Raw genomic sequence first — 62,589 nt, forward strand, 5'->3', positions numbered from 1 at the left:
TCTACTTTTATTTGTATATACTCACAAAATAAAAAAAAAACTGTGATTTTGCAAAATAAAGAAAACAAAAAGGGTGTGCTGTCTGCCGCATTGATCTCTGTGATCTTCATTCAGAAACGCGTCATTAAAATATACTATAACTCAGCCAATACACAACACAGAGACATGAGCAATATGTCTAGAGAAAGCTTGATATGTATGCTTTTAAACGAAGTAAGTTTTACCGAAAACAAATATTCTGTGATTAAAATAATCAATATGAAAGCAACACGATGTCCAGTCTCTCCGGTCTGCTTCATTATTTTATAATTAGATCACGCCCACGAGCTGTTAAGAACAGCATATAGATCAACAATGAGCAACAATAAGCAGTTCTCTTAGTGAAGAACATGTTTCACATCCGCTGTTGTGTCAAAGTCTTGTGTTCACAGAATGACTGTAAGTTAAAACTCCCTGAGCTGTTAGCATTGTGCTCTTGGACATCAACCACATGTTGATCTTGAGGGATTGTTCTTATTATAAGCGTACTGGCAATTACATTTAAACAATAAACAAAAAAGACACATTCGTAATACGATCTAAGGAATTCAAGAGAATATTTACAAGAAATATGAGGCAGCACTATGTCTGGCAAAATGTCAATACATATCAACACAGCAGGAAGGCCACAGGAAGGGTGGTAGTATTTAAAGAAAGAGCTGTGAGTATATAATGAAAAGGAAGACTGACAGAAAGAGAAAATGGCTGATAAGTGTCATCTGTGTCTGCTGGGACTGATCCTTCTCTCTTCACTTCTCACAGGTAAACACATTTATACATGCTCTTTAAACTCAAGTCAAAGAGTTCAGTTTATATCTGCGTAAGTTTCATTCAATATTATATTGTGTTTCAGGTAGCAGTGGAGTGGATGATACTCATGTGTTCATCAGTTCTGGTGAAAATGTCTGTCTGCCCTGTAATAATGATCCTCATGACTGTATATTAACTGTTTGGAAATATAATAATAATAATAGATTCAGACATTCAGCAGCAGTTGAACTGATTGGTTTAGGGATAAAGAAGAAAGACACAGAGAGACTGAGTCTGGGGTCTGACTGCTCTCTGAACATCAAGAACATCACAAAAGAAGATTATGGATTATACAGCTGTCGACAATATGTGAATGGACATCACTACCAAGCAGCTGATGCACGTGTTTATCTGCATGTTCTTCACGGTAACTGTATGATTATGTAGTCATATTAAAAATTGCAAATTATCTATTTAATTTCACATGATTATTAAAAAAAGTGTTTGATTTGTGGGTTATTTTGTGTTTCAGTCTCTTCATCATCCTCACAGACTGAGATCAGTCCAGGCAGCTATTTGTCTCTCTCCTGTCAGTTGGATTCATATGCTGGAGTCCCTTGTAATGTTTGGATCCATTCTGAGGGAATTGAGGTGTTCTGGGTGAATCAGGCTGGTGTTAAACTGACAATATCAGACTCCAGATATCAGATATCAGCTCCAGGACACTGTATCATCACTCTGACTACAACACTCCTGAATGAAGATGACAACAGAGAGTGGAGATGCAATGTTACTCAGAGAAGTCAAGTCAAGACCTCAGCCACATTTACTGTCAGGTTTTCAGGTGAGAAAATCTCATGAAATGGTTTTGGAAGAGTCTCCGATTAAAATAGTATTGTCATTTTCTACAGTATGATTAATTTGAACTAACTTTCATCTTTACAGCTCAAGATAAAACTACGACAGCAGTGATTCCAGTCCACACCACAAACTCTCAGGATCATGAAACTAAAGGTACATCTTTGTCACATCATTGTTTTGCAGTGACTCTCAGATACTGTTTTCTTCTGTGAACTAGTGTGCTTTGATGTTCAATCAGTAAATTTGTTTTGCAAAGCTTTTATTAAGTTGGCTTGGGAAAGCCAACTTACTGAAATCCTATTTAAACTTGTTCTTCTTCTTCTTCTTCTTCTTCTTCTTCTTCTTCTTCTTCTTCTTCTTCTTCTTCTTCTTCTTCTTCTTCTTCTTCTTCTTCTTCTTCTTATTTTTCTGGCCGCAACATTTTTACTCATAGACTATCTCATAGACTGTCCCATCTATCTATCTATCTATCTATCTATCTATCTATCTATCTATCTATCTATCTATCTATCTATCTATCTATCTATCTATCTATCTATCTATCTATCTATCTTCAAACCTTATTTGTCTATCTTGCTAGTAATGCTAAAATCATGCTAGCGACTTGCCAGTCATGCCAAAATCATGCTAGCGTCTTGCTAGTCATGCTAAAATAATGCTAGCGACTTGCTGGTCATGCTGAAATAATAGCTGTGTCTCATTTAGAAGGATGCGCCCTCCGGAGGTCGCATTCGAAGGCTGCATACGTCATCGAGGCTGTCTCATTTCAGAAAAGCAAGTAGGACACTTCAAATGCGACCTTCGAATGCGACCTTCTTTCACAGAAATTCGAAGGATGCATGAGATGTATCCTTTGCTACTACAGATAACCCACAATTCTTTGCGTCGCCGTAAACAACTGTCGTTAATTTGAAAAATGCCGGCACTGGCAGATGTACACACAAGCTAAGATGTGGTGTTTATCATTTAAATCGGTAAAAACGGATAAGGTTGTTCTTAATATCCTCCTATTTTTGTTCTCTAACAGATATGCTGCAGCTCTTGAAACATTGAATAAAATAAAACAAGTAAAAGCATTTTTTTTTTTCAAATTACTTTACAAATGTAAAAATAATTTTCCTTCATTTAAGTAGTGTGAGAGTGCAACGATGCTCTAAATTTGTTTGCATAGTAACGTGAAAAATCCTGTTTCATTTTCCAACTGTCCTTTTTTTCTTTCCTCCCGTCCTACGAAGGCCGTCTCGTTTTTGTTCTAAGTTAAGGACACTTCGTATACACATCCTACAGAGGATGCAACCTCCGGAGGATTCGACCTCCGGAGGGCGCAGCCTTCCAAATGAGACACAGCTAATGATAAAATCATGCTAGCGACTTGCTAGTCGTGCTGAAATCATGCTAGGGACTTGCTAGTAATGCTAAAATCATGCTAGCGACTTGCTAGTCATGCTAGCAACTTGCTAGTAATGCTAAAATCATGCTAGCGACTTGCTAGTCATGCTAGAATCATGCTAGCGACTTGCTAGTAATGCTAAAATAATGCTAGCGACTTGCTAGTCATGTTAGAATCATGCTAGCGTCTTGCTAGTCATGCTAAAATAATGCTAGCAACTTGCTGGTCATGCTAAAATAATGCTAAAATCATGCTAGCGATTTGCTAGTCATGCTAAAATAATGCTAGCAACTTGTTAGTCGTGCTAAAATCATGCTAACGACTTGATAGTCGTGCTAAAATCATGCTAGCGACTTGGTAGTCATGCTAAAAATCATGTTAGCGACTTACTAGTAATGCTAAAATCATTCTAGCGACTTGCTAGTCATGCTACGATCATGCTAGTGACTTGCTAGTCTTGCTAAAATCATGCTAACGACTTGTTAGTCTTGCTAAAATCATGCTAACAACTTGCTAGTCATGCTAGAATCATGCTAGTGACTTGCTAGTCATACTAGAATCATGCTAGTGACTTGCTAGTCTTGCTAAAATCATGCTAGTGACTTGCTAGTAATGCAAAAATCATGCTACTGACTTGCTAGTCATGCTAAAATCATGCTACTGACTTGCTAGTCATGCTAGAATCATGCTACTGACTTGCTAGTCATGCTAAAGTCATGCTAGCAACTAGCTAATCATGCTAACAACATGCTAGAAACGTGCTAGTAACCACAGGGTACCCTAGTAACCACATAGCAACACCTTAGCAACCACCCCGGGTACCCTAGCAACTGCATAGCAACACCCTACCAACAACACCAGGTACCCTAGCAACCGCATAGCAACACCTTAGCAACCACCCTGGGTACCTTCGCAACCGCATAGCAACACCTTAGCATCTAATCACATTCAAATTATTTATATCTTCTATTTATATCTATAATCTATCTATTTTCAAACTATTTATCACTAATGTAGCCTATCTATTTTCAAACTTTATTAATCAAACTAGAACTATTTCAAACTCAAAACCTTTAAACTTTCTTTAAACTAAAAGCTTTTAAAACTACTTAAAACTTACTGGCTAGGCTTTCTCAAGCCAACTTAAAGTTTGCTAACAAACTTTTTATCTAGTTTTGTTTAAAATGGAACAAAGTCACACTTCTGGTGCTCGTAGTTAAAGATGACCATCCTACAAAAACTGCTTATAAATCTTATAAATCGTCATGCTAAATAATCACCAACTATTGGATATTTTTGTCAACATGTTTTCTCTTAGTTAGGACAGGTTTTCTATTTATTTTTTTAATGCATTAATCGTAGGCCTCATTGATCTGAGGATAAAGTTAATCTCTGTGTGTGTGTGTGTGTGTGTGTGTGTGTGTGTGTGTGTGTGTGTGTGTGTGTGTGTGTGTGTGCGTGCGTGCGTGCGTGTGTCTGTGTTTGTGTGTTTCTGGCCAATTCCAGATCAGATCAGTGAGGCCTATGATCAACCAGTTACAAAAATAGTCACAAAACCTGAAGAAAATCACCTCTAGATCCCAAAATCACTCAAACACAATATGAGGGTTAACAATTTAATATGTTTTCTGATGCTGACTAAAAAAAAATATACAGGACAAACTCTTTTTTAAACCAGCTAAAATCACTCCACTCTCCCATATGACCTTTTTTATACTTTGGTTTTACAGATTTGTAACTTTTATGCAGTTTTGGAAATATCTGGGTGCATTTATTATGTACATTGATTTTGCTATGGTGTCTATAGTTATGTGATTATGTGAGTAGTCAGTAGTATGTTTGTAGTGGTTAGTTTTAATATTATGGTCAGTATTGATGAGACCCATTTTCATAATCTTGCTTTGGGGCCCACAAACCCATTGGACAGCACTGATTGAAAATGGCAAAACATACACAGAACAGTATACAGTAATCAAAAGTAGTAAACACTAGGCACATTTTTATCTCTATATAGTGTTAATATGGCAGCATTACACTAGCTTTGTCATACTAGCCTGTGTAGAATCTTTTAAAGTGGGTGTTGTATTTAGCTCTATGGCTGTGCCCTTAAACAGGCTGAACTTATGTCTTTGTTAGTTGAAAACAAAGTGTAAAGGTGTGCTGCACAAAAAGAGGAACTGGAATATGAATTTGTTGGAATTCACAGCATCATCAGTCTAATCTGGGTTCAGAGATGATCTCTGCTCTCCTGCGGTCAAACTGACTGAGTTCTGAGTAATATGTTTTCAAACCTCAACAGTGAGATCACAGCTCTAAAAAGATTTAAAAAATAGATGTCAACCATCTCAGCATTATAAAAACACCTATTACTGCCTTTAAGTGAAGCATAACGTTAATGTTTCTCTGGCCATCCTTGAATGAATAATGTGTTTAACCCTGGTTTTCTAAATAGGACATGAGCTGCTGCATTGCCATTCTCAAACTTTAACTTCTGGATCATTATTCAGAGGTACGACACTTCCTTACATGCAGTTCATTGATGCTGAGACAGTCAATTTGCTATGCTTTGTCAAAAAATAAATAAATAAATAAATAAATAAAATAAAATACTACTATTAAAATAATATATAATATTTAATCCTGTGTCTTTCCACACATCTTTCCTCTAGAGATTTTGATTGTTCTTAAGACTGCAGTGTTTGTTGCTCCTACTGTGATTCTTCTTCAGATCATCTGTGCAAGAAGAGCTGGTGAGTTTTTGAGCGTATCACAATCTGATGATTCACAGTCTGCACTCATGAAAGCTCAATAAATTATTTTGTGTTGAATTATTTTGCAGGGAGGAAGGACACGCAGCACAGAGATGAAATTTGAATACAATATTAGAATAAAAATACTCTCTACTAATAACAGGCCTGATTTCTGCAAGATGTATCTTCATCTCGTGATATTATGGATATTTGCATGCAGCTTTCAAGAATATTTGCTCTATACCCTGTACTAAATGTAATATTTAGATACCCTTTTTCCCTTCCCGATACTGAGTACTGATCGGATACCAGGGTATGTAACTGTATATACAGCTGTAGATACTACTAGCTCTGTATGAACTGATGGAATTATTTTATGGTGTGCTTCAGACGTATCCTTTAATAAAAAGTGAACAAAAATAGAGTATTTGTATTGTCTGATATACATTTGACAGTTAATAAATGGTCAGCGCGGAGCAGCTTAAGCATAGCGCGGTTTAGTTTCACTTTCGTTTTGTTTGTGTTTGATGTTTCTCGTATGCAACTGAAATGACAGCACTTATGGGTTGAACACCGCTGTGGTCGAGCCATTGTGACTGCTCACAAAATTTAGTAGCACTGGCAGAAAGAAAATTTATTTATTAACACAGACATGCAGAATTCATATTTAAATAGTATTGTTCGGCTTATAGGGCCCTATGGGACATGTTTTACTGGCTGGTTGGTCCAGTCTGAAATACAGCCAAACATACGTGTGCCTTTGTTAATGCCAACTGCATAAATCCTGGCTCAGGTGTGTATTTTTATTGAAACATAAATATTTCACCCTCATTTCCTTCAAAAAAATCTATTTTACCCTCTGTACAAAAAATACTCACACTCAGGACCTTAAGGACAAAAATGTCCACATAGAAACCCATTAAAACTGCAATTTTTTAACCCAGGGCCATTTGACCATAAAATGACGCAATATTTGATAATAGGCATTCATTCTATCGGAAAGGCTTCAAATTGTAAATTTTTACCATTTTTTACTAGATTGTGCCATTTTTTTTTTTCAAATTTGGCATATAAAAGAAATACTTTTTTGTGTTTTCTGCTTATGCATATTATGGCCTATTATAGAGTCAATTGGAAAAATAATGCAGCTATAATTGTGTGGGTATGTTGGTGAGGATGTCAGAGTGTGGTTTGCATGTGTTTACTGAAAATTTTATGGGTGCAATATGCTTGAAAGAATTTATATTGTACTGGTAATCCAAAATCCCGCTCCATGTATATGAGTCTCACCCTTGGCAGGGTGTAGGGCCATGAGAAGGCTATGAATAAGGTCAAAGAAGGTTAAAGAGCTTTGAGGATTTTTATTTTTCACCCAAACACACATTTTAATACTTGATTGCACTTTTTCATTTGTTATTGTTTTTGTACAGAGATAAAAGGTGAGCTTGAATTTGATGTAGAAGTTCAGACGGCTCTAAACACATTGTTTTTGTTTTCACCACAAAAAAACGCTGATTTTGTAGTCTGGCAGATTGTATACAAAGTTTGAGTGTTTGCACAGCCCGGACAGGTGTTCGCAAAACAAAACCTAGACATATTTGGTGCTTGGGGGCTTGGTCATTTCATTGCTTGCAAGATGAAGAGACGTTACTCAGCAGAGGAAGCTCTGGAGCTAGTGTTGCCCACTGACAGTGAGTATTATGTAAAGAAACCAGCATTTAAAGGGTTAAAATTCTGAAAATTAATGAATGTTTGGTATCTATGGATAGAACAGATGCTGGTTAAAAAATCGATATCAGTGAAAGTGGAAAAAAATATTAATAAATCATATTTTATGACAGTTTTTGGACATGGACATTTTGTCCATTTTGCACCTATGTGTAACTTTTTTTTTAAATGCACAAGGGTTAATGACCGTGAATGATTATTACAGAAATTAATATAAATGCATGGCATACATCTAATCATTACATTAAACCTTTTACAAAATACTTTTTAAATATAATAGTCCACAAGAACTGATGATGTGACATGTTGTGTAATTGTCATTATTGACAGATGTATTTTGATGGGTTTGTTTGTTTACTGGCACTTTTAATGCAGAGTCAAATTCTCAACGAGATCTTGTTCCTCGAGATGTACCATTTGCAAAAATATAAATTCAGAATTTGTAAATCTCTTTTTTTTCTCAATTCTGTGCTGAATACTTATTTCAGTCTGTTTTTCAATCTTCTCCATCACAGGACAGAACATCTCCTTTACTTTAAGGTGGATTTTAATCTCAGCTGACTTATGTTTTTCTTTTCTTCTCTTTCTTTTTTTTCCAGCAGTCCTTCATTTCTCAAATCTCTTGCTCCCAACAGTGCTGGCCTAAACAAACAAACAAACAAACAAAAAAAAACTGATTACATCAGGGTTGAGGTCAGGCATTCTGTCTGCTTGTGGGATTCTGGTGCCCCCTGGAGAAACTTTTAAGTGTGACTCTCAAGAATTTCTTAGTCAGAAACATTATCAGATGACCAAATGAGTGGTTAAACAGTTATTGCAGTTTTTGTTTGTTCTGAACCTGTTAGTTCCCCAAACCACAAAAATCTAAAACTTCTGACTTAGAATTTACAGATAGAACGACATTCAGAGAAGTCAATGAGTTATCACAAATAATATATTTATTCTGAAGCACCAGTCTCTGCTTCTGCTTTAAAAAAAAAAAAAAAAAAAAAAAAAAAGAAAAAAAAAAAAAATCACAGAGAGAAATAAATATAATGGACAATATGATTCATCTTCAGTAATATGTGTATATTTACATTTATGTTTGTATTTGACAGTTATTGTTGTATTTTTCTGTCATCCTAACTTTATATCTGTATAACAGATTTTCACGCAACATGTAGGTTTTAGACATATTTCACTTATGCAAATCCTTAGTAAAATAATACGTCTGCTTGTCATGTCCACACACACACACACACACGGAGAGGAGGAAGAAGATATTACTTTATGAGATTTATTGGGAGGTGAGTACACTTCGAACAGGGTTCTAAAGAAGAGCGTGGGAGAATTGGGCAAGAGGATGAGAAGAACCACAGAGGAGTGTCCATGCAACTTCGATTCCAGCCGGTGAGTGAATGACAAAGGTGAGTATTTAAAGGGAGCGGGTAATTGCTGGTGCAGGTGTGGGTGATTAGGGCTTTGTTGATGGTTCACAGGTGTGGTGAATTGGGATTTGGTTGGATGGTGATAGATCATGGTGACTGGGACTGAGGGAACATGCTGAGGGTGTGACATGGGCCTTCTTGGGCTCATTGAAGACGAGCCGTGCTGCTGCATTTTGAATCATTTGTAGAGGCCTGATTGTACATGCTGGAAGACCAGCTAAAAGAGCATTGCAGTAGTCCAGCCTGGAAATGACCAGGGCCTGTACGAGGAGTTGTGCAGCATGCTCTGATAGGAAGTGCCTGATCTTTCTGATGTTTTGCAATGCAAACCTGCAGGATCGAGCAGTTTTATCTATGTGGTCTTTAAAAGTCAATTGGTCTTCAAAGATTACACAAAGATTTCTGAAGTCGATGGGGTAATTGTTGATGAACCTAACTGGATGGAGAAGTCATGTTGTAAAGTTGGAGTGGCAAGACAAGGAGCTCAGTTTTAGCTAGATTGAGCTGAAGATGGTGTTCCTTCATCCATGCAGAGATATCTGCCAGGCAGCCAGAGATCCTTGCAGCTACTGATGGATCATCTAGTTTGAAAGAAAGATAGAGCTGTGTGTCATCAGCATAGCAATGGTAGGATAAGCCATGTGCCGGTATGATGGGGCCCAGAGATGTGGTATATATGGAGAAGAGGAGGGGTCCAAGAACTGATCCCTGAGGAACCCCAGTGACCAGTTGAGTTTTCGAAACCTCCCCTTCCCAGGCCACTCTGAAAGACCTGCCAGAGAGATAGGATTTGAACCAGCGAAGTGAAGTCCCTGTGATTCCCAACGATGAGAGGGTAGACAGGAGGATCTGGTGATTTACCGTGTAAAATGCTGCAGATAGGTCCAGCAAGATGAGTACTGATGTTTTGGAATCAGCTTTTGCAATCCTCAGGGCTTCAGTGACAGACAGTAGCGCCGTCTCAGTTGAATGGCCTCTCCTGAACCCTGACTGGTTAGCATCCAATAGGTTGTTCTGTGAGAGAAAACAATGTTTTTGCTATGAACGGAAGGAGAGAGACAGGTCTATAGTTGACTATGAGTGAAGTGTGAAGTGTAGGTTTTTTGAGCAGTGGGGTTACCCGGGCCTGCTTAAATGTAGTGGGGAAAGTGCCTGTGAGAAGAGATTTGTTGATGATGTGTGTGAGCGCTGGTAGGATTGTAGGGGAGATTGCTTGGATAAGGTGTGAGGGGATGGGGTCTAAAGGACATGTCGTCGGATGGCTGGAGAGGAGAAGTTTGGTTACTTCTGCCTCAGAATGGGGATGGAAGGAGAAGAGGGGAGTTTCAGCCGTGGGTGTGGTCAGTTTTAGTTCCTGTATGTGTGGAGCTGAGAACTTATTACTGATAGATGTTTGATCAGCTGTTATAGAAGTGGTGGGAGGTGGTGGATGGGGACAGAGCAGTGAATTAAAAGTTTTGAAAAGGTTGCATGTGTCCGGAGCATTGTTGATCTTGTTGTGGAAGTATGAAGATTTGGCAGTATGGACTTGGGTAGAGAAAGATAAAAGCAGAGACTGATACATACTCAAGTCAGATGGATCCTTAGATTTGTGCCATTTTCTCTCAGCTGCCCTAAGTTTGGACCGATGCTCATGAAGAACATCGGATAGCCAAGGGTTCGAAGGAGCAGCCCGTGCTGGCCTGGAGGAGAGAGGGCATATATCATCTAGGCAAGAAGTTAGAGTGGAACATAACGTGTCGGTTGCTGCATTAGTATCCAGGTATGTGAAGTGGGTAGGAGAGGGAAGAGAGGAGGATACTGAGGAAGAAAGATGGGAGGGTGAGAGAGAGCGTAGGTTTCGTCTAAAAGTAACAGGTAGGGGGGATGGGGGTGCACAAGTGGCAAGATTAAGTGTAATGAAGAAGTGGTCAGAGATGTGTAGGGGTTTGACCACAATGTTGTCTGAAGTACAATTTTGTGTGTAAAGGAGATCAAGTTGGTTGTTCCAAAGTCCAACCGTGAAAGAGAAAGGTTCAGTGGAAGAGGTGTCTATAGGACACAGGTTAGAGAGATTGCGTCGGCGTGTGCATGTGATGTTAGTGCGGTGTGTAGAGAGCACCGGAATGAGTTGGAAACACATGATAAAGAAGGACAGAAAGAAGAGTGAGAAAAAGGAGAGGAGTACTGAAGTGCTTTGTTGGTGTCGTTGCTCGGATAAGTCGCGCAGGAGAAGTCGCAAGTCTTTTCTCTTGTCAGTCTTCACGCGAGGAGGCTGAACGCTTCCAATGAGGCTTCAGCGTCAGCTGATACAACAGTTAATACCACCACACCACCAATCAATACTTAGGTGATAGCAGCTGGGGACGCCCACTGGGCTGAGTCAATCCCAAATGGATGGTACGCAAATGGGTCAGACCGAAACGAAAAACTAACACCCTTTGCACCGTCCGCTCAGCATTTCAATTAGAATGAGAGCAATCAAAACTACAGGTTACAACGAAATCAGCAGGAAAACAAATAAACTGAAATTAATAAATAATGTCTAGCAACAACTAAATCAAATAGAAACGAATAAGTCAAATAGTTTAGAAAACAAGGACGTGATTCTCTAGCAGCAACAAATGTAACAACCGCCTATTTAAACTACAGCATTTAAGTACTCACTTACGCGCTGTCGTCCTGTCCGCAAAGGTTTTTTTGTTTACCTTCAGGTAGACGGTGAGGTGTGGTGGTGGCGGTGCAGACTGAGCATCCACGGACGTAACATATGACTTCCCTAGTCATGTCGGGCCACCAATACATTTGTTGGAGGAGCGAGAGGGTTCGCCTGCTGCCAGGGTGTCCTGAGCCGAGGGATGTATGTGCACTGTCCAGCAGTGGAAGTCGTTGGTTACTGGGGACATAGGTGAGACCCGGGGGAAGTTCAGGTGGAGCGGGTTCCTCGAGGGTGGCAGCCTGGATTTCCTCATCTATCTCCCAAAGGATGGGCGCTAAGACAGAGGGTGGTAAAACTGGGCCAGGAACGTTGACGGTAGGTGAATACATACGGGATAAGGCATCTGCTTTTGTATTCTTATGACCGGGTTGGTAGGTGATTTGGAAATTGAAGCGAGCGAAGAATAGTGACCAGCGAGCCTGTCTGACATTGAGTCTTTTGGCATGTTGGAGGTATTGGAGGTTTTTGTGATCGGTGATGACCGTGAAGGGAAACTGGGCTCCTTGTAACCAATGTCGCCACTCTTCGAGGGCGAGTTTAATGGCAAGTAACTCACGATCACCTTTACCATAGTTCCGCTCTGTTGGGGTGAGTTTTTTGGAATAGTACACACATGGATGGAGAGACCAGGGTTCACCAGCCCATTGGGACAATACGGCCCCAATACCCATGTCTGCAGCATCCACTTCAACTACGAAAGGCAGTGATGGATTAGGATGTTTGAGGAAGGTTGCAGTGACAAACATATGCTTAAGGTGGTCGAAAGCTTGTTGAGCCTGGGATGTCCAGTGCAACACTCGACGTCCTCCCTTTAGGAGAGATGTTAATGGTGCCGAGAGAAGAGTGTAGTTTTTAATAAAGCGACGGTAGAAGTTGGCGAAGCCAAGGACGCTTTGCAGTTCCTTCACCGTGATTGGCTCCGCCCAGTTAGCGACAGCATCAACTTTACCTGGCTCCATGCGAACTCCCTCCGCAGAGATCACGTACCAGAGGAAGGAGACGGTGGACCGGTGGAACTCACATTTTTCTGCCTTAAAGGGATAGTTCACCCAAAAATGAAAATTTGATGTTTATCTGCTTACCCCCAATGCATCCAAGATGTAGGTTACTTTGTTTCCTCAGAAAAACACAAACGAAGATTTTTAACGAAAACCGGTGCAGTCTGCCAGCCTTATCATTGACCTGGATGGGCACCAGACCTTTAAAAGTAAACAAAAACATGCACAGACAAATCCAAATTACACCCCGCGGCTCGTGATGATACATTGATGTCCTAAGACACGATACGATCGGTTTTTGTGAGAAACTGAACAGTATTTATATTATTTTTTACCTTTGATACACAGCCACATCCATCTGTCATGTGCATCAGTCACGTCACATTAGCACGCGCTCTAGCGTAGAATACGCAAACGTCGTAAGGGGAAATCAGTGAAAAGTCCCGGATGAGTTTGCGCAAACTAACGTAATCTTTTAGCTTAAAATCGGTTTAAACAATCAGGATACGCGCAAGTAATTACCATTTTGAATAGCCGCTATACACACAATCTCTGTGCACTGTGTAAACAATGAGTGTCGTATACATGCGACAGATCGCTTCCGGCGTTTGCGTATTCTACGCTAGAGCGCGTGCTCATTTGACGTGACTGATGCCAAACTCGTGCACATGACAGATGGACGTGGCTGTGTATCAAAGGTAAAAAATGATATAAATACTGTTCAGTTTCTCACAAAAACCGATCGTTTCGTGTCTTAGGACATCAATGTATTATCACGAGCCGCGGGGTGTAATTTGGATTTGTCTGTGCATGTTTTTGTTTACTTTTAAAGGTCTGGTGCCCATCCAGGTCAATGATAAGGCTGGCAGACTGCACCGGTTTTCGTTAAAAATCTTCGTTTGTGTTTTTCTGAGGAAACAAAGTAACCTACATCTTGGATGCATTGGGGGTAAGCAGATAAACATCAAATTTTCATTTTTGGGTGAACTATCCCTTTAAAGGAACAGTTGGTGCTCCCGAAGGCGTTGGAGGACTTGGCGAACATGGGTCTGATGTTCTGTCATATTACGGGAGTAGATCAGTATGTCGTCAATGTAGATGACGGTAAAACGTTGGAGGTAGTCACGGAAGATTTCATTCATGAAATTTTGAAATATGGATGGACTGTTGGCCATGCCATAGGGCATTACCTGATATTCATAGTGGCCAGTCGGGGTGATAAAGGTCTTCCACTCGTCCCCCTCTTGGATACGGATCAGATTGTATGCACTGTGGAGGTCGAGTTTGGTAAATACACGAGCTTCCCGAAGCTCCTCTAGGGCAGCCGGTACAAGTGGAAGTGGGTAGGCAAACTTGATAGTCACGTCGTTCAATACACGATAATCTATGCAGGGCCGGAGTCCGCCATCCTTCTTGGAGACAAAGTAGAAACTGGATGCTGCAGGTGACGTGGAAGGTCTGATGAACCCCTGATGGAGGGCCTCCTTGACGTACTCCTCCCTTGCTTCCTGCTCAGGAGGTGAGAGAAGGTAAATCTTCCCGTGTGGTAGCTTGGCATCTGGCAGCAGGTCGATACTACAATCCCAGGGCTGGTGTGGATGTAATTGAGTGGCTCGTTCCTTGCTAAATACATCAGAAAATGAATGATAGATGGCAGGAATGGTGACTGAAGTGTGGGTAGCTGGGCTCTCAATAGTAGTGGCGTGAACAGGGATTGGGCATTGTGGGGATTCAGAATCAGAGGATGGGAAATGGTAGCCGTGGTTCTTACATTCTGCACATCATCCCAGGATTTCTCCTGTGCTCCAGTTGATGTGAGGTTGATGCTTCACGAGCAAGGGTCTGCCCAAGAAAACATAGACGTTCACTCGGGGTAGAACTAATAGGACCAGGTTTTCATGGCAGAAACATTATCAGATGACCAGAACGAGAAGTTATTGCAGTTTTTGCAAGCCAGCACTGTACTGATTCTCAAACATTTAGGTTTACAGTTTAAGAACCTGTTAATTCCTCAAAACACGAAACTCCACAGACTACCTTCAAACCTTTTTGTAGATTATGTCTGCTTTCTTAGTAAAATTGACAATTTGATAAAATATTAAATGCTCAATATTTAACCAAACAATTACATCATTGAGATATTTGCATAATTGTTTGTCTTATGTATTTTGTAAGCTAACCTCGAGATTTGTCTTTGCTTTTTTCCTAAACGTTCAAAGGTGAGCACGATTAAGCGCCAATGGATTGGAGTATTGGTATAAGAGTTTCAGATAATTGCCACACATTGTGCTTAGAATACATAGTTAATCTACCACATACCGTATTTACCAAGTGCAGATGTAGAATAAACTGTCCTGCTCTGATTCTTTGGCTAATTCTGAAAAAAAAAAATAGCGTGCATGTATTTTGAGTTTCTTATGTTACATAACAGACATAAATATCTAAACCATCTGACTACGTATTTACAGATAGAATGAAGTTAAGAGAAATCAATGAGTTATCACAAATAATATTTATATTCTGCAGCATCAGACTCTTTTAGAAATCGATTGTTGTGTTTGATCAAAATTATTCCAATGCCCATTATTTTTTAGGTGTCAGAAGAGAGACTGATGACTCAGTGCTGAGTTTTCTATTTTTGTTTCTATGTGTTTGGTACGCTGCAGTGATGCGCTGACTTTACTAATCAATGATTTTCTCTTTCATTTACAGAAACATCTTCTGATGCACGACCTTGGACACATCATCAGTGTTGTTTCCTGGACTCACGGGGTGTAGCTCTAGCAAGATTAATTGTCTTGTGGCCTCAGAGACCAAGATGATGTCGGGTCTCAGTGTGGACCGGGTGATGTGTTGTGGAATCTTCAGTTGCCTCTCTAGGTCCACTAACATCCTCCAGTCTCGGGCCGTGGAGAGCAACCCAGCAGAGCAGCTCTTTGATGTTTTCTCTGGTCTTTGTCCTTCCTTGATGAAGTGAATGGCCCTGACTGTGGTTTGGCGATATCGGCTGTCCTTGATCCCCTTGCTGATTGCCTCAGCAATTGATTTAAGGACTTGATCATGTCTCCACCGATACCGGCCCTCGCCTAGTGCCTTGGAGCAGCTGCTCAAGATGTGTTCTAGTGTCCCTGGCTTGGAACACAGCGGGCATGCAGGTGTCTCTACTTTGCCCCATGTGTACAGGTTAGATGGGCTGGGAAGAATGTCGTAGACCCCTTGGATCAAGAACCTGATTCTCTGGGGGTTCCACGTCCAGATGTCCTTCCAGGTGACATTCCGCTCCATCGCCTGCTCCCACTTCATCCAGGCACCTTGCTGCCGCATGGCCACTGCTCTGCTGGTTCTCTCCTCCTCAACTGAAGCACGCACCTCCTCCTGCACCAACCTCTTCCTCTCCCTCCCGCTGGCCAAGTCGTACCGGGTTGCTTTTAGGCTCCCAAGTCCGGCTCTGCCTTGTGCTACTATCCCAAGGATGGCCTTGTGCTTCAGCCGAGTTTCAGCTTGTTGGACTGCCTCTACTGCCCTCCACTTCCTCCCTGTCCTGACAACAATCCCTGCCCCGGACACTTTCACATCTCTGGATCCAGAATACTGCAGATGTTCCCGTGCCCGTGCTACAATGAACTCCTCCCTGACTGAGCCAAATGGAAGTCTGAGCTTGTTGGTGTTCCCATACAGAGCGATGTTGCTTAAGCTGCGTGGCAATCCCAGCCATCTGCGTAGATGGCTGCTCACCTTTTGCTCAAAACCTTCAACCACAGTCATGGGGACCTCATAGATGAGCAGGGGCCAGAGGAGTCTTGGGAGGATCCCATGTTGGTAGACCCAAGCCTTGAATCTTCCCGGGAGCCCTGATCTATCCACTGCTCTCAACCAGCCCTCCATGTCAGTGCTGGTTTCCCTGATGGAGTCTCTGTCATTGAGGCTACAGTTAAAGGCCTTCCCGAGGCTCTTTACTGGTTTCTCAGTGACTGATGGGATTTGATGTTGTCCCAGTCTGAAGCGGAACTCATCTGTGACTTTCCCCTTCTTTAGCACCAAGGATCTGGATTTCGCAGGTTTGAAGCTCATGCGTGCCCATGCCATGAGCCTCTCCAACCCTTGGAGGATCCATCTTGCTCCTGGTACCGCGGTTGTTGTCACAGTGAGATCATCCATGAAAGCTCTGATGGGAGGTTGCCTCACTCCGGACTTGCTGAGGGGACCTCTGCACTCTGTCTCAGCTGCCTTGACCATCATGTTCATTGCCAGAGCAAAGAGGGTCACTGAGATGGTGCACCCAGTGATTATCCCTACCTCAAGCTGGTGCCAATCTGATGTTAACTGGCCAGAGGAGACTCTCAAGCTGAACTTGCTGTAATAGTCCAGGATTAGGCCTTTCACCTTCTGGGGTACGTGATGTTTCTCCAGTGCGACCTCCACCAGTTTGTGGGGTATTGACCCATTAAATGGGTCATCGGATGCAAAACTAACTTTTAGATGTTGTTTGCACATTAATGTGGGTTGTGAACAATCATTCTTCAATGTAACAAATCCATCCAGAGGTATTTTTTTTATCTTTAAAAGTAATTTCCCCTTTTTAAAATCAGCTCATTCTCAGCTTCTTGTCACAGTTGATTGACATGAGCGTCTTATCTTAGCCCCGCCCTCACCGAGCTGATACTTTGGCTGCATCCGAAATCGGATTTAGTAGGCAAAAAGCAGTAGGCGAAGAAAAATATACGTAAAATATGTATACCTAAGTATCGTTCGAATATGCCTACTTACCTACTATATAGTAGGCGAAATGGGTACGTGAGAAGAGTAAACACAAAAGAGTAAGCGAGAGATCCCCGGATGCCTACTGCGTCCCACCCAGATTTCGAAGTGCCGATCGAGGGATACTTTTCTACTTTTCTATCCCAGAAGCCCAGGGGAGATCAATAGCCTACGTCATCATCGAACGTGATGGAGAACAGCAACAAGGGTGTTTTCAAAAGTGAGTAACCTTACGCTGTTCCTTGTGTCACAATCGCATAGAACAAACTGTTAAATTGCTTAAGGTGTAACAGTATAGTATATTTGTGATTGTTCTGTAAAAACATGTTGTATATGTATAGCAAACAGGGGAGACCCAGTAAACACACGTATATCTCCAAAGTGAATGTACATAAACCACATACATCTTAAAGATGATTGTTAAATGTCTATTTAATATGTGATAGGAAAAAGTTCGAAAAGAATTGCAGATGAGCACGTAATAGACATCTGAGTGTTGTGTGCTGTTACAGTAGAATTCACTGTTGTCAACACTGTTTACTTTATATGAATGGAATGTAAATAAACGCATGTACATATAGTAACTAAACATAACTGATCTTTTTTATTAATATAAATAAATAGAGGAGCATTTGTGTTGGATAAAATGCGAGTGTAAATGCAGTGTTGAGCACATGAATCACAGAGGTGACTTGAAACTTTTCTGGATGTTACAGGGACAGGACGTTATGGACGGCAGAGACAGGTGAAGGTGGACACGGTGGTCAGCTGCTTCATCAGAATAAAGCTGCAGAATTGGCACAGCTGTTGATGGCAGTTGTTATTTACAGGCTGTGAACACATGATTGTCTGAACAATTACTTTGAATAAAGCTTTGTTTTATGTGTCTTTGACTTGTATTTATTTAACATCAAGGTTACTTTTATTTATTCTTTTACAAATTTATTCATGTTTCTTGTTGTCAGTTAATAAAATATAGCATTAATTCATTACTTGACTGAGAATTGAGATGTATTCACATTGACTGCATAGTCATGAATATGTCATGCATATGGCGTATTAAAAAAATGCATGTAGTTCGTAATATTCATTTAATCATAATGCATTAAAATTACATGTGTTGTTTTTTGTTATTTATAATCCTCGGGGATGAAACAAGAGAAATCCCACAATAAAAAGAGGAAAACAAATGAGATTTCAAGCCAGTTTTGCGTGTGGATAAACAATTTTGCACATAAATAAATTAAAAACATATTCAAGTGGTTACGATTTAAGGTTTTCGTAATAAAAAATAACATCTTCAAGGATTAAACTGGGTTATAGCCTAAAAACGTACTACAATCATAAAGGTATCTGTTTCTTCTGGAAGACCACAAAATGAGAAATTTGATCAACATCATAATATATACAAATAGATAATATATACAAATAGATGAATTAAACCTGTCGCTCATATCTTTTAAATTGTTGCTCTTGTTTTAACGTCGTAGATCACATGATAACGTCATCATGGCGGATCGCATTCATACTCAACGAGATTTGGCTGTAAAGTAGGTACTCTTTTAGCGCTTGTTATGTACCTACTTATTGAAATTAAGTACCTACTCATTAAGTATGCGATTTCGGATGCAGCCAGTCTCAATATGACCGCCATTCTGTGAATCAGGTGCAGAGAAAGGTGATTGAGCGATTCAGGTGTTCAGTTGTTGGATGTAATACTGAACACAGCGGTCATCATTTACTGAAGATGCAGAGGAAAACGTTACTTTAATTTTTTAAATGAAAGCGCGATCCTGGTCTGCATATGCCTCTCTGTGTTGTGCGATCATTCCTAATGCAGCTTCACCCACAGCAGAAGTGAATATAAAGAGTTTTTTTTTGTGACAAGGCAAAAGGCAGTGTTTTTTTTTTTTTTTTTTTTTTTTTTTTACACTACAACAGAATTTTTAACCAAATTTAAAGATATGTACATTTCCTGAAGAAAATGTGAGTGGTGCTTGCAGTTGCAAAACTCGGCCCTCGGTTGGTAAGGTGTTGATATGGAGTTGCTATGGCACCCAGGATGATTGTTAGGGCCGTTGCTAGGGTACCTAGGGTGGTTGCTAGGGTGTTGCTATGTGGTTTCTAGGGTATCTAGGTTGTTTGCTAGGATGTTGCTATACGGTTTGCTAGGTACCCGGGGTGGTTGCTAGGGTGTTGCTATGTGGTTGCTAGGGTACCTGGGGTGGTTGCTAGGGTGTTGCTATGCGGTTGCTAGGCTACCCGGAGTGGTTGCTAGGGCTATTGCTAGGGTACCCAGGGTGTTTGCTAGGGTGTTGCTATGCGGTTGCTAGGGTACCCCGGGTGGTTGATAGGGCCGTTGCTAGGGTAACTAGGGTGGTTGCTAGGGCGTTTCTATGTGGTTGCTAGGGTACTCGGAGTGGTTGCTATGGCCGTTGCTAGGGTACCCAAGGTGGTTGCTAGGGTGTTGATATGCTGTTGCTAGGATAATCGAAGCGGGTACAAAAGTGGATATTTTTAACTAAAGTATATTATAGACTTTTCATTAAGACCCTAAAGAATCATATGAACTTGTGGAAAACGGGCATCCGAATACCCCTTTAAAACAGACATTTAACAAGAAGAGGTTGAGTTGTGCGTTATCTCATTTTGAGAAATGGCTATATTTCGAACTTTATCGTCAATCACTACTTTCCAGCAAAAACTTCCAGTCAAAAACACAAGCTTTGATCAGTCAGTGTGTTCCCTCCTGAATCGAACCGTACCATTCGGTGGAAACAAGCCTTTTTTTTTTTTCTTTGTAGTATTTCATGCTTCCTTAGGTGTGTCTCATCTTGTATTTATAGTGCTTGTGTTTCTCTTGCTGCTTTGTCAGTGGTTGATTGTAATGGTTGGCTGTTTGTTCGTGTTTCTGTCATGTCTTATGATCCTCAAACACTGGTGGCTGTAGAGCTTGGACTGCTTGGAGAAGTTTGCTATCCAGTGTGACTTGAACGTTGGGGCGAAGGCCAGCATCCCAAGACTGGCAGTCCCAGAGTCCTAGAGTGCCGTAAGTTATGGGACTGCAGCTTTAACTTCGACAGCTGATGACGTAGCACAAGTACTCGAGGGTGTAAGATTACAGTAGACAGCCATTGTATTTATCCCTAATCAAACAGACTTGATTTAGTCATCGGCTCATCAAAAGATACTCCAATGGTTGAGACAGTCAGCATGTGCAGTGTTGAAGAGGTTCCAGGAACAGGTTAAGCATCACATAAGCGTGCAGAAATTATTCACTGAACCAAGGAAATTAACAGCGAATTTGTAAATGGTGTGCAGCAAATATTAATGTGAAACAAAGAAGCTGAGTTGAAGTTGTAAACCGAGTTAAAGAAACAAGAGGAAATGATGTATGCATGTGTGGGAATACACACCCATACGTCTGAACTAAGTTCAGAGATGATCTCATATCTGTGTGGGTTAAAGCAGTGTGGTCAAACTAAATGAGTTTCCACGGCCAGCAGTAAAAGAAACACAGACACAAAAGACAACCATTAGTGTTGATAGGGGAAATAATGTGTGTGTTTGTGAGCTGATCTTATTCAAACTAGTATTGTACAAACGTCTTAACTCTGTAAAAGTTGCAAAAACTTAGAGACACTCCAATCCAATCTGGTTCTAACTTGATCTGTAGTGTCACTGAATCACATGATTGACTCTTTTAAGTAACAAACCAGTTTATGAATGATTTACATTTTTAGAATGTAATGGTATGCAGTAAACTGCCAAAAGAAGGGATTAAAACTAACAGTAATGTAAAGAACAGCCTATAGATCAACAATGAGCAACAGTATGCAGGTTTCACAGTGAAAAACATGGTTCACATCTGCTGTCGTGTCAAAGTCTTGTGTTCACAAAATGACTGAAGTTAAAACTCCCTGAGCTGTTAGCATTGTGCTCTTGAACATCAACCACAAGTTGATCTTGAGGGATTGTTCCTCTTACAGTATAAGTGTGCTGGAAATTACACATCAATGAAAAATACACACTAGTAATAAGATCTATTTGAATTCAAGAGAATATTTACAAGAAATACGAAGCAGCATTATGACTGGAATAATGTGACTATATCAGCACAGCAGAATTTAAAAACTTGGTCGATCAGATCAGAGGAAGCTGATTCAACACTTGTCCATCATGCAGTGATATAGTGTCAGTCAAATGCAGCTCATGTCAGAAATAAACACTCAGCCAATCAGATCAGAGGAAGTTAAACACAGGAAGAGCTGCTAGTATTTAAAGACAGAGTTGTGAGCATGTAATGAAGAGGAAGACTGACAGAAAGAGAAAATGGCTGATAAGTGTCATCTGTGTCTGCTGGGACTGATCTTTCTCTCTTCACTTCTCACAGGTAAACACACTTCTACATGCTCTTTAAACTGCTGTCAATTAAGGGAATTGGGATTTTTGATGTAAAACATTTGTGAAACACAAAAAGCCCATTCACAACATATATGCTATAAAACTTTCCTTATTTTGACACTTTCTGTTTACTGACACAAGCTCATGGTTTATAATTTTTTTGTTCAGATTTACCACAAAGCTCAACTTGACATCTGCATGGACATCTGTTTCAGCACATGCACCTTAATTCAGTCAGTAACTCAGGGAAAACAGAAAGTGTTTTGATTGGTCTAACCGTATGTGTCCACTAGCACAGAGAGAACATTACATATTTTATTATGGTAGCTGAGTCAGAGTTTAGTTTATATCTGCATACAATAGTTTCATTCAAAGATAAAATAATAACAATATAACATCTCTTCCATCTTTGTTTTACCCTCTAACTCTAGCATTATCCTATTTCTATTCTTTAAAAAAAAAGATAATTCTTTTTCTCTTTTTTATTTTTATTAACCAGCTCTATTGCTCTATTCTATCTGTGTATTTATTTACTATAGAATTTAACCCTCTGGGCCTCTTCGGTCATTTTTGACCGAAAAATTTTGTGTTTTGAATTTTTAAAAATCGTAGCTTCATCAGAATGAGATGACACTTGGTGACTTTTGTTGCATTAGCTATGTGAGTAAAAAAAAAAAAAAATCAGTGACATGATTCGGATATGTTAAAGGGTCAAAAAAAAAAAAATAGTCACACTTGGCTCCTTCGCAGTCAAAAATGACCGACATAGGAAATGAATGGGAAATACGAAAAAATGTGATAATTCAGATAATCTTTTGGTAATACAACCTACAAATGAGAAACTGTGCGGAAAAGAAGTGTTCAGCAAGCAAGGACTGACACTCTAAAATAACAAAAGTACAGAACTGACACACACACGCGCACACAGACACACACACAGACACACAGAAATAAGCAGAAAAATGCAAAACCTGATATTTATCCAATCAAAAAAATATCTAAACCTTGCCAAAATTTATCTTTTAGAATGTCTGAATATATTTCTAAATGCAAAGCCTAATAAAATGAAGAAACAGTAAAAAGAAAAAAAACAATAGGAATCCCAAAGCCCCTGTATATATGTATATAGGGAGACACAGGAGTTTACATGGCATTACACAAGTTTTTATTTTTTATGCCACTAGATGGTGCAATTTTCACTTTAAAAAAATGGATTTTAAATGCTTTTACTCTATTTTAATGTGAAATGTTGTATTTATTGAAAAATAATAAATACATAATTAATTAAAAAATATAATATAAAATATAAATCTACTGGGAAAAAATTGCTCATTAAAACTGTATATATATTGCATAGATTCATAAAAAAATGCTCAAAATTCTAAATAATAATTACAAAATATTATTGAACACAAATATATTTAATTGATTTTCCTGAAGAAAAAAAAAAAGTTAATTTTTAAGGCTTCGGTCACTTTTGACCGCGAGGGAGCCAAGTGTGACCCCTTAATGAGGAGGCCCAGAGAAAACTCTTGCCATACTGCATTGAGCTAATCTGAGACTTGTCATACATAGTACTTACATAGCATTGCTCTTTTGTTGATTTTAATTGAGTCCATTGTCGTTATTTGTAAGTAAAGCATCTGCTAAATAACTAAATGTAAATTTAAATGTAATATATTGTGTTTCAGGTACCAGTGGAGTGGATGATGTTCATGTGTTCATCAGTTCTGGTGAAAATGTCCGTCTGCTCTGTAATAATGCTCTTCCTGACTGCAAATCAACTACATGGGTCTATGACAGATATTCAGCAACAGTTGAACTGATTGGTTTAGGGATAAAGAAGGAAGACACAGAGAGTCATGAGAGACTGAGTCTGGGGTCCGACTGCTCTCTGAACATCAAGAACATCACAAAAGAAGATTATGGATTATACATCTGCCGACAATATGTGAATGAACAACAACAGGGACCTGATGCACGTGTTTATCTGCATGTTCTTCACGGTAATTTTATGGTTATGTGGTCAATTTAAAAATATCAAATTCTTTATTTAAACTCTCATGCTGATTGAAAGTGTGATTTGTGTGTTATTTTGTGTTTCAGTCTCTTCATCATCCTCACAGACTGAGATCAGTCCAGGCAGCTCTGTGACTCTCTCCTGTCAGTTGTATTCATCAGATACTGGAGTCTCTTGTGATGATTGGATCCGTTCTGAGGGAATTGAGGTGTTCTGGGTGAATCAGGCTGGTGTTAAACTGACGATATCAGACTCCAGATATCAGATATCAGCTCCAGGACACTGTATCATCACTCTGACTACAACACTCCTGAATGACGATGACAACAGAGAGTGGAGATGCAATGTTACTCACAGAAATCAACTCAAGACCTCAGCCACATTTACTGTCAAGAGTTCAGGTGAGAAAACAATCTCATGAAGTAGTACTAGAAGAGTCTCTGATTAAATTCTGATTATCACATTTTACAGTATTCATCTTTACAGCTCAAGATAAAACAACAAGAGCAGTGATTTCAGTCCACATCACAAACTCTCAGGATCACAAAACTACAAACACACATGTGACTAAAGGTACATCATCACTGTCTTTCTCACAGTTGTCAGTTGTATGTTTGTAGTGGTTAGTTTTAATATATGGTCAGTTTTGGTCAGTCCCATTTTTGTGATCTTGCCTATGTTACTGAAAATGTTACTGAGTGAAAACAAGTCTCTCTAGTAGAAAACAGTGGTAGCTTTGCCTTGTTTTAAGGGAAGACACTGCAGGCAAAAATGCAGTTTTTCATGCACCTGTCAAGTTTGAAATTTAGGTATTTATTTATTTATTTATTTATTTTGAGTTGTGGAAAGAAAACATCCAAAAACACTGTTAATTGTTTCTTTTATAGCACTTTATCTATTTGTAGCAATAGATTTCCAATTACAATACACAGTGCCTTGCAAAATTATTCACACCCCTTGATTTTTTTCACATTTTGTTATGTTGATGCATTATGTTAAACTACTTTATATTGCTTTTTCCCCCACATCAATCTACACTCCCAAATAAAATTTGCACATTTGGTTTTGGCTTTGTCATTATTAGGTGTATGGAGTGTAATTTTTACTAATGTATTAAAAATAAAACACTGAAATAAGTACACTGCATAAGTATTCATACCCTTTACTCAGTACATAGTTGAAGCAGCTTTACAGCCTCGAGTATTTTGGGTCTGATGTGACCAGCTTTGGACATCTGCATTTGGCAATTATCTGCCTTTCTTTGCCTCACCTTTTCACCTCTCCATCTCTGTCAGCTTGGACATTTTCTAAAGTCCTAGTTGTTCCAGTCGTCTTCCATTATGGAGAATGCTTCTGTCAACCTTCAATGCAGCAGATTTGTTTCTGAACTCTTCTCTAGATCATCGCCTTAACACACGTCTGTCACTGAGCTCTACAGGCAGTTATCTTGGTTTTTGCTCTGATATGCATTTTCAGCTGTTAGACCTATTCTGAGAGGTGTGTGTGTTTCTAAATCAGACTCATTCACATGAATTTGCCACAGTTTAACTCCACTCCAAGTGTAGGAACATCTAGAAGCAATATGAATGCTCCTGAGCTAAATTACGAATGTCCAAGAAAAGGGTATGAATACTTATGCAACAGGATCTTTTTAGTTTTTTATTTTTAATAAATTTGCACAAATGTTAAAAACCTATTTTTGCTTTGCCATTATGGAGTAGGGAGTGTAGATTGATGTGGGAAAAAAGTAATTTAAAGTAGTTTAACATAATGCAGCAACATAACAAAATGTGAAAAAAAAATGAAGGTGTATGAATAATTTCGTAAGGCACTATATATTTTTAAAGGCTGTTTTTTCAAAATGAGTTTTTCTTCTACACTGAGCCATATATATCCACTTCAGTAGCACTTACACACACCAAACTTTACATTGTTATTCCTGTCTATATCTGGAAGGTTTTTACAGAGGGATTTGTTCAAATATGATTCACTTGATTTTATACAACATTTTATAAAAAAATAAAAAATAAAAAATAAATACAAATAAATATGTTGTTTTCTGTCTGTTCTAAGTTTTTTTTTGTTTTGTTTTTTTTTTTTTTGTTTTTTTTTTTGGCGTGACGAAATGAGATACACAAAATTCCCTCTGTAAAAACTTTTGACTCTATATGTCAAAAAAAATAAAATAAGAATTTAGCACATTTTTAATTCAGTAATGCTTCATTTTTATATTCAAACATAACATTTTAGAAAACGTGTAATACAAAACATGTTCACAATTATCAATGTAATCAATCAACTGGGTAAGTAAGGGGATAACTATTAGTTAATGTTGTACCCTATTCACCTGCAGTGTTTCGCCTTAAATTAACACTAAACATTTAGATAAAAAAATTACTAAATCTAATTTGTAAAAAAGAAATCTATTTACGCTTTGGTTAATACATATTCATGTTGAGAGAAATCAAAAGTACAGAGGTGTTGTGTGTGCAGTTTAAACATGAGGTTAATGTAGTTCTAGAATAAATCTGAACCCATTAATTCATCTCTCACAAAAAAAAATAAGAAAAAAAAAACATACATTTTTCATCAAAATGAATGAACCGACTTTCTCCTGCGTTCTACTGTACAGACGTGCATTTTCTTTCCCTTCAGCCTCGTTTCAGTTTTTTTTTTTTTTTTTTTGGTGTGAAAGGGCTTTTACATTTGCTAAAAGTATAACTTTCATATATAAAAAACAAACAAACAAACAAGTAAGCCCTGCCCAGAATTAAAATGCAATGTAACACATTACTTTCCATAAAAAGTAACTAAGTAAAATATTTAATTACTTTTTAGGGAATAATGCAGTATTGTAATGCATTACTTCTAACAGTAACTTTCCCCAACACTGTCTATATAATGTTAATCTGGCAACTAGTAAATACGCTAGTTATGTCATGTTAGCCTTTGTGGAAACTTTTGCAAGTGGGTGCTGTAATTTGCCCCATGGCTGTGCCCATAATCGGGTTGAACTTATGTCTTTGTTAACTGAAAAAAATAAATACAAACTTTCATGGCGTGCAGCAGTAAAAAAGAGGAACTGGAATGTGAATGTGTGTGATTGACAGCTCTGCTCTACTGCAGTCAAACTGTTCTCACAATCAGCAATAACATGTTTCCAAACCTCAACAGTGAGATCACAGCTCTCAAACACTACATGATGATGATGATGATGATGATGATGATGATGATGATGTATTTTATTTGAGTGTCAAACACTTTAATTGGTGCCCAGCCCTCAAGGGCTTATAAGACACTTTATCAGATTATATACAATAGCCACATGGCAGAATACAGAGCACAACACAACATATGAACACATGCAAAAAGGAGAAAATTTGTCAAATGGGATACAAAATACTTTGGCGCAGACACCAGGCCTTTTCCACAAATTTAGCATGAGTAAAAAACATTATTTTAAAACAACCAACACAGCATTTCAGCTTCATATTTCCAAAATAAATCAGGATTTTTCAACTGAATCGATTCAAAAAGAGAATTCCTTAGATCGCTCTATAAAGGACAATGAAAAATGAACTGAAATTCATCTACAACTGCTGTAATGAATACAGTATTGTACTTGTGAAGGTGTAGAATAGCTATCAGTCATCTCAGTATTGTAAGAACAACTACAATTTAAATGAAGCATAACATTAATGTTTCTCTGGCCATCCTCAACTGAAGCACAGGCTCCACTCTGTAGGCTCTCTCTGTCAGCTCTTATAGAGGGTTTGCGTCTGCGTCACATTTTGTTCAGTTAACCTGATGCTCGGCCATTGTGGTGATATTCTGAGCTGGCTCAGGTGTGTATTTTTATTGAAACATAAATATTTCACCCTCATTTCCTTCAAAAAAATCTATTTTACCCTCTGTACAAAAAATACTCACACTCAGGACCTTAAGGACAAAAATGTCCACATAGAAACCCATTAAAACTGCAATTTTTTAACCCAGGGCCATTTGACCATAAAATGACGCAATATTTGATAATAGGCATTCATTCTATCGGAAAGGCTTCAAATTGTAAATTTTTACCATTTTTTACTAGATTGTGCCATTTTTTTTTTTTCAAATTTGGCATATAAAAGAAATACTTTTTTGTGTTTTCTGCTTATGCATATTATAGCCTATTATAGAGTCAATTGGAAAAATAATGCAGCTATAATTGTGTGGGTATGTTGGTGAGGATGTCAGAGTGTGGTTTGCATGTGTTTACTGAAAATTTTATGGGTGCAATATGCTTGAAAGAATTTATATTGTACTGGTAATCAAAAATCCCGCTCCATGTATATGAGTCTCACCCTTGGCAGGGTTGTAGGGCCATGAGAAGGCTATGAATAAGGTCAAAGAAGGTTAAAGAGCTTTGAGGATTTTTATTTTTCACCCAAACACACATTTTAATCCTTGATTGCACTTTTTCATTTGTTATTGTTTTTGTACAGAGATAAAAGGTGAGCTTGAATTTGATGTAGAAGTTCAGACGGCTCTAAACACATTGTTTTTGTTTTCACCACAAAAAAACGCTGATTTTGTAGTCTGGCAGATTGTATACAAAGTTTGAGTGTTTGCACAGCCCGGACAGGTGTTCGCAAAACAAAACCTAGACATATTTGGTGCTTGGGGGCTTGGTCATTTCATTGCTTGCAAGATGAAGAGACGTTACTCAGCAGAGGAAGCTCTGGAGCTAGTGTTGCCCACTGACAGTGAGTATTATGTAAAGAAACCAGCATTTAAAGGGTTAAAATTCTGAAAATTAATGAATGTTTGGTATCTATGGATAGAACAGATGCTGGTTAAAAAATCCATATCAGTGAAAGTGGAAAAAAATATTAATAAATCATATTTTATGACAGTTTTTGGACATGGACATTTTGTCCATTTTACACCTATGTGTAACTTTTTTTTTTAATGCACAAGGGTTAATGACCGTGAATGATTATTACAGAAATTAATATAAATGCATGGCATACATCTAATCATTACATTAAACCTTTTACAAAATACTTTTTAAATATAATAGTCCACAAGAACTGATGATGTGACATGTTGTGTAATTGTCATTATTGACAGATGTATTTTGATGGGTTTGTTTGTTTACTGGCACTTTTAATGCAGAGTCAAATTCTCAACGAGATCTTGTTCCTCGAGATGTACCATTTGCAAAAATATAAATTCAGAATTTGTAAATCTCTTTTTTTTCTCAATTCTGTGCTGAATACTTATTTCAGTCTGTTTTTCAATCTTCTCCATCACAGGACAGAACATCTCCTTTACTTTAAGGTGGATTTTAATCTCAGCTGACTTATGTTTTTCTTTTCTTCTCTTTCTTTTTTTTTCCAGCAGTCCTTCATTTCTCAAATCTCTTGCTCCCAACAGTGCTGGCCTAAACAAACAAACAAACAAAAACAAAAAACTGATTACATCAGGGTTGAGGTCAGGCATTCTGTCTGTTTGTGGGATTCTGGTGCCCCCTGGAGAAACTTTTAAGTGTGACTCTCAAGAATTTCTTAGTCAGAAACATTAACAGATGACCAAATGAGTGGTTAAACAGTTATTGCAGTTTTTGTTTGTTCTGAACCTGTTAGTTCCCCAAACCACAAAAATCTAAAACTTCTGACTTGGAATTTACAGATAGAACGACATTCAGAGAAGTCAATGAGTTATCACAAATAATATATTTATTCTGAAGCACCAGTCTCTGCTTCTGCTTTAAAAAAAAAAAAAAAAAAAAAAAAAAACAACGAGAGAAATAAATATAATGGACAATATGATTCATCTTCAGTAATATGTGTATATTTACATTTATGTTTGTATTTGACAATTATTGTTGTATTTTTCTGTCATCCTAACTTTATATCTGTATAACAGATTTTCACGCAACATGTAGGTTTTAGACATATTTCACTTATGCAAATCCTTAGTAAAATAATACGTCTGCTTGTCATGTCCACACACACACGGAGAGGAGGAAGAAGATATTACTTTATGAGATTTATTGGGAGGTGAGTACACTTTGAACAGGGTTCCAAAGAAGAGCGTGGGAGAATTGGGCAAGAGGATGAGAAGAACCACAGAGGAGTGTCCATGCAACTTCGATTCCAGCCGGTCAGTGAATGACAAAGGTGAGTATTTAAAGGGAGCGGGTAATTGCTGGTGCAGGTGTGGGTGATTAGGGCTTTGTTGATGGTTCACAGGTGTGGTGAATTGGGATTTGGTTGGATGGTGATAGATCATGGTGACTGGGACTGAGGGAACATGCTGAGGGTGTGACATGGGCCTTCTTGGGCTCATTGAAGACGAGCCGTGCTGCTGCATTTTGAATCATTTGTAGAGGCCTGATTGTACATGCTGGAAGACCAGCTAAAAGAGCATTGCAGTAGTCCAGCCTGGAAATGACCAGGGCCTGTACGAGGAGTTGTGCAGCATGCTCTGATAGGAAGTGCCTGATCTTTCTGATGTTTTGCAATGCAAACCTGCAGGATCGAGCAGTTTTAGCTATGTGGTCTTTAAAAGTCAATTGGTCTTCAAAGATTACACAAAGATTTCTGGCTGAAGTCGATGGGGTAATTGTTGATTAACCTAACTGGATGGAGAAGTCATGTTGTAAAGTTGGAGTGGCAAGACAAGGAGCTCAGTTTTAGCTAGATTGAGCTGAAGATGGTGTTCCTTCATCCATGCAGAGATATCTGCCAGGCAGCCAGAGATCCTTGCAGCTACTGATGGATCATCTAGTTTGAAAGAAAGATAGAGCTGTGTGTCATCAGCATAGCAATGGTAGGATAAGCCATGTGCCGGTATGATGGGGCCCAGAGATGCGGTATATATGGAGAAGAGGAGGGGTCCAAGAACTGATCCCTGAGGAACCCCAGTGACCAGTTGAGTTTTCGAAACCTCCCCTCCCCAGGCCACTCTGAAAGACCTGCCAGAGAGATAGGATTTGAACCAGCGAAGTGAAGTCCCTGTGATTCCCAACGATGAGAGGGTAGACAGGAGGATCTGGTGATTTACCGTGTAAAATGCTGCAGATAGGTCCAGCAAGATGAGTACTGATGTTTTGGAATCAGCTTTTGCAATCCTCAGGGCTTCAGTGACAGAAAGTAGCGCCGTCTCAGTTGAATGGCCTCTCCTGAACCCTGACTGGTTAGAATCCAATAGGTTGTTCTGTGAGAGAAATAAAGATAGCTGGTAGAAAACAATGTTTTTGCTATGAAAGGAAGGAGAGAGACAGGTCTATAGTTGACTATGAGTGAAGTGTGAAGTGTAGGTTTTTTGAGCAGTGGGGTTACCCGGGCCTGCTTAAATGTAGTGGGGAAAGTGCCTGTGAGAAGAGATTTGTTGATGATGTGTGTGAGCGCTGGTAGGATTGTAGGGGAGATTGCTTGGATAAGGTGTGAGGGGATGGGGTCTAAAGGACATGTCGTTGGATGGCTGGAGAGGAGAAGTTTGGTTACTTCTGCCTCAGAATGGGGATGGAAGGAGAAGAGGGGAGTTTCAGCCGTGGGTGTGGTCAGTTTTAGTTCCTGTATGTGTGGAGCTGAGAACTTATTACTGATAGATGTTTGATCAGCTGTTATAGAAGTGGTGGGAGGTGGTGGATGGGGACAGAGCAGTGAATTAAAAGTTTTGAAAAGGTTGCATGTGTCCGGAGCATTGTTGATCTTGTTGTGGAAGTATGAAGATTTGGCAGTATGGACTTGGGTAGAGAAAGATAAAAGCAGAGACTGATACATACTCAAGTCAGATGGATCCTTAGATTTGTGCCATTTTCTCTCAGCTGCCCTGAGTTTGGACCGATGCTCATGAAGAACATCGGATAGCCAAGGGTTCGAAGGAGCAGCCCGTGCTGGCCTGGAGGAGAGAGGGCATATATCATCTAGGCAAGAAGTTAGAGTGGAACATAACGTGTCGGTTGCTGCATTAGTATCCAGGTATGTGAAGTGGGTAGGAGAGGGAAGAGAGGAGGATACTGAGGAAGAAAGATGGGAGGGTGAGAGAGAGCGTAGGTTTCGTCTAAAAGTAACAGGTAGGGGGGATGGGGGTGCACAAGTGGCAAGATTAAGTGTAATGAAGAAGTGGTCAGAGATGTGTAGGGGTTTGACCACAAGTACAATGTTGTCTGAAGTACAATTCCGTGTGTAAAGGAGATCAAGTTGGTTGTTCCAAAGCAAAACCGTGAAAGAGAAAGGTTCAGTGGAAGAGGTGTCTATAGGACACAGGTTAGAGAGATTGCGTCGGCGTGTGCATGTGATGTTAGTGCGGTGTGTAGAGAGCACCGGAATGAGTTGGAAACACATGATAAAGAAGGACAGAAAGAAGAGTGAGAAAAAGGAGAGGAGTACTGAAGTGCTTTGTTGGTGTCGTTGCTCGGATAAGTCGCGCAGGAGAAGTCGCAAGTCTTTACTCTTGTCAGTCTTCACTCGAGGAGGCTGAACGCTTCCACTGAGGCTTCAGCGTCAGCTGATACAACAGTTAATACCACCACACCACCAATCAATACTTAGGTGATAGCAGCTGGGGACGCCCACTGGGCTGAGTCAATCCCAAATGGATGGTACGCAAATGGGTCAGACCGAAACTAAAAACTAACACCCTTTGCACCGTCCGCTCAGCATTTCAATTAGAATGAGAGCAATCAAAACTACAGGTTACAACGAAATCAGCAGGAACAAATAAACTGAAATTAATAAATAATGTCTAGCAACAACTAAATCAAATAGAAACGAATAAGTCAAATAGTTTAGAAAACAAGGACGTGATTCTCTAGCAGCAACAAAAGTAACAACCGCCTATTTAAACTACAGCATTTAAGTACTCACTAACGCACTGTCTTCCTGTCCGCAAAGTTTTTTTTGTTTACCTTCAGGTAGACGGTGAGGTGTGGTGGTGGCGGTGCAAACTGAGCATCCACGGACGTAGCATATGACTTCCCTAGTCATGTCGGGCCACCAATACATTCGAGAGGGTTCGCCTGCTGCCAGGGTGTCCTGAGCCGAGGGATGTATGTGCACTGTCCAGCAGTGGAAGTCGTTGGTTACTGGGGACATAGGTGAGACCCGGGGGAAGTTCAGGTGCAGCGGGTTCCTCGAGGGTGGCAGCCTGGATTTCCTCATCTATCTCCCAAAGGATGGGCGCTAAGACAGAGGGTGATAAAACTGGGCCAGGAACGTCGACGGTAGGTGAATACATACGGGATAAGGCATCTGCTTTTGTATTCTTATGACCGGGTTGGTAGGTGATTTGGAAATTGAAGCGAGCGAAGAATAGTGACCAGCGAGCCTGTCTGACATTGAGTCTTTTGGCATGTTGGAGGTATTGGAGGTTTTTGTGATCGGTGATGACCGTGAAGGGAAACTGGGCTCCTTGTAACCAATGTCGCCACTCTTCGAGGGCGAGTTTAATGGCAAGTAACTCACGATCACCTTTACCATAGTTCTTCTCTGCTGGGGTGAGTTTTTTGGAATAGTACACACATGGATGGAGAGACCAGGGTTCACCAGCCCATTGGGACAATACGGCCCCAATACCCATGTCTGCAGCATCCACTTCAACTACGAAAGGCAGTGATGGATTAGGATGTTTGAGGAAGGTTGCAGTGACAAACATATGCTTAAGGTGGTCGAAAGCTTGTTGAGCCTGGGATGTCCAGTGCAACACTCAACGTCCTCCCTTCAGGAGAGATGTTAATGGTGCCGAGAGAAGAGTGTAGTTTTTAATAAAGCGACGGTAAAAGTTGGGCGACTTCCTTCACCGTGATTGGCTCCGCCCAACTTTACCTGGTTCCATGCGAACTCCCTCCACAGAGATCACGTACCAGAGGAAGGAGACGGTGGACCGGTGGAACTCACATTTTTCTGCCTTAAAGGGATAGTTCACCCAAAAATGAAAATTTGATGTTTATCTGCTTACCCCCAATGCATCCAAGATGTAGGTTACTTTGTTTCCTCAGAAAAACACAAACGAAGATTTTTAACGAAAACCGGTGCAGTCTGCCAGCCTTATCATTGACCTGGATGGGCACCAGACCTTTAAAAGTAAACAAAAACATGCACAGACAAATCCAAATTACACCCCGCGGCTCGTGATGATACATTGATGTCCTAAGACACGATACGATCGGTTTTTGTAAGAAACTGAACAGTATTTATATCATTTTTTACCTTTGATACACAGCCACGTCCATCTGTCAAGTGCATCAGTCACGTCACATTAGCACACGCTCTAGCGTAGAATACGCAAACGTCGTGAGGGGAAATCAGTGAAAAGTCCCGGATGAGTTTGCGCAAACTAACGTAATCTTTTAGCTTAAAATCGGTTTAAACAATCAGGATACGCGCAAGTAATTACCATTTTGAATAGCCGCTATACACACAATCTCTGTGCACTGTGTAAACAATGAGTGTCGTATACATGCGACAGATCGCTTCCGGCGTTTGCGTATTCTAAGCTAGAGCGCGTGTTCATTTGACGTGACTGATGCCAAACTCGTGCACATGACAGATGGACGTGGCTGTGTATCAAAGGTAAAAAATGATATAAATACTGTTCAGTTTCTCACAAAAAACGATCGTTTCGTGTCTTAGGACATCAATGTATTATCACGAGCCGCGGGGTGTAATTTGGATTTGTCTGTGCATGTTTTTGTTTACTTTTAAAGGTCTGGTGCCCATCCAGATCAATGATAAGGCTGGCAGACTGCACCGGTTTTCGTTAAAAATCTTCGTTTGTGTTTTTCTGAGGAAACAAAGTAACCTACATCTTGGATGCATTGGGGGTAAGCAGATAAACATCAAATTTTCATTTTTGGGTGAACTATCCCTTTAAAGGAACAGTTGGTGCTGCCGAAGGCGTTGAAGGACTTGGCGAACATGGGTCTGATGTTCTGTCATATTACGGGAGTAGATCAGTATGTCGTCAATGTAGATGACGGTAAAACGTTGGAGGTAGTCACGGAAGATTTCATTCATGAAATTTTGAAATATGGATGGACTGTTGGCCATGCCATAGGGCATTACCTGATATTCATAGTGGCCAGTCGGGGTGATAAAGGTCTTCCACTCGTCCCCCTCTTGGATACGGATCAGATTGTATGCACTGTGGAGGTCGAGTTTGGTAAATACACGAGCTTCCCGAAGCTCCTCTAGGGCAGCCGGTACAAGTGGAAGTGGGTAGGCAAACTTGATAGTCACGTCGTTCAATACACGATAATCTATGCAGGGCCGGAGTCAGCCATCCTTCTTGGAGACAAAGAAGAAACTGGATGCTGCAGGTGACGTGGAAGGTCTGATGAACCCCTGATGGAGGGCCTCCTTGACGTACTCCTCCATTGCTTCCTGCTCAGGAGGTGAGAGAAGGTAAATCTTCCCGTGTGGTAGCTTGGCATCTGGCAGCAGGTCGATACTACAATCCCAGGGCTGGTGTGGATGTAATTGAGTGGCTCGTTCCTTGCTAAATACATCAGAAAATGAATGATAGATGGCAGGAATGGTGACTGAAGTGTGGGTAGCTGGGCTCTCAATAGTAGTGGCGTGAACAGGGATTGGGCATTGTGGGGATTCAGAATCAGAGGATGGGAAATGGTAGCCGTGGTTCTTACATTCTGCACATCATCCCAGGATTTCTCCTGTGCTCCAGTTGATGTGAGGTTGATGCTTCACGAGCAAGGGTCTGCCCAAGAAAACATAGACGTTCACTCGGGGTAGAACTAATAGGACCAGGTTTTCATGGCAGAAACATTATCAGATGACCAGAACGAGAAGTTATTGCAGTTTTTGCAAGCCAGCACTGTACTGATTCTCAAACATTTAGGTTTACAGTTTAAGAACCTGTTAATTCCTCAAAACACGAAACTCCACAGACTACCTTCAAACCTTTTTGTAGATTATGTCTGCTTTCTTAGTAAAATTGACAATTTGATAAAATATTAAATGCTCAATATTTAACCAAACAATTACATCATTGAGATATTTGCATAATTGTTTGTCTTATGTATTTTGTAAGCTAACCTCGAGATTGGTCTTTGCTTTTTTCCTAAATGTTCAAAGGTGAGCACGATTAAGCGCCAATGGATTGGAGTATTGGTATAAGAGTTTCAGATAATTGCCACACATTGTGCTTAGAATACATAGTTAATCTACCACATACCGTATTTACCAAGTGCAGATGTAGAATAAACTGTCCTGCTCTGATTCTTTGGCTAATTCTGAAAAAAAAAATAGCGTGCATGTATTTTGAGTTTCTTATGTTACATAACAGACATAAATATCTAAACCATCTGACTACGTATTTACAGATAGAATGAAGTTAAGAGAAATCAATGAGTTATCACAAATAATATTTATATTCTGCAGCATCAGACTCTTTTAGAAATCGATTGTTGTGTTTGATCAAAATTATTCCAATGCCCATTATTTTTTAGGTGTCAGAAGAGAGACTGATGACTCAGTGCTGAGTTTTCTATTTTTGTTTCTATGTGTTTGGTACGCTGCAGTGACGCGCTGACTTTACTCTTTCATTAAATGGGTCATCGGATGCAAAACTAACTTTTAGATGTTGTTTGCACATTAATGTGGGTTGTGAACAATCATTCTTCAATGTAACAAATCCGTCCAGAGGTATTTTTTTATCTTTAAAAGTAATTTCCCCTTTTTAAAATCAGCTCATTCTCAGCTTCTTGTCACAGTTGATTGACATGAGCGTCTTATCTTAGCCCCGCCCTCACCGAGCTGATACTTTGGCTGCATCCGAAATCGGATTTAGTAGGCAAAAAGCAGTAGGCGAAGAAAAATATACGTAAAATATGTATACCTAAGTATCGTTCGAATATGCCTACTTACCTACTATATAGTAGGCGAAATGGGTACGTGAGAAGAGTAAACACAAAAGAGTAAGCGAGAGATCCCCGGATGCCTACTGCATCCCACCCAGATTTCGAAGTGCCGATCGAGGGATACTTTTCTACTTTTCTATCCCAGAAGCCCACGGGAGATCAATAGCCTACGTCATCATCGAACGTGATGGAGAACAGCAACAAGGGTGTTTTCAAAAGTGAGTAACCTTACGCTGTTCCTTGTGTCACAATCGCATAGAACAAACTGTTAAATCGTTTAAGGTGTAACAGTATAGTATATTTGTGATTGTTCTGTAAAAACATGTTTTATATGTATAGCAAACAGGGGAGATCCAGTAAACACACGTATATCTCCAAAGTGAATGTACATAAACCACATACATCTTAAAGATGATTGTTAAATGTCTATTTAATATGTGATAGGAAAAAGTTCGAAAAGAATTGCAGATGAGCACGTAATAGACATCTGAGTGTTGTGTGCTGTTACAGTAGAATTCACTGTTGTCAACACTGTTTACTTTATATGAATGGAATGTAAATAAACGCATGTACATATAGTAACTAAACATAACTGATCTTTTTTATTAATATAAATAAATAGAGGAGCATTTGTGTTGGATAAAATGCGAGTGTAAATGCAGTGTTGAGCACATGAATCACAGAGGTGACTTGAAGCTTTTCTGGATGTTACAGGGACAGGACGTGATGGACGGCAGAGACAGGTGAAGCTGGACACGGTGGTCAGCTGCTTCATCAGAATAAAGCTGTTGATGGCAGTTGTTATTTACAGGCTGTGAACACATGATTGTCTGAACAATTACTTTGAATAAAGCTTTGTTTTATGTGTCTTTGACTTGTATTTATTTAACATCAAGGTTACTTTTATTTATTCATTTACAAATGTATTCATGTTTCTTGTTGTCAGTTAATAAAATATAGCATTAATTCATTACTTGACTGAGAATTGAGATGTATTCACATTGACTGCATAATCATGAATATGTCATGCATATGGCGTATTAAAAAAATGCATGTAGTTCGTAATATTCATTTAATCATAATGCATTAAAATTGCATGTGTTGTTTTTTGTTATTTATAATCCTCGGGGATGAAACGAGAAATCCCACAATGAAAAGAGGAAAACAAATGAGATTTCAAGCCAGTTTTGCGCGTGGATAAACAATTTTGCACATAAATAAATTAAAAACATATTCAAGTGGTTATGATTTAAGGTTTTCGTAATAAAAAATAACATCTTTAAGGATTAAACTGGGTTATAGCCTAAAAACGTACTACATTCATAAAGGTATCTGTTTCTTCTGGAAGACCACAAAATGAGAAATTTGATCAACATCATAATATATACAAATAGATTAATTAAACCTGTCGCTCATATCTTTTAAATTGTTGCTCTTGTTTTAACGTTGTAGATCACATGATAACGTCATCATGGCGGATCGCATTCATACTTAACAAGATTTGGCTGTAAAGTCGGTACTCTTTTAGCGCTTGTTAAGTACCTACTTATTGAAATGAAGTACCTACTCATTAAGTATGCGATTTCGGATGCAGCCAGTATCAATATGACCGCCATTCTGTGAATGAGGTGCAGAGAAGGGTGATTGAGCGATTCAGGTGTTCAGTTGTTGGATGTAATACTGAACACAGCGGTCATCATTTACTGAAGATGCAGAGGAAAAGGTTACTTTAATTTTTAAAATGAAAGCGCGATCCTGGTCTGCATATGCCTCTCTGTGTTGTGCGATCATTCCTAATGCAGCTTCACCCACAGCAGAAGTGAATATAATTTTTTTTTTTTTTTTTTTTTTGTGAATCGCCTTTTGACAAGGCAAAAGGCAGTGTTTTTTTTTTTTTTTTTTTTTTTTTTTTTTTTTTAACACTACAACAGAATTTTTAACCAAATTTAAAGATATGTACATTTCCTGAAGAAAATGTGAGTGGTGCTTGCAGTTGCAAAACTCGGCCCTCGGTTGGTAAGGTGTTGATATGGAGTTGCTATGGCACCCAGGATGATTGTTAGGGCCGTTGCTAGGGTACCTAGGGTGGTTGCTAGGGTGTTGCTATGTGGTTTCTAGGGTATCTAGGTTGGTTGCTAGGATGTTGCTATACGGTTTGCTAGGTACCCGGGGTGGTTGCTAAGGTGTTGCTATGTGGTTGCTAGGGTACCTGGGGTGGTTGCTAGGGTGTTGCTATGTGGTTGCTAGGCTACCCGGAGTGGTTGCTAGGGCTATCGCTAGGGTACCCAGGGTGTTTGCTAGAGTGTTGCTATGCAGTTTCTAGGGTACCCGGGTGGTTGATAGGGCCGTTGCTAGGGCCGTTGCTAGGGTAACTAGGGTGGTTGCTAGGGCGTTTCTATGTGGTTGCTAGGGTACTCGGAGTGGTTGCTATGGCCGTTGCTAGGCTACCCAAGGTGGTTGCTAGGGTGTTGATATGCGGTTGCTAGGATAATCGAAGCGGGTACAAAAGTGGATATTTTTAACTAAAGTATATTATAGACTTTTCATTAAGACCCTAAAGAATCATATGAACTTGTGGAAAACGGGCATCCGAAGACCCCTTTAAAACAGACATTTAACAAGAAGAGGTTGAGTTGTGCGTTATCTCATTTTGAGAAATGGCTATAGTTCGAACTTTATCGTCAATCACTACTTTCCAGCAAAAACTTCCAGTCAAAAACACAAGCTTTGATCAGTCAGTGTGTTCCCTCCTGAATCGAACCGTACCATTCGGTGGAAACAAGCCTTTTTTTTTCTTTGTAGTATTTCATGCTTCCTTAGGTGTGTCTCATCTTGTATTTATAGTTCTTGTGTTTCTCTTGCTGCTTTGTCAGTGGTTGATTGTAATGGTTGGCTGTTTGTTCGTGTTTCTGTCATGTCTTATGATCCTCAAACACTGGTGGCTGTAGAGCTTGGACTGCTTGGAGAAGTTTGCTATCCAGTGTGACTTGAACGTTGGGGCGAAGGCCAGCATCCCAAGACTGGCAGTCCCAGAGTCCTAGAGTGCCGTAAGTTATGCGACTGCAGCTTTAACTTCGACAGCTGATGACGTAGCACAAGTACTCGAGGGTGTAAGATTACAGTAGACAGCCATTGTATTTATCCCTAATCAAACAGAGCTTGATTTAGTCATCGGCTCATCAAAAGATACTTCAATGGTTGAGACAGTCAGCATGTGCAGTGTTGAAGAGGTTCCAGGAACAGGTTAAGCATCACATAAGCATGCAGAAATTATTCACTGAACCAAGGAAATTAACAGCGAATTTGTAAATGGTGTGCAGCAAATATTAATGTGAAACAAAGAAGCTGAGTTGAAGTTGTAAACCGAGTTAAAGAAACAAGAGGAAATGATGTATGCATGTGTGGGAATACACACCCATACGTCTGAACTAAGTTCAGAGGTGATCTCATATCTGTGTGGGTTAAAGCAGTGTGGTCAAACTAAATGAGTTCCTACTGCCAGCAGTAAAAGAAACACAAAGCCAAAAGACAACCATTAGTGTTGAGAGGGGAAATAATGTGTGTGTTTGTGAGCTGATATTATTCAGAGTATTAACTCTGCAAAAGTTGCAAAAACTTAGAGGCACTCCAATCCAATCCAATCTGGTTCTAGCTTGATCTGTAGTGTCACTGAATAGCATGGTTGACTCTTTTAAGTAACAAACCAGTTTATGAATGATTTACATTTTTAGAATGTAATGTTGTGCAGTAAACTGCCAAAAGAAGGGATTGAAACTAACAGTAATGTAAAGAACAGCCTATAGATCAACAATGTGCAACAATATGCTGGTCTCACAGTGAAGAACATGTTTCACATCTGCTGTTGTGTCAAAGTCTTGTGTTCACAGAATGACTGAAGTTAAAACTCCCTGAGCTGTTAGCATTGTGCTCTTGAACATCAACCACAAGTTGATCTTGAGGGATTGTTCCTGTTACAGTATAAGTGTGCTGGAAATTACACATCAATGAAAAATACACACTAGTAATAAGATCTATTTGAATTCAAGAGAATATTTACAAGAAATACGAAGCAGCATTATGACTGGAATATGACTGACTATATCAGTACAGCAGATTTTAAAAACTTGGTCGATCAGATCAGAGGAAGCTGATTCAACACTTCCATCATGCAGTGATATAGTGTCAGTCAAATACAGCTCGTGTCAGAAATAAACACTCAGCCAATCAGATCAGAGGAAGTTAAACACAGGAAGAGCTGCTAGTATTTAAAGACAGAGTTGTGAGCATATAATGAAGAGGAAGACTGACAGAAAGAGAAAATGGCTGATAAGTGTCATCTGTGTCTGCTGGGACTGATCTTTCTCTCTTCACTTCTCACAGGTAAACACATTTCTACATGCTCTTTAAACTGCTGTCAATTAAGGGAATTGGGATTTTTGATGTAAAACATTTGTGAAACACAAAAAGCCCATTCACAACATATATGCTATAAAACTTTCCTTATTTTGACACTTTCTGTTTACTGACACAAGCTCATGGTTTATAATTTTTTTGTTCAGATTTACCACAAAGCTCAACTTGACATCTGCATGGACATCTGTTTCAGCACATGCACCTTAATTCAGTCAGTAACTCAGGGAAAACAGAAAGTGTTTTGATTGGTCTAACCGTATGTGTCCACTAGCACAGAGAGAACATTACATATTTTATTATGGTAGCTGAGTCAGAGTTTAGTTTATATCTGCATACAATAGTTTCATTCAAAGATAAAATAATAACAATATAACATCTCTTCCATCTTTGTTTTACCCTCTAACTCTAGCATTATCCTATTTCTATTCTTTAAAAAAAAAGATAATTCTTTTTCTCTTTTTTATTTTTATTAACCAGCTCTATTGCTCTATTCTATCTGTGTATTTATTTACTATAGAATTTAACCCTCTGGGCCTCTTCGGTCATTTTTGACCGAAAAATTTTGTGTTTTGAATTTTTAAAAATCGTAGCTTCATCAGAATGAGATGACACTTGGTGACTTTTGTTGCATTAGCTATGTGAGTAAAAAAAAAAAAAATCAGTGACATGATTCGGATATGTTAAAGGGTCAAAAAAAAAAAAAAAAGTCACACTTGGCTCCTTCGCAGTCAAAAATGACCGACATAGGAAATGAATGGGAAATACGAAAAAATGTGATAATTCAGATAATCTTTTGGTAATACAACCTACAAATGAGAAACTGTGCGGAAAAGAAGTGTTCAGCAAGCAAGGACTGACACTCTAAGATAACAAAAGTACAGAACTGACACACACACGTGCACACACACACACACAGACACACAGAAATAAGCAGAAAAATGCAAAACCTGATATTTATCCAATCAAAAAAATATCTAAACCTTGCCAAAATTTATCTTTTAGAATGTCTGAATATATTTCTAAATGCAAAGCCTAATAAAATGAAGAAACAGTAAAAAGAAAAAAAACAATAGGAATCCCAAAGCCCCTGTATATATGTATATAGGGAGACACAGGAGTTTACATGGCATTACACAAGTTTTTATTTTTTATGCCACTAGATGGTGCAATTTTCACTTTAAAAAAATGGATTTTAAATGCTTTTACTCTATTTTAATGTGAAATGTTGTATTTATTGAAAAATAATAAATACATAATTAATTAAAAAATATAATATAAAATATAAATCTACTGGGAAAAAATTGCTCATTAAAACTGTATATATATTGCATAGATTCATAAAAAAATGCTCAAAATTCTAAATAATAATTACAAAATATTATTGAACACAAATATATTTAATTGATTTTCCTGAAGAAAAAAAAAAGTTAATTTTTAAGGCTTCGGTCACTTTTGACCGCGAGGGAGCCAAGTGTGACCCCTTAATGAGGAGGCCCAGAGAAAACTCTTGCCATACTGCATTGAGCTAATCTGAGACTTGTCATACATAGTACTTACATAGCATTGCTCTTTTGTTGATTTTAATTGAGTCCATTGTCGTTATTTGTAAGTAAAGCATCTGCTAAATAACTAAATGTAAATTTAAATGTAATATATTGTGTTTCAGGTACCAGTGGAGTGGATGATGTTCATGTGTTCATCAGTTCTGGTGAAAATGTCCGTCTGCTCTGTAATAATGCTCTTCCTGACTGCAAATCAACTACATGGGTCTATGACAGATATTCAGCAACAGTTGAACTGATTGGTTTAGGGATAAAGAAGGAAGACACAGAGAGTCATGAGAGACTGAGTCTGGGGTCCGACTGCTCTCTGAACATCAAGAACATCACAAAAGAAGATTATGGATTATACATCTGCCGACAATATGTGAATGAACAACAACAGGGACCTGATGCACGTGTTTATCTGCATGTTCTTCACGGTAATTTTATGGTTATGTGGTCAATTTAAAAATATCAAATTCTTTATTTAAACTCTCATGCTGATTGAAAGTGTGATTTGTGTGTTATTTTGTGTTTCAGTCTCTTCATCATCCTCACAGACTGAGATCAGTCCAGGCAGCTCTGTGACTCTCTCCTGTCAGTTGTATTCATCAGATACTGGAGTCTCTTGTGATGATTGGATCCGTTCTGAGGGAATTGAGGTGTTCTGGGTGAATCAGGCTGGTGTTAAACTGACGATATCAGACTCCAGATATCAGATATCAGCTCCAGGACACTGTATCATCACTCTGACTACAACACTCCTGAATGACGATGACAACAGAGAGTGGAGATGCAATGTTACTCACAGAAATCAACTCAAGACCTCAGCCACATTTACTGTCAAGAGTTCAGGTGAGAAAACAATCTCATGAAGTAGTACTAGAAGAGTCTCTGATTAAATTCTGATTATCACATTTTACAGTATTCATCTTTACAGCTCAAGATAAAACAACAAGAGCAGTGATTTCAGTCCACATCACAAACTCTCAGGATCACAAAACTACAAACACACATGTGACTAAATGTACATCATCACTGTCTTTCTCACAGTTGTCAGTTGTATGTTTGTAGTGGTTAGTTTTAATATATGGTCAGTTTTGGTCAGTCCCATTTTTGTGATCTTGCCTATGTTACTGAAAATGTTACTGAGTGAAAACAAGTCTCTCTAGTAGAAAACAGTGGTAGCTTTGCCTTGTTTTAAGGGAAGACACTGCAGGCAAAAATGCAGTTTTTCATGCACCTGTCAAGTTTGAAATTTAGGTATTTATTTATTTATTTATTTATTTTGAGTTGTGGAAAGAAAACATCCAAAAACACTGTTAATTGTTTCTTTTATAGCACTTTATCTATTTGTAGCAATAGATTTCCAATTACAATACACAGTGCCTTGCAAAATTATTCACACCCCTTGATTTTTTTCACATTTTGTTATGTTGATGCATTATGTTAAACTACTTTATATTGCTTTTTCCCCCACATCAATCTACACTCCCAAATAAAATTTGCACATTTGGTTTTGGCTTTGTCATTATTAGGTGTATGGAGTGTAATTTTTACTAATGTATTAAAAATAAAACACTGAAATAAGTACACTGCATAAGTATTCATACCCTTTACTCAGTACATAGTTGAAGCAGCTTTACAGCCTCGAGTATTTTGGGTCTGATGTGACCAGCTTTGGACATCTGCATTTGGCAATTATCTGCCTTTCTTTGCCTCACCTTTTCACCTCTCCATCTCTGTCAGCTTGGACATTTTCTAAAGTCCTAGTTGTTCCAGTCGTCTTCCTTTATGGAGAATGCTTCTGTCAACCTTCAATGCAGCAGATTTGTTTCTGAACTCTTCTCTAGATCATCGCCTTAACACACGTCTGTCACTGAGCTCTACAGGCAGTTATCTTGGTTTTTGCTCTGATATGCATTTTCAGCTGTTAGACCTATTCTGAGAGGTGTGTGTGTTTCTAAATCAGACTCATTCACATGAATTTGCCACAGTTTAACTCCACTCCAAGTGTAGGAACATCTAGAAGCAATATGAATGCTCCTGAGCTAAATTACGAATGTCCAAGAAAAGGGTATGAATACTTATGCAACAGGATCTTTTTAGTTTTTTATTTTTAATAAATTTGCACAAATGTTAAAAACCTATTTTTGCTTTGCCATTATGGAGTAGGGAGTGTAGATTGATGTGGGAAAAAAGTAATTTAAAGTAGTTTAACATAATGCAGCAACATAACAAAATGTGAAAAAAAAATGAAGGTGTATGAATAATTTCGTAAGGCACTGTATATTTTTAAAGGCTGTTTTTTCAAAATGAGTTTTTCTTCTACACTGAGCCATATATATCCACTTCAGTAGCACTTACACACACCAAACTTTACATTGTTATTCCTGTCTATATCTGGAAGGTTTTTACAGAGGGATTTGTTCAAATATGATTCACTTGATTTTATACAACATTTTATAAAAAAAATAAAAAATAAAAAATAAATACAAATAAATATGTTGTTTTCTGTCTGTTCTAAGTTTTTTTTTGTTTTGTTTTTTTTTTTTTTGTTTTTTTTTTTGGCGTGACGAAATGAGATACACAAAATTCCCTCTGTAAAAACTTTTGACTCTATATGTCAAAAAAAATAAAATAAGAATTTAGCACATTTTTAATTCAGTAATGCTTCATTTTTATATTCAAACATAACATTTTAGAAAACGTGTAATACAAAACATGTTCACAATTATCAATGTAATCAATCAACTGGGTAAGTAAGGGGATAACTATTAGTTAATGTTGTACCCTATTCACCTGCAGTGTTTCGCCTTAAATTAACACTAAACATTTAGATAAAAAAATTACTAAATCTAATTTGTAAAAAAGAAATCTATTTACGCTTTGGTTAATACATATTCATGTTGAGAGAAATCAAAAGTACAGAGGTGTTGTGTGTGCAGTTTAAACATGAGGTTAATGTAGTTCTAGAATAAATCTGAACCCATTAATTCATCTCTCACAAAAAAAAATAAGAAAAAAAAAACATACATTTTTCATCAAAATGAATGAACCGACTTTCTCCTGCGTTCTACTGTACAGACGTGCATTTTCTTTCCCTTCAGCCTCGTTTCAGTTTTTTTTTTTTTTTTTTGGTGTGAAAGGGCTTTTACATTTGCTAAAAGTATAACTTTCATATATAAAAAACAAACAAACAAACAAGTAAGCCCTGCCCAGAATTAAAATGCAATGTAACACATTACTTTCCATAAAAAGTAACTAAGTAAAATATTTAATTACTTTTTAGGGAATAATGCAGTATTGTAATGCATTACTTCTAACAGTAACTTTCCCCAACACTGTCTATATAATGTTAATCTGGCAACTAGTAAATACGCTAGTTATGTCATGTTAGCCTTTGTGGAAACTTTTGCAAGTGGGTGCTGTAATTTGCCCCATGGCTGTGCCCATAATCGGGTTGAACTTATGTCTTTGTTAACTGAAAAAAATAAATACAAACTTTCATGGCGTGCAGCAGTAAAAAAGAGGAACTGGAATGTGCATGTGTGTGATTGACAGCTCTGATCTACTGCAGTCAAACTGTTCTCACAATCAGCAATAACATGTTTCCAAACCTCAACAGTGAGATCACAGCTCTCAAACACTACATGATGATGATGATGATGATGATGATGATGATGATGATGATGATGATGTATTTTATTTGAGTGTCAAACACTTTAATTGGTGCCCAGCCCTCAAGGGCTTATAAGACACTTTATCAGATTATATACAATAGCCACATGGCAGAATACAGAGCACAACACAACATATGAACACATGCAAAAAGGAGAAAATTTGTCAAATGGGATACAAAATACTTTGGCGCAGACACCAGGCCTTTTCCACAAATTTAGCATGAGTAAAAAACATTATTTTAAAACAACCAACACAGCATTTCAGCTTCATATTTCCAAAATAAATCAGGATTTTTCAACTGAATCGATTCAAAAAGAGAATTCCTTAGATCGCTCTATAAAGGACAATGAAAAATGAACTGAAATTCATCTACAACTGCTGTAATGAATACAGTATTGTACTTGTGAAGGTGTAGAATAGCTATCAGTCATCTCAGTATTGTAAGAACAACTACAATTTAAATGAAGCATAACATTAATGTTTCTCTGGCCATCCTCAACTGAAGCACAGGCTCCACTCTGTAGGCTCTCTCTGTCAGCTCTTATAGAGGGTTTGCGTCTGCGTCACATTTTGTTCAGTTAACCTGATGCTCGGCCATTGTGGTGATATTCTGAGCTGGCTCAGGTGTGTATTTTTATTGAAACATAAATATTTCACCCTCATTTCCTTCAAAAAAATCTATTTTACCCTCTGTACAAAAAATACTCACACTCAGGACCTTAAGGACAAAAATGTCCACATAGAAACCCATTAAAACTGCAATTTTTTAACCCAGGGCCATTTGACCATAAAATGACGCAATATTTGATAATAGGCATTCATTCTATCGGAAAGGCTTCAAATTGTAAATTTTTACCATTTTTTACTAGATTGTGCCATTTTTTTTTTTTTCAAATTTGGCATATAAAAGAAATACTTTTTTGTGTTTTCTGCTTATGCATATTATAGCCTATTATAGAGTCAATTGGAAAAATAATGCAGCTATAATTGTGTGGGTATGTTGGTGAGGATGTCAGAGTGTGGTTTGCATGTGTTTACTGAAAATTTTATGGGTGCAATATGCTTGAAAGAATTTATATTGTACTGGTAATCAAAAATCCCGCTCCATGTATATGAGTCTCACCCTTGGCAGGGTTGTAGGGCCATGAGAAGGCTATGAATAAGGTCAAAGAAGGTTAAAGAGCTTTGAGGATTTTTATTTTTCACCCAAACACACATTTTAATCCTTGATTGCACTTTTTCATTTGTTATTGTTTTTGTACAGAGATAAAAGGTGAGCTTGAATTTGATGTAGAAGTTCAGACGGCTCTAAACACATTGTTTTTGTTTTCACCACAAAAAAACGCTGATTTTGTAGTCTGGCAGATTGTATACAAAGTTTGAGTGTTTGCACAGCCCGGACAGGTGTTCGCAAAACAAAACCTAGACATATTTGGTGCTTGGGGGCTTGGTCATTTCATTGCTTGCAAGATGAAGAGACGTTACTCAGCAGAGGAAGCTCTGGAGCTAGTGTTGCCCACTGACAGTGAGTATTATGTAAAGAAACCAGCATTTAAAGGGTTAAAATTCTGAAAATTAATGAATGTTTGGTATCTATGGATAGAACAGATGCTGGTTAAAAAATCCATATCAGTGAAAGTGGAAAAAAATATTAATAAATCATATTTTATGACAGTTTTTGGACATGGACATTTTGTCCATTTTACACCTATGTGTAACTTTTTTTTTTAATGCACAAGGGTTAATGACCGTGAATGATTATTACAGAAATTAATATAAATGCATGGCATACATCTAATCATTACATTAAACCTTTTACAAAATACTTTTTAAATATAATAGTCCACAAGAACTGATGATGTGACATGTTGTGTAATTGTCATTATTGACAGATGTATTTTGATGGGTTTGTTTGTTTACTGGCACTTTTAATGCAGAGTCAAATTCTCAACGAGATCTTGTTCCTCGAGATGTACCATTTGCAAAAATATAAATTCAGAATTTGTAAATCTCTTTTTTTTCTCAATTCTGTGCTGAATACTTATTTCAGTCTGTTTTTCAATCTTCTCCATCACAGGACAGAACATCTCCTTTACTTTAAGGTGGATTTTAATCTCAGCTGACTTATGTTTTTCTTTTCTTCTCTTTCTTTTTTTTTCCAGCAGTCCTTCATTTCTCAAATCTCTTGCTCCCAACAGTGCTGGCCTAAACAAACAAACAAACAAAAACAAAAAACTGATTACATCAGGGTTGAGGTCAGGCATTCTGTCTGTTTGTGGGATTCTGGTGCCCCCTGGAGAAACTTTTAAGTGTGACTCTCAAGAATTTCTTAGTCAGAAACATTAACAGATGACCAAATGAGTGGTTAAACAGTTATTGCAGTTTTTGTTTGTTCTGAACCTGTTAGTTCCCCAAACCACAAAAATCTAAAACTTCTGACTTGGAATTTACAGATAGAACGACATTCAGAGAAGTCAATGAGTTATCACAAATAATATATTTATTCTGAAGCACCAGTCTCTGCTTCTGCTTTAAAAAAAAAAAAAAAAAAAAAAAAAACAACGAGAGAAATAAATATAATGGACAATATGATTCATCTTCAGTAATATGTGTATATTTACATTTATGTTTGTATTTGACAATTATTGTTGTATTTTTCTGTCATCCTAACTTTATATCTGTATAACAGATTTTCACGCAACATGTAGGTTTTAGACATATTTCACTTATGCAAATCCTTAGTAAAATAATACGTCTGCTTGTCATGTCCACACACACACGGAGAGGAGGAAGAAGATATTACTTTATGAGATTTATTGGGAGGTGAGTACACTTTGAACAGGGTTCCAAAGAAGAGCGTGGGAGAATTGGGCAAGAGGATGAGAAGAACCACAGAGGAGTGTCCATGCAACTTCGATTCCAGCCGGTGAGTGAATGACAAAGGTGAGTATTTAAAGGGAGCGGGTAATTGCTGGTGCAGGTGTGGGTGATTAGGGCTTTGTTGATGGTTCACAGGTGTGGTGAATTGGGATTTGGTTGGATGGTGATAGATCATGGTGACTGGGACTGAGGGAACATGCTGAGGGTGTGACATGGGCCTTCTTGGGCTCATTGAAGACGAGCCGTGCTGCTGCATTTTGAATCATTTGTAGAGGCCTGATTGTACATGCTGGAAGACCAGCTAAAAGAGCATTGCAGTAGTCCAGCCTGGAAATGACCAGGGCCTGTACGAGGAGTTGTGCAGCATGCTCTGATAGGAAGTGCCTGATCTTTCTGATGTTTTGCAATGCAAACCTGCAGGATCGAGCAGTTTTAGCTATGTGGTCTTTAAAAGTCAATTGGTCTTCAAAGATTACACAAAGATTTCTGGCTGAAGTCGATGGGGTAATTGTTGATTAACCTAACTGGATGGAGAAGTCATGTTGTAAAGTTGGAGTGGCAAGACAAGGAGCTCAGTTTTAGCTAGATTGAGCTGAAGATGGTGTTCCTTCATCCATGCAGAGATATCTGCCAGGCAGCCAGAGATCCTTGCAGCTACTGATGGATCATCTAGTTTGAAAGAAAGATAGAGCTGTGTGTCATCAGCATAGCAATGGTAGGATAAGCCATGTGCCGGTATGATGGGGCCCAGAGATGCGGTATATATGGAGAAGAGGAGGGGTCCAAGAACTGATCCCTGAGGAACCCCAGTGACCAGTTGAGTTTTCGAAACCTCCCCTCCCCAGGCCACTCTGAAAGACCTGCCAGAGAGATAGGATTTGAACCAGCGAAGTGAAGTCCCTGTGATTCCCAACGATGAGAGGGTAGACAGGAGGATCTGGTGATTTACCGTGTAAAATGCTGCAGATAGGTCCAGCAAGATGAGTACTGATGTTTTGGAATCAGCTTTTGCAATCCTCAGGGCTTCAGTGACAGAAAGTAGCGCCGTCTCAGTTGAATGGCCTCTCCTGAACCCTGACTGGTTAGAATCCAATAGGTTGTTCTGTGAGAGAAATAAAGATAGCTGGTAGAAAACAATGTTTTTGCTATGAAAGGAAGGAGAGAGACAGGTCTATAGTTGACTATGAGTGAAGTGTGAAGTGTAGGTTTTTTGAGCAGTGGGGTTACCCGGGCCTGCTTAAATGTAGTGGGGAAAGTGCCTGTGAGAAGAGATTTGTTGATGATGTGTGTGAGCGCTGGTAGGATTGTAGGGGAGATTGCTTGGATAAGGTGTGAGGGGATGGGGTCTAAAGGACATGTCGTTGGATGGCTGGAGAGGAGAAGTTTGGTTACTTCTGCCTCAGAATGGGGATGGAAGGAGAAGAGGGGAGTTTCAGCCGTGGGTGTGGTCAGTTTTAGTTCCTGTATGTGTGGAGCTGAGAACTTATTACTGATAGATGTTTGATCAGCTGTTATAGAAGTGGTGGGAGGTGGTGGATGGGGACAGAGCAGTGAATTAAAAGTTTTGAAAAGGTTGCATGTGTCCGGAGCATTGTTGATCTTGTTGTGGAAGTATGAAGATTTGGCAGTATGGACTTGGGTAGAGAAAGATAAAAGCAGAGACTGATACATACTCAAGTCAGATGGATCCTTAGATTTGTGCCATTTTCTCTCAGCTGCCCTGAGTTTGGACCGATGCTCATGAAGAACATCGGATAGCCAAGGGTTCGAAGGAGCAGCCCGTGCTGGCCTGGAGGAGAGAGGGCATATATCATCTAGGCAAGAAGTTAGAGTGGAACATAACGTGTCGGTTGCTGCATTAGTATCCAGGTATGTGAAGTGGGTAGGAGAGGGAAGAGAGGAGGATACTGAGGAAGAAAGATGGGAGGGTGAGAGAGAGCGTAGGTTTCGTCTAAAAGTAACAGGTAGGGGGGATGGGGGTGCACAAGTGGCAAGATTAAGTGTAATGAAGAAGTGGTCAGAGATGTGTAGGGGTTTGACCACAAGTACAATGTTGTCTGAAGTACAATTCCGTGTGTAAAGGAGATCAAGTTGGTTGTTCCAAAGCAAAACCGTGAAAGAGAAAGGTTCAGTGGAAGAGGTGTCTATAGGACACAGGTTAGAGAGATTGCGTCGGCGTGTGCATGTGATGTTAGTGCGGTGTGTAGAGAGCACCGGAATGAGTTGGAAACACATGATAAAGAAGGACAGAAAGAAGAGTGAGAAAAAGGAGAGGAGTACTGAAGTGCTTTGTTGGTGTCGTTGCTCGGATAAGTCGCGCAGGAGAAGTCGCAAGTCTTTACTCTTGTCAGTCTTCACTCGAGGAGGCTGAACGCTTCCACTGAGGCTTCAGCGTCAGCTGATACAACAGTTAATACCACCACACCACCAATCAATACTTAGGTGATAGCAGCTGGGGACGCCCACTGGGCTGAGTCAATCCCAAATGGATGGTACGCAAATGGGTCAGACCGAAACTAAAAACTAACACCCTTTGCACCGTCCGCTCAGCATTTCAATTAGAATGAGAGCAATCAAAACTACAGGTTACAACGAAATCAGCAGGAACAAATAAACTGAAATTAATAAATAATGTCTAGCAACAACTAAATCAAATAGAAACGAATAAGTCAAATAGTTTAGAAAACAAGGACGTGATTCTCTAGCAGCAACAAAAGTAACAACCGCCTATTTAAACTACAGCATTTAAGTACTCACTAACGCACTGTCTTCCTGTCCGCAAAGTTTTTTTTGTTTACCTTCAGGTAGACGGTGAGGTGTGGTGGTGGCGGTGCAAACTGAGCATCCACGGACGTAGCATATGACTTCCCTAGTCATGTCGGGCCACCAATACATTCGAGAGGGTTCGCCTGCTGCCAGGGTGTCCTGAGCCGAGGGATGTATGTGCACTGTCCAGCAGTGGAAGTCGTTGGTTACTGGGGACATAGGTGAGACCCGGGGGAAGTTCAGGTGCAGCGGGTTCCTCGAGGGTGGCAGCCTGGATTTCCTCATCTATCTCCCAAAGGATGGGCGCTAAGACAGAGGGTGATAAAACTGGGCCAGGAACGTCGACGGTAGGTGAATACATACGGGATAAGGCATCTGCTTTTGTATTCTTATGACCGGGTTGGTAGGTGATTTGGAAATTGAAGCGAGCGAAGAATAGTGACCAGCGAGCCTGTCTGACATTGAGTCTTTTGGCATGTTGGAGGTATTGGAGGTTTTTGTGATCGGTGATGACCGTGAAGGGAAACTGGGCTCCTTGTAACCAATGTCGCCACTCTTCGAGGGCGAGTTTAATGGCAAGTAACTCACGATCACCTTTACCATAGTTCTTCTCTGCTGGGGTGAGTTTTTTGGAATAGTACACACATGGATGGAGAGACCAGGGTTCACCAGCCCATTGGGACAATACGGCCCCAATACCCATGTCTGCAGCATCCACTTCAACTACGAAAGGCAGTGATGGATTAGGATGTTTGAGGAAGGTTGCAGTGACAAACATATGCTTAAGGTGGTCGAAAGCTTGTTGAGCCTGGGATGTCCAGTGCAACACTCAACGTCCTCCCTTCAGGAGAGATGTTAATGGTGCCGAGAGAAGAGTGTAGTTTTTAATAAAGCGACGGTAAAAGTTGGGCGACTTCCTTCACCGTGATTGGCTCCGCCCAACTTTACCTGGTTCCATGCGAACTCCCTCCACAGAGATCACGTACCAGAGGAAGGAGACGGTGGACCGGTGGAACTCACATTTTTCTGCCTTAAAGGGATAGTTCACCCAAAAATGAAAATTTGATGTTTATCTGCTTACCCCCAATGCATCCAAGATGTAGGTTACTTTGTTTCCTCAGAAAAACACAAACGAAGATTTTTAACGAAAACCGGTGCAGTCTGCCAGCCTTATCATTGACCTGGATGGGCACCAGACCTTTAAAAGTAAACAAAAACATGCACAGACAAATCCAAATTACACCCCGCGGCTCGTGATGATACATTGATGTCCTAAGACACGATACGATCGGTTTTTGTAAGAAACTGAACAGTATTTATATCATTTTTTACCTTTGATACACAGCCACGTCCATCTGTCAAGTGCATCAGTCACGTCACATTAGCACACGCTCTAGCGTAGAATACGCAAACGTCGTGAGGGGAAATCAGTGAAAAGTCCCGGATGAGTTTGCGCAAACTAACGTAATCTTTTAGCTTAAAATCGGTTTAAACAATCAGGATACGCGCAAGTAATTACCATTTTGAATAGCCGCTATACACACAATCTCTGTGCACTGTGTAAACAATGAGTGTCGTATACATGCGACAGATCGCTTCCGGCGTTTGCGTATTCTAAGCTAGAGCGCGTGTTCATTTGACGTGACTGATGCCAAACTCGTGCACATGACAGATGGACGTGGCTGTGTATCAAAGGTAAAAAATGATATAAATACTGTTCAGTTTCTCACAAAAAACGATCGTTTCGTGTCTTAGGACATCAATGTATTATCACGAGCCGCGGGGTGTAATTTGGATTTGTCTGTGCATGTTTTTGTTTACTTTTAAAGGTCTGGTGCCCATCCAGATCAATGATAAGGCTGGCAGACTGCACCGGTTTTCGTTAAAAATCTTCGTTTGTGTTTTTCTGAGGAAACAAAGTAACCTACATCTTGGATGCATTGGGGGTAAGCAGATAAACATCAAATTTTCATTTTTGGGTGAACTATCCCTTTAAAGGAACAGTTGGTGCTGCCGAAGGCGTTGAAGGACTTGGCGAACATGGGTCTGATGTTCTGTCATATTACGGGAGTAGATCAGTATGTCGTCAATGTAGATGACGGTAAAACGTTGGAGGTAGTCACGGAAGATTTCATTCATGAAATTTTGAAATATGGATGGACTGTTGGCCATGCCATAGGGCGTTACCTGATATTCATAGTGGCCAGTCGGGGTGATAAAGGTCTTCCACTCGTCCCCCTCTTGGATACGGATCAGATTGTATGCACTGTGGAGGTCGAGTTTGGTAAATACACGAGCTTCCCGAAGCTCCTCTAGGGCAGCCGGTACAAGTGGAAGTGGGTAGGCAAACTTGATAGTCACGTCGTTCAATACACGATAATCTATGCAGGGCCGGAGTCAGCCATCCTTCTTGGAGACAAAGAAGAAACTGGATGCTGCAGGTGACGTGGAAGGTCTGATGAACCCCTGATGGAGGGCCTCCTTGACGTACTCCTCCATTGCTTCCTGCTCAGGAGGTGAGAGAAGGTAAATCTTCCCGTGTGGTAGCTTGGCATCTGGCAGCAGGTCGATACTACAATCCCAGGGCTGGTGTGGATGTAATTGAGTGGCTCGTTCCTTGCTAAATACATCAGAAAATGAATGATAGATGGCAGGAATGGTGACTGAAGTGTGGGTAGCTGGGCTCTCAATAGTAGTGGCGTGAACAGGGATTGGGCATTGTGGGGATTCAGAATCAGAGGATGGGAAATGGTAGCCGTGGTTCTTACATTCTGCACATCATCCCAGGATTTCTCCTGTGCTCCAGTTGATGTGAGGTTGATGCTTCACGAGCAAGGGTCTGCCCAAGAAAACATAGACGTTCACTCGGGGTAGAACTAATAGGACCAGGTTTTCATGGCAGAAACATTATCAGATGACCAGAACGAGAAGTTATTGCAGTTTTTGCAAGCCAGCACTGTACTGATTCTCAAACATTTAGGTTTACAGTTTAAGAACCTGTTAATTCCTCAAAACACGAAACTCCACAGACTACCTTCAAACCTTTTTGTAGATTATGTCTGCTTTCTTAGTAAAATTGACAATTTGATAAAATATTAAATGCTCAATATTTAACCAAACAATTACATCATTGAGATATTTGCATAATTGTTTGTCTTATGTATTTTGTAAGCTAACCTCGAGATTGGTCTTTGCTTTTTTCCTAAATGTTCAAAGGTGAGCACGATTAAGCGCCAATGGATTGGAGTATTGGTATAAGAGTTTCAGATAATTGCCACACATTGTGCTTAGAATACATAGTTAATCTACCACATACCGTATTTACCAAGTGCAGATGTAGAATAAACTGTCCTGCTCTGATTCTTTGGCTAATTCTGAAAAAAAAAATAGCGTGCATGTATTTTGAGTTTCTTATGTTACATAACAGACATAAATATCTAAACCATCTGACTACGTATTTACAGATAGAATGAAGTTAAGAGAAATCAATGAGTTATCACAAATAATATTTATATTCTGCAGCATCAGACTCTTTTAGAAATCGATTGTTGTGTTTGATCAAAATTATTCCAATGCCCATTATTTTTTAGGTGTCAGAAGAGAGACTGATGACTCAGTGCTGAGTTTTCTATTTTTGTTTCTATGTGTTTGGTACGCTGCAGTGACGCGCTGACTTTACTCTTTCATTAAATGGGTCATCGGATGCAAAACTAACTTTTAGATGTTGTTTGCACATTAATGTGGGTTGTGAACAATCATTCTTCAATGTAACAAATCCGTCCAGAGGTATTTTTTTATCTTTAAAAGTAATTTCCCCTTTTTAAAATCAGCTCATTCTCAGCTTCTTGTCACAGTTGATTGACATGAGCGTCTTATCTTAGCCCCGCCCTCACCGAGCTGATACTTTGGCTGCATCCGAAATCGGATTTAGTAGGCAAAAAGCAGTAGGCGAAGAAAAATATACGTAAAATATGTATACCTAAGTATCGTTCGAATATGCCTACTTACCTACTATATAGTAGGCGAAATGGGTACGTGAGAAGAGTAAACACAAAAGAGTAAGCGAGAGATCCCCGGATGCCTACTGCATCCCACCCAGATTTCGAAGTGCCGATCGAGGGATACTTTTCTACTTTTCTATCCCAGAAGCCCACGGGAGATCAATAGCCTACGTCATCATCGAACGTGATGGAGAACAGCAACAAGGGTGTTTTCAAAAGTGAGTAACCTTACGCTGTTCCTTGTGTCACAATCGCATAGAACAAACTGTTAAATCGTTTAAGGTGTAACAGTATAGTATATTTGTGATTGTTCTGTAAAAACATGTTTTATATGTATAGCAAACAGGGGAGATCCAGTAAACACACGTATATCTCCAAAGTGAATGTACATAAACCACATACATCTTAAAGATGATTGTTAAATGTCTATTTAATATGTGATAGGAAAAAGTTCGAAAAGAATTGCAGATGAGCACGTAATAGACATCTGAGTGTTGTGTGCTGTTACAGTAGAATTCACTGTTGTCAACACTGTTTACTTTATATGAATGGAATGTAAATAAATGCATGTACATATAGTAACTAAACATAACTGATCTTTTTTATTAATATAAATAAATAGAGGAGCATTTGTGTTGGATAAAATGCGAGTGTAAATGCAGTGTTGAGCACATGAATCACAGAGGTGACTTGAAGCTTTTCTGGATGTTACAGGGACAGGACGTGATGGACGGCAGAGACAGGTGAAGCTGGACACGGTGGTCAGCTGCTTCATCAGAATAAAGCTGTTGATGGCAGTTGTTATTTACAGGCTGTGAACACATGATTGTCTGAACAATTACTTTGAATAAAGCTTTGTTTTATGTGTCTTTGACTTGTATTTATTTAACATCAAGGTTACTTTTATTTATTCATTTACAAATGTATTCATGTTTCTTGTTGTCAGTTAATAAAATATAGCATTAATTCATTACTTGACTGAGAATTGAGATGTATTCACATTGACTGCATAATCATGAATATGTCATGCATATGGCGTATTAAAAAAATGCATGTAGTTCGTAATATTCATTTAATCATAATGCATTAAAATTGCATGTGTTGTTTTTTGTTATTTATAATCCTCGGGGATGAAACGAGAAATCCCACAATGAAAAGAGGAAAACAAATGAGATTTCAAGCCAGTTTTGCGCGTGGATAAACAATTTTGCACATAAATAAATTAAAAACATATTCAAGTGGTTATGATTTAAGGTTTTCGTAATAAAAAATAACATCTTTAAGGATTAAACTGGGTTATAGCCTAAAAACGTACTACATTCATAAAGGTATCTGTTTCTTCTGGAAGACCACAAAATGAGAAATTTGATCAACATCATAATATATACAAATAGATTAATTAAACCTGTCGCTCATATCTTTTAAATTGTTGCTCTTGTTTTAACGTTGTAGATCACATGATAACGTCATCATGGCGGATCGCATTCATACTTAACAAGATTTGGCTGTAAAGTCGGTACTCTTTTAGCGCTTGTTAAGTACCTACTTATTGAAATGAAGTACCTACTCATTAAGTATGCGATTTCGGATGCAGCCAGTATCAATATGACCGCCATTCTGTGAATGAGGTGCAGAGAAGGGTGATTGAGCGATTCAGGTGTTCAGTTGTTGGATGTAATACTGAACACAGCGGTCATCATTTACTGAAGATGCAGAGGAAAAGGTTACTTTAATTTTTAAAATGAAAGCGCGATCCTGGTCTGCATATGCCTCTCTGTGTTGTGCGATCATTCCTAATGCAGCTTCACCCACAGCAGAAGTGAATATAATTTTTTTTTTTTTTTTTTTTTTTGTGAATCGCCTTTTGACAAGGCAAAAGGCAGTGTTTTTTTTTTTTTTTTTTTTTTTTTTTTTTTTTTAACACTACAACAGAATTTTTAACCAAATTTAAAGATATGTACATTTCCTGAAGAAAATGTGAGTGGTGCTTGCAGTTGCAAAACTCGGCCCTCGGTTGGTAAGGTGTTGATATGGAGTTGCTATGGCACCCAGGATGATTGTTAGGGCCGTTGCTAGGGTACCTAGGGTGGTTGCTAGGGTGTTGCTATGTGGTTTCTAGGGTATCTAGGTTGGTTGCTAGGATGTTGCTATACGGTTTGCTAGGTACCCGGGGTGGTTGCTAAGGTGTTGCTATGTGGTTGCTAGGGTACCTGGGGTGGTTGCTAGGGTGTTGCTATGTGGTTGCTAGGCTACCCGGAGTGGTTGCTAGGGCTATCGCTAGGGTACCCAGGGTGTTTGCTAGAGTGTTGCTATGCAGTTTCTAGGGTACCCGGGTGGTTGATAGGGCCGTTGCTAGGGCCGTTGCTAGGGTAACTAGGGTGGTTGCTAGGGCGTTTCTATGTGGTTGCTAGGGTACTCGGAGTGGTTGCTATGGCCGTTGCTAGGCTACCCAAGGTGGTTGCTAGGGTGTTGATATGCGGTTGCTAGGATAATCGAAGCGGGTACAAAAGTGGATATTTTTAACTAAAGTATATTATAGACTTTTCATTAAGACCCTAAAGAATCATATGAACTTGTGGAAAACGGGCATCCGAAGACCCCTTTAAAACAGACATTTAACAAGAAGAGGTTGAGTTGTGCGTTATCTCATTTTGAGAAATGGCTATAGTTCGAACTTTATCGTCAATCACTACTTTCCAGCAAAAACTTCCAGTCAAAAACACAAGCTTTGATCAGTCAGTGTGTTCCCTCCTGAATCGAACCGTACCATTCGGTGGAAACAAGCCTTTTTTTTTCTTTGTAGTATTTCATGCTTCCTTAGGTGTGTCTCATCTTGTATTTATAGTTCTTGTGTTTCTCTTGCTGCTTTGTCAGTGGTTGATTGTAATGGTTGGCTGTTTGTTCGTGTTTCTGTCATGTCTTATGATCCTCAAACACTGGTGGCTGTAGAGCTTGGACTGCTTGGAGAAGTTTGCTATCCAGTGTGACTTGAACGTTGGGGCGAAGGCCAGCATCCCAAGACTGGCAGTCCCAGAGTCCTAGAGTGCCGTAAGTTATGCGACTGCAGCTTTAACTTCGACAGCTGATGACGTAGCACAAGTACTCGAGGGTGTAAGATTACAGTAGACAGCCATTGTATTTATCCCTAATCAAACAGAGCTTGATTTAGTCATCGGCTCATCAAAAGATACTTCAATGGTTGAGACAGTCAGCATGTGCAGTGTTGAAGAGGTTCCAGGAACAGGTTAAGCATCACATAAGCATGCAGAAATTATTCACTGAACCAAGGAAATTAACAGCGAATTTGTAAATGGTGTGCAGCAAATATTAATGTGAAACAAAGAAGCTGAGTTGAAGTTGTAAACCGAGTTAAAGAAACAAGAGGAAATGATGTATGCATGTGTGGGAATACACACCCATACGTCTGAACTAAGTTCAGAGGTGATCTCATATCTGTGTGGGTTAAAGCAGTGTGGTCAAACTAAATGAGTTCCTACTGCCAGCAGTAAAAGAAACACAAAGCCAAAAGACAACCATTAGTGTTGAGAGGGGAAATAATGTGTGTGTTTGTGAGCTGATATTATTCAGAGTATTAACTCTGCAAAAGTTGCAAAAACTTAGAGGCACTCCAATCCAATCCAATCTGGTTCTAGCTTGATCTGTAGTGTCACTGAATAGCATGGTTGACTCTTTTAAGTAACAAACCAGTTTATGAATGATTTACATTTTTAGAATGTAATGTTGTGCAGTAAACTGCCAAAAGAAGGGATTGAAACTAACAGTAATGTAAAGAACAGCCTATAGATCAACAATGTGCAACAATATGCTGGTCTCACAGTGAAGAACATGTTTCACATCTGCTGTTGTGTCAAAGTCTTGTGTTCACAGAATGACTGAAGTTAAAACTCCCTGAGCTGTTAGCATTGTGCTCTTGAACATCAACCACAAGTTGATCTTGAGGGATTGTTCCTGTTACAGTATAAGTGTGCTGGAAATTACACATCAATGAAAAATACACACTAGTAATAAGATCTATTTGAATTCAAGAGAATATTTACAAGAAATACGAAGCAGCATTATGACTGGAATATGACTGACTATATCAGTACAGCAGATTTTAAAAACTTGGTCGATCAGATCAGAGGAAGCTGATTCAACACTTCCATCATGCAGTGATATAGTGTCAGTCAAATACAGCTCGTGTCAGAAATAAACACTCAGCCAATCAGATCAGAGGAAGTTAAACACAGGAAGAGCTGCTAGTATTTAAAGACAGAGTTGTGAGCATATAATGAAGAGGAAGACTGACAGAAAGAGAAAATGGCTGATAAGTGTCATCTGTGTCTGCTGGGACTGATCTTTCTCTCTTCACTTCTCACAGGTAAACACATTTCTACATGCTCTTTAAACTGCTGTCAATTAAGGGAATTGGGATTTTTGATGTAAAACATTTGTGAAACACAAAAAGCCCATTCACAACATATATGCTATAAAACTTTCCTTATTTTGACACTTTCTGTTTACTGACACAAGCTCATGGTTTATAATTTTTTTGTTCAGATTTACCACAAAGCTCAACTTGACATCTGCATGGACATCTGTTTCAGCACATGCACCTTAATTCAGTCAGTAACTCAGGGAAAACAGAAAGTGTTTTGATTGGTCTAACCGTATGTGTCCACTAGCACAGAGAGAACATTACATATTTTATTATGGTAGCTGAGTCAGAGTTTAGTTTATATCTGCATACAATAGTTTCATTCAAAGATATACTAATAACAATATAACATCTCTTCCATCTTTGTTTCACCCTCTAACTCTAGCATTATCCTATTTCCATGCTTTAAAAAAAAAAGATAATTATTTTTCTCTTTTTTTATTTTTATTTACTAGCTCTATTGCTCTATTCTATCTGTGTATTTATTTACAATATAAATTAAAGAAAACCCTTGCTATGCTGCATTGAGCTCATCTGAGACTTGTCATAGCACTTACATAGCATTGCTCTTTTTTATTTTAATTGAGTCCATTGTCGTTATTTGTAAGTAAAGCATCTGCTAAATAACTAAATGTAAATTTAAATGTAATATATTGTGTTTCAGGTACCAGTGGAGTGGATGATGTTGATGTGTTCATCAGTTCTGGTGAAAATGTCCGTCTGCTCTGTAATAATGCTCTTCCTGACTGCAAATCAACTACATGGGTCTATGACAGATATTCAGCAACAGTTGAACTGATTGGTTTAGGGATAAAGAAGGAAGACACGGAGAGACATGAGAGACTGAGTCTGGGGTCTGACTGCTCTCTGAACATCAAGAACATCACAAAAGAAGATTATGGACTTTACATCTGCCGACAATATGTGAATGAACAACAACAGGGACCTGATGCACATGTTTATCTGCATGTTCTTCATGGTAATTTTATGGTTATGTGGTCAATTTAAAAATATCAAATTCTTTATTTAAACTCTCATGCTGATTGAAAGTGTGATTTGTGTGTTATATTGTGTTTCAGTCTCTCCATCATCCTCACAGACTGAGATCAGTCCAGGCAGCTCTGTGACTCTCTCCTGTCAGTTGTATTCATCAGATACTGGAGTCTCTTGTGATGATTGGATCAGTTCTGAGGGATATCAGCTGTTCTGGGTGAATCAGGCTGGTGTTAAACTGACGATATCAGACTCCAGATATCAGATATCAGCTCCAGGACACTGTATCATCACTCTGACTACAACACTCCTGAATGAAGATGACAACAGAGAGTGGAAATGTGAAGTTACTCACAGAAATCAACTCAAGACCTCAGCCACATTTACTGTCAAGAGTTCAGGTGAGAAAACAGTCTCATGAAGTAGTACTAGAAGAGTCTCTGATTAAATTCTGATTATCACATTTTACAGTATTCATCTTTAAGCTCAAGATAAAACAACAAGAGCAGTGATTTCAGTCCACATCACAAACTCTCAGGATCACAAAACTACAAACACACATGTGACTAAAGGTACATCATCACTGTCTTTCTCACAGTTGTCAGTTGTATGTTTGTAGTGGTTAGTTTTAATATTGTGGTCAGTATTGGTGAGGCCCATTTTTGTGATCTTGCCTATGTTACTGAAAATGTTACTGAGTGAAAACAAGTCTCTCTAGTAGAAAACAGTGGTAGCTTTGCCTTGTTTTAAGGGAAGACAATCCAGGCCAAAATTCAGTTTTTTCATGCACCTGTCAAGTTTGAAATTTGGGGATTTATTTATTTATTTTGAGTAGCGGAAAGAAAACATCCAAAAACACGGTTAATTGTTTATTTTATAGCACTTTATCTATTTGTACCAATAGATTTCCAATTACAATACACAGTGCCTTGCACAATTATTCACACCCCTTGATTTTTTTCACATTTTGTTATGTTGATGCATTATGTTAAACTACTTTATATTGCTTTTTTCCCCCACATCAATCTACACTCCCAAATAAAATTTGCACATTTGGTTTTGGCTTTGTCATTATTAAGGTGTATGGAGTGTAATTTTTACTAATGTATTAAAAATAAAACACTGAAATAAGTACACTGCATAAGTATTCATACCCTTTACTCAGTATAGTTGAAGCAGCTT

At 39.1% G+C, this 62,589-nt stretch overlaps 3 protein-coding genes across 3 annotated transcripts in view; all 3 read left to right on the plus strand.

Annotated features, from left to right (window-relative positions):
- The first annotated feature begins 21,731 nt into the window (after positions 1–21,731).
- Positions 21,732–27,073, plus strand: LOC141337149 (uncharacterized). The gene is made up of 5 exons (XM_073842952.1): positions 21,732–21,792; positions 23,495–23,809; positions 23,910–24,224; positions 24,310–24,396; positions 26,934–27,073. The coding sequence occupies exons 1-5, from the start codon at positions 21,732–21,734 to the stop codon at positions 27,071–27,073; spliced, it is 918 nt and encodes a 305-aa protein (XP_073699053.1).
- Positions 27,074–41,010: 13,937 nt separating this feature from the next.
- LOC141337244 (uncharacterized) lies at positions 41,011–52,073 on the plus strand. The gene is made up of 6 exons (XM_073843065.1): positions 41,011–41,071; positions 42,771–43,085; positions 43,186–43,500; positions 43,586–43,662; positions 49,172–49,255; positions 52,014–52,073. Exons 1-6 carry the CDS (start codon positions 41,011–41,013, stop codon positions 52,071–52,073), a joined length of 912 nt encoding a protein of 303 aa, XP_073699166.1.
- Positions 52,074–60,296: 8,223 nt separating this feature from the next.
- The window catches only part of LOC141337346 (cell adhesion molecule CEACAM3-like), a 5,412-nt gene continuing 3,119 nt past the window's right edge, over positions 60,297–62,589 (plus strand). The window contains exons 1-4 of the mRNA XM_073843182.1: positions 60,297–60,357; positions 61,079–61,393; positions 61,494–61,808; positions 61,893–61,979. Coding sequence (XP_073699283.1) covers positions 60,297–60,357; positions 61,079–61,393; positions 61,494–61,808; positions 61,893–61,979 — 778 coding nt within the window. The remainder of the gene's footprint in view (positions 60,358–61,078; positions 61,394–61,493; positions 61,809–61,892; positions 61,980–62,589) is intronic.

Source organism: Garra rufa, chromosome 1, assembly GCF_049309525.1.
Source record: "Garra rufa chromosome 1, GarRuf1.0, whole genome shotgun sequence".
Lineage (NCBI taxonomy): Eukaryota > Metazoa > Chordata > Actinopteri > Cypriniformes > Cyprinidae > Garra > Garra rufa.

Bases quoted from the DNA above. Each gene is read 5' to 3' on its own strand.
- LOC141337244 (XM_073843065.1), top strand. From the start codon at position 41,011: ATGGCTGATAAGTGTCATCTGTGTCTGCTGGGACTGATCTTTCTCTCT. The intron at 43,501-43,585 runs GTGAGAAAACAA...TCATCTTTACAG, and splicing joins ATTTACTGTCAAGAGTTCAG to CTCAAGATAAAACAACAAGA. The intron at 43,663-49,171 runs GTGACTAAATGT...CACTTTGAACAG, and splicing joins ACAAAACTACAAACACACAT to GGTTCCAAAGAAGAGCGTGG.
- LOC141337149 (XM_073842952.1), top strand. From the start codon at position 21,732: ATGGCTGATAAGTGTCATCTGTGTCTGCTGGGACTGATCTTTCTCTCT. The intron at 23,810-23,909 runs GTAATTTTATGG...TTTGTGTTTCAG, and splicing joins TTATCTGCATGTTCTTCACG to TCTCTTCATCATCCTCACAG. The intron at 24,397-26,933 runs GTACATCATCAC...TGTGATTGACAG, and splicing joins AAACACACATGTGACTAAAG to CTCTGCTCTACTGCAGTCAA.